Source organism: Cajanus cajan, chromosome 6, assembly GCF_000230855.2.
Source record: "Cajanus cajan strain Asha chromosome 6, NIPB_CcT2T_4, whole genome shotgun sequence".
NCBI classification, from domain to species: Eukaryota; Viridiplantae; Streptophyta; class Magnoliopsida; order Fabales; family Fabaceae; genus Cajanus; species Cajanus cajan.
In genome coordinates, this window is record NC_138522.1 from 53,759,653 (window position 1) to 53,829,625 (window position 69,973).

A 69,973-nucleotide genomic window follows, 5' to 3' on the forward strand; every position below is an offset into this window, starting at 1 on the left:
ATATCTTTCTAGCTAGCTAGCACAAAGTCATGAGACTAATTTCCCAAAAAAGAAGAATATGAGTTAAGTGACAACTTATTGATATAGTTAGGAATTGAATATATATATATATATTATAAAAAAAAAGGTGTAAGATATTAACCACTTGTGTGTGGCATTGTTTGTTAATTTATTGATGCATGCACTTGATAACAACGGTACATACTTTTGAATAGGGAAAGCCTCAGTTCTGACGTACGGGTAGAAATAATGAAAGACTGGCATAATCTCAAAGCTTCAAACGGGGAGAGATCGTAGAGTGCTATTAGTATTAATTAATTACTCCACCAACACCTGCAACAAAAGTCTTGTTTACCGTTTTTATTTCTATAATATGCATCTTATCATCCTCTTATTTACTTTTATCTTTCTTTTCTTTTCCTGACACGTACTTATTGCATCTGAAAAAAAATAATGCACATTAATCTTGCTTACCACCAAGTGAGAGAAAAGAGAAAAGTGAAAGTATAACGGGTTTAATGGTAATATATCAATTTAAAATTATTTTTTTTTGTTAATTGTATCATGTTAGTTTCGTATCAATCGAGAGGTCTTTTGTGAATGTCAAGAATTATGTATGGAGAATAATCAATTTCTTAAATTCTTTGTATTCGAGCATAGAAGGCCATGTACTATACTAGTTTTTCATATACTAATTATTTGTTCTAGTCTCTCGTATATTAACTATAATTATCAATCATTAATTGGCATGAAGTCTTCAAAAGATTGATCTATACTTTATTCTTCCATAAGTTGACTATCTCTTACTTATGTGGAGGATGATCGAATATTTGAATGATTAATAATATGATCTCGTGATCTTTAGAATGAACAAAATAATGATCATAAATTACAAAATTATGAAAATATTAATAACAATAATGATATGATGTAATTTGTGGGATGTAGGAAAAAATATATAAGATGTGTTTATAGTATCACATTGACAAATATAGATGATTAAGTCTAGAAAAAATAGTTTGAATACTTACTAATTTTTCGCAACCAGACAATAACTAGAACTTTCTAATGGTTCCCTCTATACCAAAACATTAGTCAATAAGATACTATTGTTAATATAATTTTTAAGATAAGTATTATACAAACTAACAAATTTACCATGGATGATAGTTTGTACTTTTGTAATTAGATAATAATGACAACTTTTTTCCCAAAATATAATACATGGTGTCATATAATTGGAATATTTTTCATTAAGGATTTCTAATGATGTTACGATGATTAAATATATTTGTTGGTGAGAAATTTGTATATGTTCAGCCATTAAATGACAAACTATCAATAAACGAAATATTCTCTTTAGGCATTTGACCAGAGGAAGTGACTTTGTTTCTTTGAAAGGGTTTCTAGTTCGCTCCCAAAAAAATAAAAAAAATCTTTATAACGGTTGTAGTTGTAATTTTGAGGCCGTTCAGCTACATTATTTCTTAATGATAAAAAAATAAAAATAAAAAAATTAATAAAAAGAACTACGTTATTCCCTAAAAAAAATTGCGATAAAGGAAGTGTTGTAAACGGTTTAAAAATTGCGATAAACAAAGTAATAAATAAAACAGTAGAATGCAAATTTTAAAAGCTGAAAATATAATATTTAGTGATTGGGTGTCTCTCAGTAAATTCAAATTTATAATCGTTGGGATATAGCCATTTGACCTAGGAAACCACCTAACACCTTATAATATGAGTTAATTAACGAATTATCTTCTGACTAACAAGTTTCTGAGTATTGGGAAACAGCCTTCCCATATTTTTTTTCCTAATAACGTAGTCCTAGTCCATGATTTAAGATTGTGTTAGTCATCGAAAATTGCTAACATTAGTTGTTAGTCCATTAGTAACAACTTGATTATTTTAGTGCCAACAATTTTATATTTAATAACACTTTATTTAAATGTTATTGTAATTTTAAAACATGGAATGATAGTTCAATTATTTTACAATGATTTAATTAATAATTTAAAGTATAAAAAACAACTAAATTAAAACCAAACTATTGAAATCAAATCATAATCAGTTAAAATATTGTATAAAACATATTATTACTATTATTTTTAAGTAATCGAGTTCAATAACACGTATTAACATAGAACTTAAAATAACTCATACAATGCATAAAATAAAATAACTTATTAATATTGATGTTATCTATAGATATAGTAAAAATGTTGCTTATTTTTTATCCGCAACATGGCTACAGCGTGAAATGCATCATTTGTGTATATAAATACACTACAAAAAATTCTCAACCACATATTTTATAGTAGCATAATATTTATTATTAAAAACTATTTTTACATATACTATAAATATAATATATATTGATATATTATTAAAAAGTATAGATATAAATTATAATGACACAATATATATTATTAAATCTCATTTAAAATTAACACTAAAATTATATGTAATTATACATTAAATAGACCTATACTTACACATACTATACCTATAGTGACATTTTTGTATGTTATTATATGTAATACTTTTTGTAGTGATATTTTGTTAATACATTATATATATATATATATATATATATATATATATATATAATAACATGTATAACATTAAATTGATACTATAAATAAAAAAACTTAAAATAATTATCTCTTAAAATTATAAAATTTCAATTATCACTTAATAATAGAAATATTATTATAATAAATATTTAAAATATCCTAATGATAATTAAAAGAATAATTAATTTTTTATATTAAAAGATATTTAAAATATGCACTACTAATTGTCATAGTAATATTACTATTATTACAATACAATTGTCAAAATATTATTATAACATGAAAATAACGATAATAAAAAATCAAACATAATAATAAAATAATGAAGAATAATATAGAAAAAATATTGTAATAAATTTTATACTTAAATATATTTTTAATCTATATAAATCGAGCATGTTTTAATTTTAGTCTCTATAAAAATAATTATTTTTATTTCTCTAAAATTTGGAGTCATTATTTTGGTATCTAAAAAATGAAAAAATTTTAATTTTAGTCCATATAAAATTATTATTTTTAGTTTTACAGTGTATAGGCTTTATAATATTTTTTAAAAAAAATTTAAAATTTATTTACAAAAAATAATTTATATCCATTTCAATTATTAAAAGTATTATATATTTTTATTATATAGTAAAAAAAACATTATACACTTGAGTTTTATATTAATCATGTATGATTTAAATATTCATTCAATTTCAAATCGCTTAATCATTTTAGTATTATGCAAATATTAAAACCGTTTAGCATATATCATATATCATTATTAATATATTTTATAACAAAAAAAATAGCTTTATATTAAATAAGAAGTTTTTAAATTAATTATAAAATAATTATTTTAGAATAGCCTTTTTTAATTATTTATATATATATAATAATAATAATAATAATAATAATAATAATAATAATAATCAATAATCAATAAGTATGTTAAAAAGAAAAAACAAATAATACTACATATAAGAAAGAATATAATTAAAAAGGAAAATGTATTGAATAATTAAAAAAAATGTGTACTTTTTTGTTTCACATCATTATTTCAAGATTTTGTCTTAATTAGATGAATCTGGTTTAAACAAGAAGTAAGTAATATCCGGTTAATAATTATTTTTGTCAAGGATCGAACTCAGATACTGTCCGAACATTTCAATGTTAAATTTAATATATTAATCACTTGTGTCCAATTCCTTGAATAAAAAAAAATTATATAACTAAATAAGAAAAGGGTAAAAAAAAAAAGGTATAAAATGAAATGCACTATGCAACGAACAGTAAACTTTCTAAGTTTAGTATGCCTTGACGGTATATAGGTGAAGGGAAAATTTACCCTAAGAAAAACTTTTTATTCGGAAGTTTTGCAATTTATACAAGAGAAGCGATTTTGCTGCGTATTATGTGTACGGGAAATAATGTCATGTACTCCGTGTGGCGTAAGAATAGCATATTTTTAGTATGCCATTTTCCGTATATAGGTTGCCTTCCCTGTATGAATTCAGAACGTATGCCTTAGACTAGCCTTCAAATGTCAACTTAGTCACAACTGATTTAACAAAAGCTGTGACATAGTTTGAAGGCCACTTCTCGCCCTACAATATTAACCCATTTTTGTTTAGAGAAACTGAATTTGTATACAATGTTTGTGTAAAAACTTGGTACAGATAAAGAGAGAAATAGCATGAATATATATGAGATATATAAGATGAATTTTTAAGGAGACAAGATATACTTCATGAACTAAATTGATTGTTTAATTTATTCACAATGAAAGTACATATACAATTTGGCTACGTTCAAAATCATTACAATGTTGTATTTCTATGAAGATGATTCGAAAGTTAAACTTTCCAGCCACACCATTGAAATTTGAAAAAGGTGGTTGTGGTTATTATTTAACTGTGACCTTGAGGACAATCAACAAGTACCATCCAAAATCAAAAGGCCATGAGTCCTCACCAAAGCTTTGCCAAAACCAAACTTTACTTCACCAAAAAACTGCTCACCCTTCAACAGAGATAAATGTTGGTAACGATATGGTAAGAACTTAACTCCAGCCCCACCTTGTTGAGCTTATAAAATATATGACAAAACCAATGGTGATTTATTTTCTTCCTATTTCCACGAGATAAATTAAAGATATTAAACATATCGTTTCTTATTATATAAAGAACAAAAGGATAAAATGGTTTTAATATAACAAACGATTTTTGTATTTTTAATGTAATTATTTTTAACCAAAAGAGATTTCTATGTACATTAGTTCCTTAGACAAATAATTTTATTTTTTTTTATAGTACCAAAGCAAGAAGGATCTAAATAATTAAAGTTGATCCTGAGTGAGGTAAAGAAACTGCAAAACCATAAAAGCCTAGGCATAGCTAGGAGATATAGGTAGAGAGTAGAGGAGAGGTTGTTTGAAATGTGAAAGTGGTCCAGTGTGTGTGTTTGCCTGAAGAAGATGGCCACAAACAACACAGATTTGAAGCTATAGCTAGCTAGTTACGTTGTGTAGAAGAGATTTGAAACATTGAATTAAAGTATTAAACTGCTGCCTTAAGATCGACATAATTTGGCTTTGACCTTGATATCTGTATGTGGTCCTGCAAGCATGGTTGGATATATAAATATAATATTTTAACGTGAACTTTATTCACTATTCAGTAGTAAAATGTTTCACTGAGGGATATTCCCAAAACAACTACGTCACTAACCCTAGCTACCGCATATAAGTGACATAAATTACTCACTTACCTAACTGGCCTAAGAAATAGTTCTGGAATAGAAATAGAAGCAAAAGGTAACAACTATGTGTGACTCTACGTAAACGGCGCCGAACATGGTCATGGACCACTGCATGCATCATGCATGGGTACTTGTTACATTGCCTCATCCATCCAAATACACCATAGTCATAGTCATAGAGATCTCCTACTACGTCTTTGCATTTCTAATATATATGCCTAGATTCATGATCCTAAACACTAACAGTGTAACTAACATATAAAAATATGTAGGAAGGTTTTACTTTTACACCACAGCAACCGACAATTGACATTACTCGATGAACGAAAATTAAATATTAAAGTAACGGTGACGTAAGAAAAGAACCTTAATTATGGTATATATAATTAACTTCCCTGCTGTCTCCCCCACCTTTCCCAAAATGTATCTGCTTTCTCTGCCTGACCCAAAACACAGGTTCAGTATCATCTTCAATTTATTTTCCTGTTTCCCCTTCTGTGTCATGCAATCAAACTACATGTCTTTTTGACTTCAAATCTTCAATACTCGTGCCCCTTTAGGTTGCTAGCTACTTCGAATCTCTTACTCTATTCCGTATTTAATTTTTCAGAAATATTGTTTTTCTTGTTCATATGCAATGATTATTATAATAAGGTATTTCAATTTCTCATGTTGAAATCTGTATTGTTTATTTAATTAAAAAGACTTTCTTTTAACCATGTAATAAATATTTTAGCCAACTTATTAATCAATTTAAGTTAGTGCCTTACTAACCGGTACCTTGAGGCATTTATTAAAGAATTAATATATAGAGATTTTTTTATTTAAAATTACAATAAAGTTACATAAAATATAAAATGTACGGATAAAAGAAAAATTTCTGATCACTAATCGACAGTGACGAATTCAAAAACTTTAGATAATAAAAATAATACTTATTCATATATTTATAATATTAAAATTTTTACATATAACTTTTAAAAATATAAATATATATATATATATATTACAAATTTTTATACATATAATTATAATTAAGGATGAAAATATACTAGGTCAGATTAAGTTATATTATAATTTAATAGATTTGAACTTAATTTTTTTTTAAAAATACATGTTTTAAATATGACTTATTTATCTATCTTAAATATTTTTTAAATATCTACTTTATAATATTTTAACACTAATAAATATATAAAAATAAATATGTTAAATTTTATAAAAATCAAGTTTAATTTATTTATGATATAAACATGTTTTTAATATTTGATATAAATTTTTAGATGATAATTCATTTTAAAACATATTTTATAATAAAAATTCTAAATAGAACATAAATCTTTCAATTTTTCCTATTTTGATTTTTTCTAATCAATGTATACAATCTTACAATCTTTACTATTTTAATTTTTTTAATCAACGTATATAATAAATAGAAAGCACAAAAAGGTAAACATATATGCTACAAATTTTATCTTATCAAAAATTAATTTTTTTTAAATATATTACATTATATATGAGCATTAATATTATATATATATATATATGTGTGTGTGTGTGTGTATACATATTATAATTAAACTTTTAAAAAAATTGATTCGTTATTAAGGAATATTTATTTTTATCACATATGAGAATTAATCTCTTTCGAAAGTTTAACAAATATCAAATAAATGAACACATCATCTGAATTTATATTTTATACATATGATAATTTAAATATATATATATATATATATATTATTAGAACATAAATTTTATTTTTAAAAATATATTATTTATTTGAATAAAAGTATATGTAGTGTAAAATGGTAGTGGGGCAAGTACCCCCACTGTGTTCCATGTAAATAATTAGTTAGTATTTTTTTTTTAAGTTGATATTTTTTATTAGAGGAATAATAGCAATTCTCTTCTACTAATTTAAATTTCGTAAAAATTACAAAATCATACATGAGTGAGAGCATTCAATAATAAGTAAGACTTGTGTAATTTTGTGATTTTTAACCAATTTTAATTAATAATAAAGTTTGTATTAGAAAACATATTATTAACATTTCTTTGTTGTTATCATTATAAAGTTAAATTTAATGTTTTGATATTATATATACTTGTTTTGACAAAGACTTAAATTTATTATCATGCCGTTGATCGAAATGAAATTGAATTTGAATTTTTTTAATGGAAGTTTTGAGTACAGTTTTTACAAATGAAAGAAAATATGATTAGACAGAAAATTCAACTAAAGATAATTAATTATATTTTAAAAAAATTTAATAAGTTGGTAAATAATTTATATCTATAAATGTGGAATATTTTGCTGCCTTTAAAACATATTATGGTAAACTTTTTTGAGTCAAAGAAAATTTTTGAAGATCAAATTAGGCCATAAAAAAGCCCATGTTAAGTAGTCTAGATTCATTCCTTAATTTTAGGAAAAACAGCAAGTTTATTTAAGGTGAAGCCTCTTATTTAAAAAGTTCATCGAAAACATAAAACTTATGCCTTTTGAAACATTCATTTATATAAAAATAAAATAAAAATAAATATTAAAAAACTAAAATAATTAAGAAACAGAAAAAACCTTAAAAAGGGGAAATGGGGTTAGATTAGCTTGGAGGGTTGATCTTTTATTGACCCAACAATCCACCTATTCAACTCTTAAATAATTAGGGTTTTAGTTAAGAATTGCCAATTAGTAGGTCAAACTAGTTTTTTTTTTTTTTAATTTCATAAAATTGTCTTAAATTATAATTTTAATTCTTAAAAGACTTTTAACCACATAAATGAGATTGATTAGATCCAATTCTAATTCCACACTCAATTTCAGACATTAAATTAAATGAGCACTAAATTATATTAATAAAGTGGAATAATATATACCTAGAAATATAAGCTAACGATGCATATACATGAACACAGTGACGCGATGTAAATTTTAAGTGGAAATGGCAAGTTTTAGTCTCGTGTGATGAAATTGGAAATTGGCTTGTCGATTAACTAGTTTGAACATGTGATCCCCTTAGATCACATCACTCCAAAGCCCCCCTTATGTGGCTTTATTAGGATATCATGCCCACATTACTATGTATATCGATGAAGATAAAAAAAAATATATATATTATATTACTACGATAACATTTTTTTCCAAACATCGATTTTAAGTGCTAATATTATACTCCAATGATCTACATTAATTGAAGAAAAAAATTATAATAGTATATATAAATGAGAAATAATTATCATCTTGTAAAATTGAATTAAATTTCAAATTATTTATTTAAAAATGAATTCATAAAAAAGTAGATTTATATAAATTAAGTTAAAAAAATATAATTTAAATAATATAATTTTTATTTTATTTTATTTTAAAAAAAAAGTTAAAGGATATATCACTATATCTAATTAGAATTTTAAAATATTTTTGAGGATTAATTAAAATTTTAAATTTAAATTAATTTATACACAAATTTTATGTAACGTAAAAATAGATTCTTAACTATTAATAGCATTTTTAATCTCTTATTAATTTATTATTTTCTCTTTATACTATAAAACATGCATATATTTTTGCAATCAATCATATTTTATTATATTATAAATAATATTGAGTCATAATATATTTTAAGAAAAATATATTACAAATCAATCATAAGAGATTTTAACTTACCTTTAATGGTTAAAAATCATACGATAATAAGATTTTGTTATTGCAATTATAAAAGACATAGGCACAGATTTATTTCTGTCTCTAATGTATTAAACTTTGTAAATATAAAAATTAATAATACTGAACAAACTTGTTGACGAATTATTTTTGTGGATAGTTATGTTATTTATAAAAATATTTATTAATTTTATTGATGATTAATCTTTATTAAGAATTTAATTAATTATTTTTAACAAAAAAATCTATCTTAATTATATTTTTTATCTATAAAATTTGAACTCTTTACTTAAAAAGATCGATCAAATTTTAATCGAAATAATAATTTTTTTTAACGTACATAAGATCCATTTCTATTTATATTATTTGTCTCTTATAATGATTAGACAATTCAGAGACATAGGGGTACTGAACCCTCTAAAAATTTTATTTGACCATTAAAATCTGTCTCCATTTCTCCGAAGGAGACCGAAATTATTTCATCTCTTTTCCTTCGTTAAATCATGTTTTCCTTGTAATTCACTGACTAATCAAGAAAATTAATAAATATTTCATATTAAAAAAAATCATATTTTCCTTTTACAACATATTTCAATTTAATATTCATTACTCATTATTCAATAATACAAATTTGAGATTTAAGTCAAAATAATATTTATTTTTATTAATTTGTAATAATGCTAAAAATATGGTTTCTAATGAAATAATTAAAATAAAATTATTTATGGGAGGACTAAAATGATTAGTGTTATTCACGTGATGTAGTCTATATAATGAACTTTCCTTTCATATAATATAATAGACTGGAATTTAAAAATGTTAACCGTAAATAATTTATTTAATTAATTTGCATTCAAATACTTAAATTAATTCGTTTCGAAATATTAATTGTTGCTTAAGATTTTTTTAAAAAATGGCATTTTAGTAACCATTTTTAATAATAAAAAAATCAATATATATTTTTTATTGAGATTACAGGCAATAGATATTGGGTCAAAATAAATTTATACATGGTTTTTGTTTTTAGCCCATTAATTTTTTTCTAGTTAATTGGGCTTGTCTATAAGATTTGTCACATTCCAACTCTTAGGCTCATAATACATACACCTCCTTTTTTTTTTATAAGTACACCTCCTTTTAAAAAAAATTATAAAATATTATATATATTTTTTTAAAAATTTTAATTTTATACTTTCAACTTTAAATTTGTTACTTTCTTCTTCTTATTCACACACTTTTTTTTTTTCTCTTTCAATTTTCACATATTACCAAAATAGATAGGGTGAAAGAAAAATAAAGGGATGCATGTAAAAATTGAAAAAAAGAAAAAAAATGTGTGAAAAAAAAGTACTAAATTAAATGTTGTGGATGTAAAATTAAAAAATTTAAAACAAAATTAAGAATATTTTAAAATTTTAATTATTTTTTTTAAAAGGAGGTGTACTTATAAAAAAAAGGAGGTGTATATATCATGAACCCAACTCTTATCAATATCTTCTATTTTTAGGATTTTGGTGAGAGATCGGCCCGATTAGAGTTGAAATCCCTGAATAGGCCTAGCTGCAGTTTTTCCAATAGTTCTACCAACGACTACAGTAAAAACTTTCTAACTCACATAATTTTAAATTTAAGGTTTATGCACAAGTCAGCTGAGTTTTGAATTACCATAAGGATGACAATATTCTAAACTTTATTATGTATTTATTGCACTTTTGTTTTTTTATATATATATTTTTGTCAAAAAGCCTATCATTGAAACTGACACCTACAAAAACACATGTTAAGTAAGAACATTATAACAGGGTAATATTAATAAAAATAACAAACTAAACACACTGAACTAAATGGCCATCATATTTTATTGAATTTATAGCTTTTAATACTTTTCAAATCATTTGAAATTCTAAATCTGTATTAAATGCTCAATTATTGGATTGTATGCAAAAGGAAAATATATTTTTTAACAGAATAAATAGCAAAACAATTACATTCAAAAATAAATAGCAGACGTATCCTCACTTGAAGGAGGATTTTGCTTTGCAGTTAAGAAATGAGGAGGTTAACTTTTGATTCGATCCTTAGTTTATTAAATCTATTCTTGCATGTGAAGGTTTTTTTTTTTTTTGGTGCAAATTCATGATGTCCATGTTAAGGTGCGGAATGTTTGGAAGGCTGACACTTGGGGTGATAGTGAACTTATTACTCCCATAAGCTTCATCAATTGGATGTCTAACTGTTCTCGGAGGCATGTGATGTCATAGTGTGGAGTGGAAGCCTTTCTGGAATCTACTCAATTGCTTCTTCATGCTAGTGGCTAACTTCAGATGTGGGTGGCACACAATCAAGATCTTGGAAGTGGATTTGGCAATTTCCATTTGGGGAGAATATTCAATTCTTCTTATGGCAACTATGTGAACATGCCTTGCCCACCCGAGTCTTCCTGTATTAGCAACATGTGGGTGGGGGATCTTTGTGCCTGAGGCGTGACCATGAGAATGAGAATGTTTTGCACCTCTTTTCGATGTGGTTGTACATCGTTGGTGTAGAGGATATTGGGCTTAAGTAATATGGAACTCCCTTAGCCGCATGTTAGTTGGAACAGTTGATTACATGACTACTTCCAAAAAAGAGGAGTCTCACCTTTCATTGCTTGTTCGTTATTATAAAAGATTCGAAACCTGCTTATTTTTTAAAATCAAAATACGGTACCTTAACAGACTTTCTCGTTGCTAAAAGCTAATTTACGAGTCTATTGAAGTGACGGTTCTTCACGTCAACGTATAAAAGAGGTTGGATGCATTGTGAATTTACAATCGACGAACAGGTCTCTCTACATGTAAATGACAGTTGTTTGAGACAATCTGACCCTACTGGCTTCGATGGATTGATTAAGAATCCAATTGGTGTTTGGATTAAGAGATTTTATGATGGTATAGGTATTGCAAATAATACAAGGATGCATTTAGTTGGAATATAATTTGGCTAGCGCCTTACTTGACATCTTGATTATAGACATATTGAGTCTCTCAAATCATGTTTATGCTTTATTACTAGTGCAACTCCTCTATAATCATAGGCACCATTTAGTGCTCTTGTTTATCATGTCCAAGAACTACTTCAAGGAAATTGACAAATTCAATTATATCAGGGAAGACAATCAATGTATTGACTTTAGTTAGATTGGAGTTGAACTCTACTTCTACGTATTTAAATTGAACTCAACACTAGATTTAGAACCACTCCTTTTAACTTATGCTAGGGGAGTGTAGTTTCTGTGGTTGTAATTTTTTCTTTTCGTTTATTTATCTTATTTCACCAACAAAAAAAACAAAGAAAGAAACATGCCTGAGTTAGGAATTTTCTTTTACTATTCTACCAATTTTTAAATATTTGTAACCATGCAAGAAATCATTACTATGCAACAAGAGTTAAAAAAATAAAAACGCAAAGTAAGCGCCGAGAAGAAAGAGTATAATATTTGCTTGTAAATTGTTATGAAGGTTAAGTGGGCATTTAAATAGTCAACCACCAGCTTTGTTTAATATTGCACCTATAAAGAAGGTATACCTAAATATTCCAAGCATACTCTCCAAAATTTGTGTCAATACCTGATAGAAGGCACAATAATATCAGGTAAGAAAAATCTACAACAGCATCACAATTAAGTTTCCAGAAGGAATAGACGACCAGCCAAAGCAAGTGTTAGGGAAGTTTGCTTTCCTGTTTCTGTATCCAATCTAATCTGACAAAGGTATAAACCATGGAAATGACACACAAACGGTGATTACATAAAAACTAAAGAGAACGTGTACAAACTACCAAAAAATTGAAAAATAAAAAATTCCTATACTCTCTGGTTATTTCATAATGCCAACACTTCCCGTGCGCTCCCTCAAATTACTAGGTATAATAAATACAGAATCTACACAGAGCCCACCTTTAGAGTGTGTACAATCAATCTGTTTCATGGAGAATCTTACTTTAGTCGTAGGTTCTGATCCACTGACAATAAACTCACCCACCTTGTAATCTACCCAATGTCCGCGCTTATGATTGCCATGTGCATCATCAGGTTCATTTTCATCCAGGCAGCACTCAAATGATGCTTGCTGACCATCCATGGTTGACAGCTGAAATCTCACTGGTTTTATATCCCAACCATGGGTGTGCTCATAATTGCACACACGTCGACCAAGCCTCTTGGAAAATCGCCCAAGGTGAAGCCTAAAGGAGAGAGTATAAATATCAGCAGGTAATGGGAAGTTGACCTCCCCATCCACTTCAAACCACCATATTTGCTGCAAATATGCTACAGTGTTGAACCTGAAATGAACAAAAAACACCATTGCAACGCAATCCTCAGAAAAAAGAGCTCAATATTAAACAAAACAGTTTTGGCACAATTAGCAGAAATAGCATATAAACAGAAAGTTGGCATAATTTAACTATATACGCATGGAAAGACATTGAGAATTAGAGCTGTCAAACTATTCAAAAATTAATACTAGATTATGCAAACCAACAAAAACAACCTGTTTATGTTTTATTCATAGAATAGGACAGTTTGGCTGAATCAGGCTGAGTAGTTCATAGATCAGCAGGGCTAAAAGATACAGATGAGATAATCTAAACTGAACCAAATTGCATATATAATTGAAAGTCAAAACATCATTCCAAGGCACAAATAATTAAGGGTGAATCACACTCCTCTCCTCTAAGAAACTAATGTGTTATATTTAGTCTATTTTAATATAAACAAGCCTTTAAAGAGAAGTTTTTTCCGCCTCTATATAACTCAACATAATTAACAAGTAGTTTTGAATTCTTTACCATCAAATTTGACACCTAAGAAAATGGTATTTTTGGGTTAAGTTTCAAAACAATAGTAAGAGTATTTACAACTTCATTTCATTCTCTAGCATGTAAAATTGATAATGGTGTTGAAAATTGACTCTGGTGACACTAAAATTTGAAGAGAAGAGATAAAGGAGGTTTGTTCATAGTTGTTCACCATCACTAAAAGGTTTGTTCACATTAAAATAGACTGAAGTGTAATAAATTTCCTCTTTTAAGGGATTGGATGTAATTTTTAAATTAGAGGTGAAAATAGTGTAATTTAAGCATCTCCTGAGAAGCATAATTTACCCAATAATTAAAATAGCAAATTCATATCCTTCATTCACATTAATGCATGTACATGTAAGTAGAGAAGTTTAATGTCCAAATATCAAAATGGTTTCGAATAAAGCCCTGCCTTATATATATATATATATATATATATATATTGGACCAAGATAATTTGCTTTTCTGGGTGGAAGAATGTTAGAATTTAGCTTAGGATGCATTTGCAGTCTGCCTGTACAGGACAATATAATAAAAGGGCAGCCAAATAGTCCATACTTAATACCATAGTGAGCTATACATAACATTTGGGCCAAATAAAAGAACAAACCAAGTAACTCATTTGAATTCATTGGGTCATTTGGCTTGGATGGGGCCAGCTTTTCCCCTGGGATTGAGTATTTGATCCAATTAGAAGTTTCATGAAATTCTTGGAATTGTGTACATATTTAAATTAAATTTAAATTTGAAAAAAGCAGCACCCAACAATTAAACATCCCCATTACAAATAAAGCTTGCAACTTTTAAAAGTGGTATTGGACAGCAAAGGCCACAGGGCATCAAGAAAGTTAAGCCAATCAATACAAAATAAACAAGCTCATAAATGAAAACAAAATCATCATTCAAAAACTAGAAGAATGGTCAGGCAGGACACAGACAATGAAAGCAAAATGTTTACAGTTCCACTTTCTCAAAAAGACAAGCATAAAGCAATCAAAGCATACTAGACAAGCCAATCAGATAACTGTTTCGTAAATCATGTGCACAAATTAAACACTTGATGTTAGATTAACAGAATTTGGATATAGTTGAATCTTAGATTGATAATTCTGGCATATTTAACAAATAGGCAGTTTGGAAGTCAAAATTTAAATCGCATTGAGTACTGAATCTAGACAAAAGCTTTTCAAGATTTCATCCATGCAAGCTCCAGCAGAACAAGATGTATAACAACATCACTCCAACATATAAGAGGCTTGTGAAATTCATTTAAGACAAGGTTTTGTCAATATATATGTGTGTGAGAGAGAGAGTACAAGCAATTGATATTCAAGCTCTAGTGTCTAGACCATATAAAAGAAGTAACTTTCATATGTGAACTAAAATGAAAATTTAGTAAGCCAACACAAGCAACATGGACATTTTCAGACAGCAACTTAGTCAATATACTATAAATTGATTGTTTTATTTTACATGAATTGCAATAACCTTGGTATGTTAGCCTCCTTGATGATCATCTACAGTTCCTAGTCAATATACTAATAAGATAAGAAAAGAAGATTTTCACTTGATTGGAAGAAAAGCCATATCTGGGAATACTTAGAAAGTTTGATAGATTTATCCTTCCACAATCATTTTAAAAGGACACTGAAAAGCGCATATCCTTTAAATTAATCAAAGGGGGTGTTTCCCAGAGCATGGTTTAGGAAGTAAAGTCCCAGCAATTGCAAGAAACTTTACTTTTAAAGCCAATTAATATGACTTGAAAAGGAAAACATCAGGATCTATGAATATGTAAGCTGCTGAAGACTTCCATAAAAACTGAATACAAAACACCGACTTTCCTTCTTTTCCTCAAAGGAAGGAAAGTTTCTGTTCCTTATTATTTCCCTTTCTCCACATGTTGCAAAAGCATACATAGTTGATCTAAGGATCACTTAAAATGGTAAACCTGTTGAACACCTTCTAGCACCCAATTACCACATCGGCACATCCATTAAGTAATCTTGGAAAACCAAAATAATGATCTTATCATTGTTTTTCGTGATACCAAAACACATCTTAACTTTCAAGTAACGTTCGGCACTCTCTACAAGGCCACCTGCATTATACACTTGATAAAGTGGCATGTAAAAACATTACAGCAACCAAACAAACACACAATTGGAAGCAAAAAAAAAAATGAATCTAAGAGCATTCTGTGAACATGTGCAGCACTTAGCACCTTTCTTCCCACTCGCCAAAACTCCCCGCATTACATTATGGTCAATCCTTTCCTTTCTGTGATAACCTAGACCAGCAACGAAGCACAAACTAAAACATTCGCCATCCTTAAGAATACGGAAGCATGTAGCATAGATTGGGTTTCTAAAACAGGAACCTCTAAAATTAGCAAACCCTAAGTTCTGAACGAAAAGAAAGATGCAGTGACAACACAAGATAGAAAGTAAAATAGAGGTTGTGAAAGGCTAACCTAGATTCTTCAGTAGGAAGCCAAGTCCAGTATCGGCGGTCATCAATTCCCGTAATAGACATGGCCTTGGCCGAAATGGAGATGCAAACCCTACCGGTAACCCTATCGAGCCACACTTCCTGCAAAAGGTACATCGATATGGATTCATGAACTGAGAGAGAGAGAGAGAGAGAGAGAGAGGGCGTAGCGTAGCGTACCTTGTAGCCGTGATCAAACGGCACAGGGCGAGAGAGGAGAGCGAAGATGTTCTTCTTGGAGAGATGTTGGTGCCTCTCGGGAGGCATGAGAAGGAGGAGATCGTGGTAGTTGGGAGGCAGCTTGGCTTCCCAGACGGAGTCGGCGGAGGCGGCGCCGCGGAAGGAGCGGTTGAGGCGCGCGAGGTTACATATCTCCGGCGGAGTGAGGTGGAGGAAGACGCGAGCGACGCAACCCTCCGGGATATCGCCGAGGCCCGGAGCGACGGCGGAACCGTTGCTTCCAAGGTTGGACAGCGAGGCCCCCATCCCTCCCGATGGATTCACCCCTTTTCCTTCCCTTTCATTCACACCCTCTTTCTTTTCCTTTTCCTTTTCCTTTTCCTCGTGACGCCAATTTTCTCTCTTCTCACTTCTCACTGTACTGATACGCTGCGGTACGACTCACCGCGATCCATGCTCCTCCTCCTCATTCTCTTTACTCTTTATATACATACTCTTTCTATATATTCCCTACTCACCTGCCCTCATTCTTCTTTTATTTACCCTACCACTACCAACCCCAACTAATTAACTAATTAACCATTTTACAATATTCATATAACCCAATTACCACTCTTTTTAAATACATCTATCACTCACTCTCACTCACCTTCAATTTTTTCTTTTCTTTTTTTCATGTTTCCTTCTCCATCATCACACACTTCTACACTGCTCAACTGCCCATTAAAATTAATTCGATTTTATGTAATATTTAATTAATTACCTTATTTAGTCATAACATTATACTTATCCCATCTATTTTGTCAGATATTTAGTAATTTTCTTTCTGTTTTAATTTAATTGTCATTTTACAATATTAACATGATATTAAAAATTTATAATATTTTTAATCATCATTAATATATTATTTAATTATTTGTGAAAATTTAAAATGTTTAAAAATATATTAGGAAGTTGCATGATTTATTTTAAAATCATACATATATATTAATTATATTTTAGAAGTCTCATATCAAAACATTAAACATCAAACAAAATGAAATGAAGGGAATATATATTGGTAAGTGTATCATGCGAACTTTTAGTTGATCATATTTATTTTATTGATCTGACTTCTAAATGATTGGGATTTAACGATCAAATCTCTTATCAAGTCATTATTAGAATAGAATTCGAGCAGTGATTAACTATTTAACAATAATAAACAAGACATAACATTTGAAATCATACATAATAAAAGTTATAATAACATTATTTGTGAAATAAAAATCATAATAGTCTAATTTGTGAAATTATTAAAAATAACAAGTAATGTTCTATAGTTTATGAAATCACATTAAGAAATTTGTTTCTAAAATATAATTTTAGTATAAATAGATATTTCTAACTCAAAAAGCAAAAAGAGTACACTTCAGAATGTTATGACTTTAGATAAACAATTTTAATATATTTTAGTAATGATATGTAATTTACATGATCACATTAAGAAATAAGAGATTTATTTATAGAATATAACTTTAGTATAAATAAATATTTCTAACTCAAAAAGAAAAAAGAGTACATTTTTAAATGTGATTTTAGATAAGCAGCTAAGTTATCTCAATTACAGTTATTCCAGACTGCAACAGTAATTAATAGAAAAACTAAATCAGTAATTAATAGAAAAATGTTAGCAATAGAATTATAAGTGATGCCTTCAAAAGCCATGACTACAAAAGGGGTGGGGGACATACACCAAAGCATGACATTTCATTAATAATTCAAAAAGTATCATATGACATGGATGCAGGCTGAGAATATTAAGTGTCTATTTAAGGCTATGTCGCATCATCTAAATTCTGCATCTAAAATTTACATTAAAGAAGAAGCTACATGTATTTACATATATGCAATTTTGGTTATAACTATGTTTTTGATTGTATGCAATTTACATTAGATCAATTTATGTGATTTGGTTGTTGTTATGCAATTTTGATTATAACTAAGTTTTTGATATTATTAATGAGAATAATAAAAGTTGTTTTTATATTTTTGTGCAGGTTCCGAATGATAAAAAAAAGCTCAGGTTAATTTAGAAGCCATCTAATTTATGTTATATTGCATAATGGATGAACTTTAGTCCATACTCTCCCTTGTGCTTTCTTGATTTAGCATATGGAATGTGGTGTTTTGCACCCATTTGAATTTTGGAGTAAGGATCAAATCCAAGTATATAGGGTGCAATTCGAGTTATCTTGTCTCTTTTAAAACAACTTTTAATTATTATTTTGCTGCCTTGTAGACTCACAGACCCTATTATGTTTCATCAAGTATCATTGGAAGATCATATGCTTCTAATGATGCTCAAGGTTACACTTTGGGAGGTGATTTTGTCTATTTTTTTTTTAAGAAATACCTTACGGTTTATCACCTTCCCTACCTTACCTTATTTGTAAATTAAATGATTGACAAAATTGTTTTCACTTGGCAACTGACATATGGAATGGAATGAAGGAGTAAGTATGAAAAAACAAATTTTCTTCGAATTTACGTTTTCTCTTGCTTCTGTGGAGAAATTCTTAACAATAAAAGTATTTGTTATTTTGTATTTCCTTTTTAGGAGGCAAGAGGGAAAAAGAAAAAAAGAAAGAAGAAGAATCAACTGTTGGAGGGATATAAAAGTCCTGGAAACAAAATGTAAAACCTATTGACCTAGATCCCCATGACAAAAGTTGGACTTTTTATTTTTTTTATTAAAAAAAATTAAGTACAATAATAGCATAAGCTATATAATATATACTAAATTAACACATTTTATTATGCTTTTAAAAATACTCATTCCCCAACCCGTTCCCTTGACACATTTTGTTTTTTTACAATGTATGTTAATGAGAAATTGAGACTGGTCAAAAGATGTAGCTGAGTATAAGCTGTCAAAAACTTGCTCTTTCAAAAGTTTAAGATGTTATGTGAAGCCATATTAAAGGCTCATGGTACAGCCTCACTCTTATCTCTAACATGATACCCAATGTTTAGATTGTTAGAATAAGATTTGGTGCTTACGTGAATTTGATTAATTTTTCTTTATGTTTTTTTCAGAAAAAATAAATATATCTCTTTCACTTAAATTGTACTTTATTCATTTGTAGTTTTATACTCTTTTTTTTTTTAAATTGAGAAATAAAAAAGAAACTGAGGAAACAATTGATTTAACATTTTTTTTTCTTTTCTAAATCATCAATAAAACTCTTCACTTACTTTTTGATTAAATAAAATTACAGTTACATTATGAATACTGGATTTATTTGAATGAATAATTTAATTGAGTACTTACTTAATATTTTTCATTATATAAAATTTATGGTAACCTTGAATATGTCTTTAAAAATGCGAAGTCTAATAATAAACTCTAACTCATCTAATCATATTTACAAAATCGGATTGACATGTTAAAGTCGTCCTCACTTGTATTATTATTGTGATTTTATCTTTAATTTATGTGAAAGTTAATTTTGATTATTTTCTCGTAAAAATGTTAAAATAATCTCAAAAGTTAAATAAATGAGTCTAAACCCATTTCAAAACTCTCTCAGTTCCCGGTTTTCACTCTCTCAGATTTTCTCTTATTTTCTTAAAGTATATCTTTTAAGTAATAATATTATTAGTACTAATTATATAAATGAAACTTTCTTATTAATTAATCTGTAAGAAAATCTGATTGATCATTTAATATGATTTTATTTTTAACTATATTTCTCATTTAAAAAACTTATTATATATGTTCTATGTGGGGATAATAAGTCCAGTTCAGTGGGTAATTTTTTTTAAAACAGTACATGACTGTATGCAGTTGAAAGATGTGAATATTTATAATGATATGTAAATAAAAAATGATGGATGGAATAAAGTAAGAACAGGTTACAAAACCAGCGGCTCGTGTCGTGGTGCGTAACGGCAGCGTTATCAGACCACCAATCTTCAAGAAAAGTAGAAAAACAGTTGAAAAGGGAGATACAATAAATGATAAAAATATCTTTTTAATTATTATATTTCCCTTACTTTATCTCTTAGGTTTTATAATTTAAAATATTTTTTTTACTTTTTTATAATTATTTTTATTAATTATTCTTAGTTCATATAGTTTAAGATATATCTTTTAAAATAAATTTAATAAAATAAATTTGATATAAAAAATACAAAAATAAATAATATTAAATTTTTGTGACAAGCAAATCAAGTTTATTATAACATAAAATTAAAATAAGAGTTGTTGATCTATAAGAACTTTAAAGATATTTTTTTATTTCTAATATTCTAATTAAAATTTATAAAAGAAAGATTTATAAACAAATATGAACATGCCGTTTTGCATTTCAATATTAAAGTAATAAGCAACAAATAATATTCAAAGACAAATATATAAATTTGAAAATATAACAACGAGATAAATTATTGGGACTAAATTTCATCTATTTTAAAAAAGACAACATTATAAATAAATTAATAACAAATGAAAATAATTTAAAAAAAAATTATAAGTACAAGAAAAATCTATCTTAAATTATAAAATTAAAAAAAATAAACATAGGATCTCAAAATTTTTATTTTAATTAATAAGAATAAAAGATAAAATAAATGAAATTATAAAAATTAAAAAATATATATATATTAACCTAGAATAGATAACTATTAAGTTCATCGATAAAGTTTTTTTTTTTTTTTTTTACATGAATGACTAAATTATTACGACGTTTAAATAAAAGGCTTGTTCTAAATCCACCTCAATATTAAATATAAATGATTGAAATGAATATATATGCAAGTGTTTTTAAGAAATTCTTCTTTAATTTATAACTATAACAAAGGTTATAACTTATAACATTTTTTTATACAATTTTTTTTAATTTTATCCTTTTAATACTCCTTAAATTACTCTTCAGATTACTAACTCTTTTCAATATAATTTTTATAATTTTTTTTAAATAGAAAGGCATAAAATGTCTCTTTTCCTTATCAATAAGAAAAAAAAATTAATCTACGATATTTTCAGTCTTTTTTCCAACTAGAAAAGTTAAAAAAAATAAATAAAATTAACTTCTTACTTATAAATCTAGTAAGTAGTGGTTTCAAAACACCTCGATGTTTACAAAATACTACAATCATATTATATATTTTTTCTTCAACTCATATTCATTGCTTACAATTTCATTTTTTTTCACTTTTGCTCTCTGTAGGTGTGAATTAAACTAATTTAAAATACATTTTCTCTTTCTAGGAATAATATGTGATGCAGTTTGAATCCTATAACGTGAGATTATTCTAGTTTAATAAGTGATGTTCTTATATATAAAATTGAATTAATTTATATTTTAATTAAGAAGATTTGTTTCCATAATTTAATTTATTAATTTTAATTAAAATTTATTTTTATTTTATATTATTTTCATTAAAACTTAATATTATTATAAATAGAATCTTAATCAAACGAAAGATATTTTAGAGATTTTTTTTATATAAAAAGATATTTGTTTTTTGAGATAGAATCATTAAATAAAATAAAATTAGATATGATTTAATTATATCTAGATTTACGATTCGAGATTTTTTTACTTTCTTATATTTAAATCCAAAAGGAATATATAATATTCTCTTTGTTCTCTATATATTATAAGAGAAGAAAAAAAGCTATTTTCTTACATATTAAAAAACTAATTATTTACATTAAATTTTACTATTTTCATAATATCTTTTCTAAATTATCTTTATTATAAATGCTTGAAGAAGGAATACAACTGTATCAAAGAAGAAATATTTTAGAAAAAATATTATTAAATGAGGAAAAAAAATAGTTAAATTTATTTATATTTAAAAAAGTGTTTGTTTTTCCATGTTATAATAGAGTAGATGGATGGTAGTAGATTACTAGATTATAGCTTGAACAAGATTTGTATTCCATAGAAAATGCGTTGTCGCTTAAAAAAAAAGAATCTAGTGTCCTAGTTGAAACACAGTTTAAGTGGACGTGGACCAACACAAAACCTGTGGATTATTTTTCCAAAGCACAAACAAAACCATGGGCAGTTTCTGTCAGCGCTAACATAACCAGCTGCTAGCTTCACCCTTTTCTATTAGGATGCTATATACTATATATTCTTTTCTTGCTTTCTTCGCATTTGCCACCAATCTAACGTGCTTCTGCATCACCAACCTTCGCACAATACCATCTCTGCCCTTTTGCTTTTTCCCCTCCATCATTGACTTCACTTCTGCCACTCAACTCTTTCAAAAACATGCACGAGGTGAATGGTTGTCATCATGTTACACCTCCATCTCACTCTTTCTTAACCTTTTAACTAGTCAATTGCTTTTCAGTTTTCACCCCTTTTGAATTTTGAATCTCATTCTAAATTTCCACCAACATTAATTTCTCAGTGGTGGAATTGGAAATTTTGTTATATAGAAAGTCTTTAGGAATTGATGGAGCACAATGCTCTAGGTGGTGGAATATTTCCCAACATAAGTAGTGGTTTGCTAGGAGTAGAAAACCCTATACAGCAACAACAACCAAACCTTCAAAACCAGCAAAACTCTCACCCTTTGCACCATCCCCAAATGGTTTCCTATGCCACTGACCCACATCAACAACAACCACAGCAATCAATCAAACATGGCTACAACTATTCAGCAACAAAGAGCAACAAGCCACAAATCACACTCAGTGATGAAGATGAACCCGGGTTCACTGCAGAAGATAACAGCTCTGGGGACCCCAAGAGGAAGGTGTCACCATGGCATAGAATGAAGTGGACTGACACCATGGTAAGGCTCTTAATAATGGCTGTTTATTACATCGGAGACGAGGCTGGTTCAGAAGGCACTGACCCCACCAAGAAGAAAGCCACAGGGTTGCTTCAAAAGAAAGGTAAGTGGAAATCAGTGTCAAGGGGCATGATGGAAAAGGGTTACTACGTGTCTCCTCAGCAATGTGAAGACAAGTTCAACGATCTGAACAAGAGGTACAAGAGGGTCAACGACATTCTTGGCAAGGGCACAGCTTGTAGGGTGGTGGAGAATCAAAGTTTGTTAGACACTATGGATCTGTCACCAAAGATGAAGGAAGAAGTAAGAAAGTTGCTGAACTCCAAGCACTTGTTCTTCAGGGAAATGTGTGCTTACCACAACAGTTGTGGCCACAACAACTGTGGCACTTCGAACGTGCAACAACAGTCAACTGAGGCTCAACCACATGGTACTCCGCAACAGCAACATCAGCATCAGCATCAGCAATGCTTGCATTCATCAGAAAATGGAGTAGGGAGTCTGAGAATGTTGAAAGAGGACGAGGATGAGGACGAGGAGGAGGATTCGGAGGAGGATTCCGATGAGGAGGAAGAGGAATCAGGAGATGAGAATGATGTGATGAGGAAGAGGGCAAAGAAGGTAGGGTTCGGTGCGTCATCATCATCATCATCATCGTTATCTCAGGTGATGCAGCAGTTGAGTGGTGAAGTGAGTGGTGTGTTGCAAGATGGAGGGAAGAGTGGTTGGGAGAAGAAGCAGTGGATGAAGAAGAGGGTGGTGCAGTTGGAGGAACAGCAAGTGAGTTATCAAATGCAGGCGTTTGAGTTGGAAAAGCAGCGGTTGAAGTGGGCAAGGTTTAGCAGCAAGAAGGAGAGGGAGATGGAGAGAGATAAGCTTCAAAATGAACGAAGGAGGTTGGAGATCGAGAGAATGGTTTTGCTAATTCGCCAGAAGGAGCTTGAATTGCTTAATATTCAGCCGCAGCAGCAGCATCAACAGCAACATTCTTCTACCTAGGCCAGAAGAAATTAATAACTGTGTAAATTTTATGTATGGTAGTCGAAATAGAGAAATGATTGTTCATTTTCTGGGGTGATCGTTCAAAGTAATTTGAAACATGCATGTAGTATGCTTGTATGTACTTAGATTGTAGACAGTGTTTTTCTGTCTTGTTTTAAATAAATATTTAGCAAGTTTTATCATTAAATATTGTTGTTTGATAAAATGTCAGTGTATGATATAAGGATTGGCGATTTTACCAATTTGGTAGAATACAAATCATCAACCGATTGTCATGGACAGCGTAAAAATTAAGTATTTGACGTTGTTGCTGGAACTGGAACTACAGGCATATTTAGTTTGATATTTTTGAGAAAAGGTCAAAGCGATGAGCACCATTAGAGAGGAAAAATGTTGAGTGTGCATCCCATTTTAGGATGTAATTAAGGAGGTGGTATAATGCGACAAATAATCAAAACCAAAACCCTGACAGAAATTCGTAGCAAATAGCCTTATATTTGGCGTTACCTATATAGTGCTACTGCGAACCAAAATACAAAACCACGCCCGGTGGGACTCGAACCCACAATCGCCTGATTAGAAGTCAGGCGCCTTATCCATTAGGCCACAGGCGCTTGTTGTTGCCTACATGAAAATATTTTTATTTATCTCAATTTATTAAAACTGTTGGACAGGGCAACTATTTAACCATTTTAGAGAACATGTTTAAAATAAACACAAATTATTTTGATAAATTTAGGTAATTATATTCAATCTAGAAAACATTAAATTAGCTTTATTTATTCCAAAATAAAAAAAATAGCCTTATTTTAGCCTTGCATGACAGATCATGTTCTAAAGTCTTAAACTAATGCTCCTAATGCTATATGTTCTCCACAATTCACAATCAGATTAACCACCTCCCTGATGCTAAAGACCAGTTATTTTTAAACGGAACTCATCACTAAATCTTAAAAATACTAATTCATAATTTAGAAGCGTTTGCTTCAAAATCTTATATTGCATTTCTGGAAATTACATTCTCAGGGATATTTTAATACAAAAAAAAAAAAAAAAAATACACATTTTATAAGATTAAAAATGATCCAACAGAAAGAGGCTACATGATAATCATAGTCATATCCAGCAAATATAATGTGGAGCAAAGAAATGGTAACTATTATGCTACTGCTTCAAAGTCCTGCAATAGGCAATGAATGAAAAACCCAATTCTACAACACATAAAAGCTGAGAAAAATAAAAGAATGATAACGAATAATGGCAGGATCTTAAATCCTGGCAACTTGATATTCAACCCTCATTCAGTCAGGACAGATTTGTTGTTTATTTTTTTATTATTTCTTTCTTTTTAAAAGAAAAGTTCAAAGGGGTTCGTTGTCAGATTTTAGCAAAAATAGTCCGGATCAACTAGTTTATAGTTTTTCACCGTCTTTAGCACGACCAATTTTATGTTCTGCGCTGCATGAATAAAAACACCAAGCTTTTCATTTATTTATGCTTCTGGATCACAAGCATTGTTTCTCGTTGGAAGTCAACGCAGATTGCAGAAGTAGGATAAATCCGACTTGTATCCATCGTTTTCGTGCTTTTGATAAACCGAGATAATAAACGACCTTTGCAAGTCTGTCTTTGTCTTTTGATAAAAACAAGTCAACTTGGGTAACTAAGAACAACGGGTAACATATGGTCAATCACGAATTGTTTGGTCCGTGTGCGATCGAAAGAAACCACAGCATACTATACAACACTATTGTTCATAATCATAATTAGAAATATACCGATTATACAGAATAACACCGTACAATTGGCTATCAAGGGCACAAGCAATTAGTCTCATTAGCTTGACTACATATAACGAATAAAATTCCTTTCAAATTGTCCGTGTAAAGTTTTAACCAAAATATTCCCTCTGATTTTTGAGTGACAACCGGTAATAATAATTGGCCTAAAATTCATTCTCAGTCACAAAATATAACTAGACACCAAACCCGGTTGTGATAACCTCAACAAGAAAGCAGAATGATCTGCTACTGCCAAAAACTAGTAGATCAAAAAAGAAAAGCCTAAATTGTAGTTAGACCAATGCATTTAATCTTCAAGCTCGATAATCTTAACCACAGATGCATCACCAAGTTTCTGGCAAACAACTACTCGATCCCGTGACTTTATAACTCCTGATGCTTTTCCATGATCAAGGGCAACCTTTAGAATAGACTCAGTTGTGGCACTTGTTGACTCGGCCTGCAGGCAGAGAATGAGATCAATGTCTAGCAAGTCTCCAATCACTAAGTCATGGGGTCATTGTAAAGCAGCGTGTATACAAATCATGCAGAATAAAGCTTATGGTTTAACACCGTAGCCATGAAGATGACTATTATTACAGAAATATATCAAACTTGTCATGTGTCTAGATCTACCTAGAGGAACTACAAGAGCTCATGAGCCGATGCATTGAAGCTGAACAGATAAACAGTATCCAAATCCTATATTCAGCTACTTTATATAGATTGATCTAAATTCAACTCTCAGCACCTTCTCCCAAAAGAACAATTCCATAATAATAATGCAGATGAACTCATGAAACAATAACTTACTGGATGTCGGGGATCAGCGAGCATGGGAAAGAGGCCTCTTACGATAAGTGATTGCCTAGCCTGTCAAAAAATTGAATTCTAAGTTGGTAAACCAATGATCCACCAAATACAGTAAAATTTATGGTAAATACAAGTTTTTAATCATTATCGGAACAAGTGAGTCCAAATCCAGGCCAGTACAGCATCATCTTCCAAAGCTCAATACGATTCATGGATGTATTTCCTTTACACAGGATACAATTAATTACAGCTGAGAAAACTAAACAGGATAATTAGACAGTAATATAATTGTTATGTAAAATAATGTCTAGTAGATAAAAAAGTTATAGCAGAGAATAGTTGGCAGTAAAATAAGATAGTAAAATAGAACCGATACAAATATATATAGTAGAGAGTAGTATATTAATTACATTAACTGTAAATAGGCTTTCCCACAAATGAGTTGGCAGTTGGTCCTGGAAACGGACAAGAATAAAATGTTCTCAGCAATGCAAAGCCCAAAACTCGATTTAGTTAGAAACTACAATTTATTTAGAAACTACAAGAATATGTATCTAGGAGGTGGGGTCAACTAATGCTGATACATCTTTTGAGAACCTAACATCACTCAATAGTTTCTTAAAGAAAACGATTTGTACCAATGTGTTAATTATAGAATAATTGATTTTATGCAGCCCTTGCACGTATAAATTCAGAAGTTTAAAATGATTTTATACTACCTCAACATAAGAATTGGTTAGAAATTCATTTAACAGAAAGTTATTCATTAACCATACTACAAAGTGTTATTCACTAATTATTGGTGTAATAGTGATTTTTTTACTTACAATGATATGTCCTAACTCGATTGTCATAAGTCCTTCAAAATTTAAATTAAGCAATTAAATAGGAGAATCTAATGACCATCAGAAATTCCATTATCAAATCATATCCTTAAAATCAGGCAATTTAGTTTTTAACAAAGTTATATCTAAAATCATACCAATAATAGAACCCAAACTGTCAACAGGACAAGGGGGTGTCAGTCACATCCAAGGACACCAAATAGAAAATAAGATGCAAATAAGACAAGAAGTTAATATCTAACCACAAAAGCTCCACTAAAGCTCCATTTCAGCTGATTTGTCATGAGATGGGGGATCACAACAGAGATAACCGGCATCGTTGGCCTATACTTTGCTATCAATCTGAAAAGTGCATGAGACGCTTTAAAAAAGTCTTACAGACACAAGCGGAAATGCGGGGAAGAAAAATTGATTCGGACATTAATTAATCCATAACAATAATTGTTTAGGATTAAATCCAAATTTATCCAAGATGCTAAAGATGAACATATTCATATACAATTATTGGTTGAGACAGTACCTTGCAGCCCTTCCAGATGAAGTGAAGCAAATAATAACAGAAGCTTTCACCTTAATAGCTGCTCGCACCTAAACAAGCAGGATTTGCATATAAGCAGCAGCCTTTCAAAGATGAAATAAAACCAACCACCAAGACAAGTAAAATCAATTAACAAAAAGTACTTTTCTAAGATAGATAGGCAAGCACTAAAAACTGCCCTACAGCACAAGGCTACCTCTAATGTGGGATCTGGGAGGGTCAGATGCATTCAGCCTTACTCCATGAGCAGTTGCTGATATTGCAACCAAAACCCATGACCAACATGTTACAAGACAGTAACCTTATTGTTGCACCATGTTTCACCATTTCATGCACTAGAAACCACAATAAAATAAACAAGGGAAAAGGTTGAATGTAATTACCGCTGAGGATGCAATAGATTCCAAGTGGGTCATGGGTTCTCCAACATATTTAACAGTTCTCTTAAAATAAAGGTCTTGATTGAAAACTTTCTCTGCCTGAAATAGAAGGTGGAGATCACAGCCAGCATTTCCAGTATTTCAAAAAGGAGATCATTTCATGAGTCAAAGGAACTCTCCCAACAAAGAATTCACGTAACTAATGCCACACTATTATCCAGTGGTATTCTTTGAAACCAACATAAGATAGAATGAGCAAAAATGCTAGGAAGAAATAGATATTCAAAAAAAGAACAGAAGTGAGAACAACATAGTTTCCAGAATTTCTTAGAAAATTTTATCTAAATGAACATGGTATCTTCATGAAACTCCAGAACTAAATAGAACACAAATCAGAAAGAAATGCTAGAAAGAAAGAGCAAAGATGCCAGAAAGAAATTGATATTCGGATAAAGAGAAGAGGTGAGCATAACATAGGTTCATACTCTCATAGAAGATTTTATCCAAATACATCATACAATTCATCCAAGTGCGTCAAACAATTCACCCAAATGAACAGATTTTAACACTACATGCAACCAATGCACTTATCAAGAACATTCACAGATTTTAAAGTCTCACCTTGCGTGTTTTTCGTGACAAATGGATGCATTAGGAAAAATAAACAAATGAATCATCTGGCTAATGAACTTAGGTCATTTAGACTATAGTATCTTCATCTGGTTGTCAGAAAGTAAAATTTTATATAATAGTATCTTCAGTAAAACATGCATGCAATACATTGTCAAATATGTAATAAAAACAATAAATCCCAGTTCCAGTAAGCGAGAGGATTAGCTTACTACAGAGACTAGAGTAATTATCGCACAACCAGAAAGACCAAAAGCATTATAGAAAAAAAATGCACAGACCACATCGTCTTTACAACACAGGATCCTTTGGCTAAGGTTCATCAATGTATTAAATTTTTAAACCAATATAATAGTCCCTCCTGACAATTTAAATACTGATATCAAGTTAGGTTTGATGTGTGTTAGTGTTCCCAATATAGTCTGGGATTAATAATCATATTAGTGGCATGTACACAAACATAAAATATTAAACTACCTTTCATGATCCATCTCTTGTGGTTTTTCCAATAAAGAGCATATCTTAGTAAAACAGTACAGAGATATTTGGTAATACCAATGATAAGTCAAAATACAGCAGATCAGTAAATCTGTTTGAATGTCTTAAACAAAAACTATATGGAGCAAACGGATTTCCCCAATCAAACAATTGCAAAATTAGAAGTGTTTACATGATTGAAGTTGTCAAACCACAACACTACAAAATACCGATTACAAATTATTCAGGCACAGAGCTCATAATAATTCACAGAAAATTTGATCCAAAATGTTCCATAAAATCAAAAATCAACATATTGGAACAAATTTTAAATATCAAATGAATTTAAAGAGCAATGAAGTGCACTTACTTCTGCACAAATTTTGCCAACTGTAGAAATAGTCTCCACAGGGTATAACCCACGTAAAGTCTCAGCACCTAGAAGTATTGCATCACTTCCTGTATATTTATTAATAACAGTTCAACAAATATACATTAAATGATTCTAACAAAACCATGTGGAACAAACACTAAAAGAAAAACAAAATTATTATGAAGTGTCAAAATGAGGGGGAAAAAACAGAGCAATATTAATTGATTATCTTTATCAATAACCTAATGAAGATTGCTGGGTAACATGCAAACAATTATCAAGAGCACAGCAACAAGCACAGTAAATATAGGGGCACCAATGGAAGAAAAACTAAATGATTGAAACAGGCCTAATTCTGAAAAAGAAGATAGCAATATTTCCTGTCTTTTATAGGTTACCTACAGAAGGTTACAAGTTAGCATGCAAACAAATGTTGATGGCTCAATAGACAACTTCATGGCCCAAGCACATAGATAGGCACTAATGTTAAGATAAATGACATAAGTGAAATGTAGAGAGAGGGGGAAAAAAAAACTCCTGTTTTACTCATTTATAAATCACTTCACCTCTATACATTAAATACAATAGCATTTTTAGGGGGTTAAAGGGATTTTTCTTCAATGACATGATTTTTAGAGATTTTTATAACTTCTTATCTATTTCAATTTTTATTTATCCTATTTACTCATAAATTAAATTTCAATATTTTTAAAATAAATTACCAATAATTAAAAATAATCATCTATCGCGATATAAATTATTTATCATAAAAATAAAATATAACTTATATGGTTTAATAATATCCATTCATACAAATTTTAAATATAATTTATAAATTCAAATATAGTATTTATTTTAATATATAATTTATTATAATTTTTAGTTATATATAGTAAATATTTAACATGGGTAACTGCAATGCACGGACTAAAATACTAGTTCTGCATACAGTCTACAATGGTGAGGCTCACAATACATTTTTGTCACATTCAATTTTACTTTCTTACTTTCACTACTTTCTATTTTCTAACATCCTCTCTCACTTTCACATACACACTCTCCTATCCCAGCTTGCCCCATCACACTTTTCTTTGTGCTGCACATCATAAACACGACACTTTCAATTTCTCAACTCACTTACATTCCCTTCTCACACAAGCACAATATTGTACTGGAGCAATGCTCAAATTTCTAAGTCTTATAATTTGTGGAATTCCACTATTTTACAACATCTAGAATATTACAATGGCAGCTAAGTTACCAGCTTCATAAATGTATAATATTCTAGACCGTCGAACCCCCAATATCTACTAAAAATTGTAAGTTACAAGGATTAAAGAGAATTGGTGATGGCTTGATTCTAATATGAAAATTTTAAGGTACCTAAATCTAAATTTTAAAAGAAAAATATTTCTTGGACAGCCTAGTGGTTACCAACCTAACTATTGGCATCATATGACCAGTGACTTACCATCTAAAACAGCATTGGCAACATCAGTGGCTTCTGCACGAGTTGGTCTTAAGTTGTTAGTCATTGTATCCACAACGCGTGTAAGCACAGCAGGTTTCCCAGCCATATTACACTTGTAGAGGGCAGATTTTTGAAAGAAAAATACCTACAAAAAGTGGATGGCAGTTTATTAACATCTCTGCAACAGTCAGTCTTGGAACCATTAGGTATTCACTTCATGGAGACAGATGTGATCATATAATTGACATAGGGCAGTGAAATTAAGTATCAGTTCATTACACTAACTCAGATCAAACAACCAAACACCATATTCTACTCCAAAAGTTATGTAGCGTCACTCTCCAAAAGCCCCATTTCTTTCTTTGCTCTAGTTTTTTATTTTAACAGCAAACCCCCACTGACTCAATGACTATTAGTGCATTAACCACTTATAAACAAATGAAGACTCACAGTATCTGTCATATATATGATTATGGTTCAAACACAGACATTTGGAACATTTATAAAAACTATGTAAATTGTTGTTTCAAAACTATCCTAGGTAAGTTATTAGTAAAAAGGTACTCGGTAAAAATTATACATTTGATACTCAAATATCATATAAAAGACTCCAAGCATTTAGGAATTAGGATATCCATCAACTAGCTAAAACTTTGTTTGACTGACCAACCCAAAAGTGATGAACAAATGATCTTGGCAAGAAAAAATGAGTCAAGCATTTATATCAAAATCATTTCAAAAAAGATCAAGAACAAGGAATGGAGTTGGGGTTATTTTGTCCAATATTGACTCTTCCTTTAAGCATGTTGAGGCATATTCACTTATTTCAATTCTTTATGAATACAAATCTTTATATTTAAAAATATTAAATACATTATCAAAATGTCAAAAGTAGAGCATTTTAATCTATAATAAGATTAATTGCAACAAAGAATCTAACCTTCTCTGGGGGAAGATCAATGCCCAAATTCCCACGGGAAAGGATAATACCATCTGCTTCTTGTAGAATTTCATCAAAATGGGTCAATCCCTAGAAAACAACACATATGTACATATGTAATTGAATCAGAATAGCTAATAGGGATCTAATTTACAGAGAAACTAGGTTGTCTGATAAATTATGAAAAAATGAAGGTCACCTCAACATTTTCAATCTTTGCAAATATTTGAGTTTCCCTTAGATCACCCAACTTAGAAAGGAATTCACGGGCCTGCATTTCAAATACAGAAAAGACCTTTAATAGAAAATCTGAAACAGCTATAGAAAAATAAATTAAATGACCAATTATGAACTCTAAAAGACTAAACCAAAGTATTGAATGCGGAACACATTACCTGGCGGACATCTTCAGCATGCCTAGTATATGACAATGATAGAAAATCAATCTTGTTTTTTACTCCCCAGGTGCTTATAACCTGCAAGGAAAAATAACAGCCAAAAACTTTAAAGAAACCAATATTTAGCCACATGCGAACTATACTTGTTTGATGATAGGTAACTCACTAAAACATGCAAGTAAAAAAAAAGTAGAAATCACCTCCTTGTCTTTATCAGTGAGAGTAGGCAAGTCAATATGAACTTGAGAGGCATGCAAAGTGAACAATGACCCAGCCAATGTTGCCGAATTCTTTATGGTACAAATGACATCATCCCCTGTAACTTCAGACACCTACACGGTTTCATTTAAAGTATAATTCATCATGCATGTAGAACTTCAACTATTCCTATTTACCTCAGTCTATGCCATTAGTATATATTTTGAAAATATCAACAAAATTTTAACACCAATTACATGAAATCAGAATATAGACCCAATCAAATGGTTAATACAGATTAAAAAAAAAAACTGAAGGTCAAGACGACAACAAAATGAAAAGAGGCTTATTCGAATAAATTCTGCCTTCAATGCCCAACTTATATTACCTCTAGCCATACAGAAGTAGTTTCACTTCCTGTGAACAAGTATTGACCAATAAAAATGGTGTCTCCCTCCTTCATTGACTGCAAACAATCCAAACAAGATTAAGGTTCAAACCAACTCAAAACATTACATAGGAGAAAACAAAATGAATCTACATAGTACATGAATTGTATTAATTAATATAGTGAGCAACAAATTACAATGCAAGCAAACGGCCTCTAAGGAATCATGCAAATGCAATTTACTACTTGTAACACCATAAGCAAGAGCAAAATCAAATAGATAGCTGAAATTTACAGCTAGTTTGTGCTAAGCAACGGCTAGAAGGTGCAATTAACTCCAATCCAAGCAACAAAGAGTAAATTAACTAAAAGAAACCACTCAGGTTAATATTCCTAAAAAAACTGTACATGAAAATTTAGTCAAACACATGATATCATGAGAAGGCTGAAAGCTTCAATGCACCTTTGCCAATCCATCAAAATTGACAGGCAGTATCTCTGAAGAAGCTTCTTGTCCCCGGTCAGGAGTCAGAACAACCTGACCATCAGCCTCAAGCGAGATCGATGTCTCACTTTTGTTAACAACCTGCATCTCTGCACCCACCGTATCCATCATAACCTGGCAAAGGCAACAATAGAGTAACCAACACTAAACTAGTCAGCTCCTTTCCCATTACATAAACAAATTCCACAAGCAACCTTAACAACAATGCATGCATGCATAAATTGGCGGGACCTGCGCAGCCAGCAAAACCTTAATCCTAACGAAATGGACAGCAAACAAGTAAAACACAAGGGTTTCATTTCTAACTTCTAACCTAAGCAATCGATTTTTAGAGAATGTCTGTACCGAGAGACACTAAATCAAAATAAATAAATAAATAACTCACAGCACAGAGCTTCTTAGTAGTCTTGACAGCATCCTTCAAATTGTTCAAAGTCTCTTGGTGATATTCAGGGTTACACCAAGAGAAGTCGAAACGAGCCACTACAATAGAACATGTAAACAATCTCACATCAAATAAGCGTGTATTAAACGGTGAAGAATTTGAAAAATGAGAGAGAAATAACAACGATGCGAAAGGAAGAGACGTATACCAGACATTCCAGCTTTGAGGCAAGCAGAAATAACCTCGACCGATCGAGATTTAGGACCCAGGGTACCGACGATCTTCGTCATTGCGGGAAAAAAACTCTGAAAATGCAAAATATAAATATATCTAAAAATAAAGAGAAAAAAAAATGAAGAATAAGAAGAAGAATATGAAGAAGAGACTCACGGCCTTGGATGGCTCGAGGATGGAAATCATACGAATAGGTTCCTCGATAAGCAAATGATTGGAATGCATTTTTGCTTCGAAACGAAACCTGCTTCTCTTACACGCAACACAGAGGAACACAAAGCGAAGAAGAAGAAGAAGAAGAAGAAGAAGTTGAATGTGCAGTGGCGTGACCCAACGCTCTTTTCAACAAGGTTACAAGAATATGCTTGTGTTGTGCCTCTTATATTGCTTCCCTTCACCCTGCTTTATTAAATTAATATTAACCACGTTTTCTTTTCCATATAATTTTTCTTCTTTTTTTTCCCTATACTTCGTACTGCTTCATTAAAAGAAGTGACTTGTAAAATAAGTAATTTGACAATTGTGTAAAAAAAAATAAAAAGGAATATGAATATTATGAGTATATGACTCGGTATTTATTCACCTACTAAGCTACTGGGTAACGTAATACCGATAGTTATAACTTTTGGAAAGTTTTGCTAATTTTATATTTCATGAGAAAGAGGAGTAGTGCAGAACAGATAAACTTTTTTTTTAGTTCGTGGATCGATCGCGGATAGTAATGATTAATCTTCTTGCTACGTCAGAAGTACTTTAAAAGATAAAATAACTGACCCTAAAATTTAACGCGATTGTATATATAAGATAGAATTCGAACCTTTAACCTTAGTATTAGTTGATATTCTATGATATTAGTTGATAAAAATGACATGAGTGATTTGTTTTTAGTTCTTTGTGTGCATTTGTCTGTATCTTAGGAAGAAAAGGTTGAGAGGTGATGACCTTTTGTAAAATTAATTTCCGTCTTAATTACCCCCACTGTTGCATGAAGGGCCTTTCTTTTGGCATGCAAGGACTTTTTGTTCCATTTTATGATAACTAATTAACTATTTTAAAATAGGTTAAAATTTACGATTATTTAAATTTACCTACACCTTTGTAATAAATATGAGTCTCCACAATTGAGTAGTAATATTATTTAGAAATTATTCTTAAATAAAAATATTTTTATGAAATAAAGGTGCTTTAAGGAATTATATACATTGAGGAATTAATTTATTTATTAAAGTATATTTAATTTTATATAATAATTGGCTTAAAGTTTATTATTTTAAATTTTTATCTTTTTTTAATTAATTATATTAATGGTTTATCACTTTCGATATAATTTTATTTTAAATTTTTATTTTTATTTTTTAACAAATTATGAATAATTAAACATAATATTTGTAGCATGGTTTTTTTGTAAAGAAAAAAAATATTATGCTATAATGTTATGTTTTATTTTTTATAATTTATTAAAATTTTGAAATTTGTAATGATCCATCAAATTATTACATGATTCAATTACTAGCAACGAAGAAAATAAACACAAAATTACATATGATTCATATACTTACAATACCTAGATATGCATGTCATAATATAATATAATATATATATATATATATAATATATATATATATATATTGATAGAGTGAGAGAGAAAGAGAAATAAAAGTTTATCAACTTTTGAACCATATAACAAACATATATATCTATACAATAATCACGAAATGCAATATAAAAGAAAAACATTAGTTGTCAATTAAGCAACATTTATAAACCAGTCACACGAGAGTATCACAAAAGAATATTTACACTATCATTCACAAGTATGGCCTCTAGAGTATTCCTCCTCGTACCTATTATTGTTATACTTTCATATCAAATATGATCATCGCAACTCAATCACGTGAAAACATACAATGATGAATTAAAATTTAAAAGAATCAACAAATAATCAACTTCATGGTATATAACTTGTGTTATACACATTTTGGTCTCACATTTCAACATCTTTAACTTTAAACACAACAAGACAATTCATCAACGAGTCATGTAGCACTTGAACAACATAATATATGAATACATCACACGCACCACATACAATTCAACTTGAATAACATAACCACATTGTACTCATCAAAACAACAATATAACATATGTAGAACATCATTAAACAACTAAATTGTATATGTATAACAAATCAACTATATGCATTGTCAGGTTTTTCAAATAGAAATTTCCCTACAATATAGGCAAACAATTTAAGTGGTTTGATCTTACCAAACTAATAACTTGATTTTCTCATTCTAGTTATATCAACAATCAATCTGAATAAAAATTTACAATTTAATTTCTCAGATGTCGCCACTCAAACTATGAAGTCTAGTATTTTTGCTAGGGTTGGACAGTTTGGTCATGTCACAACATTCGATAACATAACTAAGTCACTTATGAGACTGACTCAATGACTACTTTCAAACTACTACATCATTTTAATATTTAGTTAAAAAATTTAATATCAACCTTGTACCTTACTCTAATTTAATTTTATACACGTATATTTCAACATTATTTATATGTTGTATAAATAAAAAATTTAGAAGAGATTTAACAATTTACTTCAAAGATAAACTTAAAAAAAAAATTCAACAAACTAATTTCTCAAAATATCATAATCCAATATTCTCACAATAAAATTTACGAATTTAAAACAATCTCTCTTTTAATCCCATTTTTGTGATTATTGTCTCATGTTTATTTGTTAAAAAATTATATTGTGATGAATAAAGCGTAGAAACAAACAGATGTTGTATTAAGAAATGTTTATCCTATTTATTCTTGACTTTCATTCCTCGTCCCCTGTGTCCCTTTCTTTCCCTGCATGTTTTGTTTGTACTTTCGTTGATAGCTCTTGCCAATTCCGTTTCCTAACAATAACTCGCAAATCTACTATTCTAGTTATTATCACCTACATGCTTAACTCCTCCTTTTTAATAATTTAAAAATATTATATTTAAATTTAAATTTAAATATATTTGTTAGTCTTTCAATTTTTAAATTACTTTTTTTTATTTTTTATAATTAAAAAATAAAAAAATATATATATCAAATACTATCATATAAAATTTATCTATTGATAATTCAATCAGTAAAAATATCATATCAAAATCAAATAATGATATATAATTTTTTAATAATATATTATTTTTAAAAATATTATTAGTGATTTGAAGAACTAAGATAATAATTATTAAAATTATAGGGATTAAAAAGAATAATTTTAAATTTGAGAAATAAAAATAAATTTATCCTAAATTTAATAAATTAAAAATATATTTAAGTCTTAAATTTAGAATAAATTAATATTTATAATTAATAATTTAATTTGTAGAATGTATATGATAAACGTTCATATTATGTAGTTATAATTCGTTATAAATAAATATTTTTAATGTATAATTTATAATAATATTTTAGTTTATGTATTGTACAAGATATATTTTTATTTTATATATAATTAAAATATATAATAAAAATATTTTTAATATGTAAATTATGTTATAGTAAAAATTCATAATGAATAAATGAGTATTTTTATCATATAAATTATATTTTCTATTCATGAATTAATTGAAAGAGTTTCTAGAGTTATATACATAAAGACATTACTATTAAATAAGGCATGAGTATTTTTATTAATTTTAAAAAAATTACAATTTATTCTTTGGATTTGAATAAACTTTTGAACTTCCCTATATAAGAATTGCGAAGCATCGGAAGAAACGAAAAGGGAAGCTGAGCAGCACATGGTATTTTTCAGATACGTGTGCGGTAAATCACTCAATCATTCAAGCGGTAATTCATTATTCATTATTAAATTAAAAAATGTTCTATTATTTTATTTTATTTTTACCAACGCTTATATTAAATTAATTACATAAAAAAGATCTACAATCAATAAAATTAAATTCACATTAATAAATTTTATCTAATAAGATATTTAAATAACCAAAAACAAATATTTGAATTATAAAATTTGCAAATTCGAAATATAATTCTATTCAGTAAGTACAAAACTTTATTTAAGTGGTTTTGATCCTTGAACTACTAAATTTCAATTTTCAACGTTTTCTGTTGGCACCATATTGCATTGCCCATGTAATTTGTTGTCGAAGGTCAAATTCTGTGGGTCGAGCTTTCCGGTCTCCATTGTAACTTTCTTTCACGACAAATAATCATGGAGTCAAAACCTAAAAGAGAACAAATTCTCAAGCTTTTAAATTTACACATGTGATCACGTTATTCTTTTCGAAAAATATTCATTAAATTATTTTTCTAAAATCATCCACTATTTTAATTATTTTTTTTATTGAATTTATATCTCAAAATTATCATTTATAATTAAATTAATATCGTAAATTTTCCATTTACTACTAATTTAATCCTTCCTAAGGATGTATATGATGTAAATCGAGGACATTTTGAAAAATTATATTAGCAACTTATTTTTTTGAACGCATTACTTTAAACATATTATATTATCACTCTCATTTCATGTTTAAAAATCCACATTCGTGATCTTATAATTCTTAACAAAATTTAATTAATAATAGAGAAAATGTTAGATAATGTACAGTTAATACTCTTCAATTCACTTTATTATTAATTTAGTCTTTTAACCATTTTTATTTACCACCAATTTAGTTTTTTTTAAAAGATACATACAATTAATATGTGTTTTGAGCATTTCAATTTATATTATTAAACAAAAAAAAATTGATTATATTTAATATCAATCGAAGAAAATTCTAGGTATGCAGTTGAATTAAATATTTGAAATGAGAACTTGTCACTTATAGTGATTTTATCCAACTCAAACAAAATCCTTTTTGATAAAGATATTTGTGGTCTAGAAAAAAATGTTAATAAAAAATAAGTAAAATTAATATTGATTAAATATGTTATCAAGAAAGAAAAAAATTGATATAATAAAAGTCTGAAAGAAATATTGACACATTGTTATGTAATAAAAAAGCTGTATAAACTCATTTTGTTCTAAAAATATAATTCTCAATTTTTTTATACAGAGATAAACTTGTTTCACTCAAATATTATGTTATTTTTTACATTATTTCAATCATATGTTATTATATTAAATTTGACGTTAACATTTTTAATTGATAAAACAATTATATTTAACGGCAATAATATAAGATAAAAGATAATAATTAGAATAATCCTTTGCTGTTGAATTTATAAAATATATAATAAGAAAACTAAAAACCTTTTGCACTAAAATATAAAACAATTTATATTTATTTCTTTAGTCTCCATGAAGTCATCTTTAAGTGACTAGTATAAGTTGTTGGCAGATGATAAACACACCTCCACTCTCGTATAAACACACCCCCTTTTAAAAAAAATATATATAATGTCTAAATTATCCTTAAAAAAAATAAAATTTTTAAATTTACACCTCTTTTTCCCGTACCTCCGTCCCTGCACCCCCCTTCCCCACACCCCACACCCTCCTTCCACGCTTGGATGATGAAGCTCGCGTGATGCTGTCTAACTAGCAATTATACTTAGGCTGCCCGGCCATGTGCCGAAATCCATACTTGTCTTTCTTATAACCCTTTTCTTTGGCCGGGGACGAATGGCATCTTTTTTTTGCCTGCTAGTAGTCCCAATAGCCAAGATGTTCTCCCCCTCCGACTGCGACGTCTGCCTCGCGCAGTGCAAGACGTAGCTCCTCTCCTGCCTCCCCTTCCAGAAAGGGACACGTGGCGGCTCCCTCTTCTTCGACGGCTGCTTCCTCAGGTACGACGACTACGACTTCTTCAACCAGACCCTCAGCGACCAGGACTCCGCGGTCTGCGGAACTAACGGTACTTTCGTTGGTGGCGTTTAAGGCCAACGCTTCGGAGTTGGTTCGGAACCTGAGCGAGGTGGCGCCCCGAAACGATGGCTTTGTGGTGGGGTCGCTGGAGAGAAGGAACGTGACTGTTTATGGGTTGGCTCAGTGCTGGGAGTCTGTGAACGGGAGTGCGTGCCGGAGATGTTTGTCTCATGTTGTTTCTAGGATTGCTTCCTGTGAAACGCAAGAAGCCAGGGCGTTGAATGCTGGTTGTTACTTGAGGTATTCTGCGCGCAAGTTCTTCAACAATTCAACCGATGTTACCACACCTGCACATCATGGTGAGTTATCATCTCTCTTTTCACACCTGCTTCATGTGTTGCTTTTTAATTAGCTTGATTATGAGACTCTGGTATATAAGCAGAGACGATCCTTATCCTAGAAATCGATTTTGTTAGGTTGAGTTTGATTCAAATTCTATCCTAAGATGATATCAAACTCTTGAAAGCAAGGAGCAATCCAATCGGTGCGAGCGGGAAGGGGGGTGTGGGATGCGGGGAACGGGGGTGTAGGATGCGGGGAACGGGATACGGGAAAGGGAGGTGTAAGTTTAGAAATTTTTTTTAAGGGTAATTTAGACATTCTATATATTTTTTTTTAAAAAGGAGGTGTGTTTATACAAGAGTGAAGGTGTGTTAATCAAGTTGTTTAATGAGTACTGCTCAAGCCTTTGGCCCAACCAATTATCTGACGAATGGGCTTGGTTCTTTGGTATGGGCTTCCCGATTGATTTTGGGTTTTTTCTCAAGGTATGTGGCTCTCTATGAGTTGGCTTGGGATTCCCTTTAAAATTACGAAGGGGTGAGAAAAGAACCCGAAGCCTTCATGTCTATATTTACTTTGTTTAGACCAACTCAATCTAAAGGATTTTTTTTTTTTCAGTTTTTTTAGTCATGATTTTTTTTTATTAAAAAAAGGCAATTATTTTACTTATAAATAAGTTAAATTAAACGAATACTTAATATTAGACTTAAAATATCCATCTAAACTTTGGATTTCCTTGTTCAATAATTTTTGGGGACTCACGAATTCCAAGTTCTTCCCTGGATGCATTATCCAACAAGAATGTGTGTTATATAAAATGTGACTTTTATAGATCCAATCAATAAATTATAATTATATATTATCTTAACTATTTGTGACAAGTTTTATTTTAAAAAAATGAATAATAATAAGAAAATAATTAAATGATTCACATTCTTGTATATATATCTTAAAAATATATATTGTGTTAAATATATGACAATCTGCTAAAGTATCAAATAATTTTTAATAAATATAAATATTACAAATATAATTCATACGAAAGAAAGATACTTTCAATCTAATCATAGATTTTAAAAAAATGTCTAATTAAAAATTATTAAATAATGTAATAATTAATGATAATTATATCATTATAGTTTGATCTCTAGGAACTAGTATATCACACTTAAGATAAATGTAATTTTTCCTTTCGAACCGGTGGTCGTAGGAACATGTTGTGACCTGAAGGCGGAAGTGCAAGATTAGAACAACATTTCAGAAAAGAAAACAAAAAGTAGGCTTTTTGACCAAAGTAGGGCTGCATGGAAAGTTATTTACGTAAATAGGGCTGTTTAGAAATTATTTACGCTTTTAGGGCTGTTTACAACGGTGTCGCTATGGGTCATAGCGACACCACTGCCACGTAGCATTTTTTAAACTCTAGAGAAGCCATGAGAGCCATATTGAGGAAGTTCGTCCAGCCTATAGCGACATCAGTAGCTACAATGAAGTCGCTGTAGCCCACAGCGACTCATATTCGAAATTTTATAAAAAAACTAAAATCCAAAAAATATAATTTATTTAAAAAGAAAATTTATAAAATAGTTATTAAAATTTATATGATAATGTAAAAATAAAAAAATTACAAAAAAAATATACTACATAATTTAAAATATTAAAATGTAAAATACAGTTGGTGTCGCTATGGGCTATAGCGCCACTGTGTCGCTATAGCCCATAGCGACACTATTATATATATATATATAAATAAATATATTTATATTAAATAAAGAAAATAATAGAAAAATAAGTTTATAAAATAGTATAATTTATATGATAATATATAAATATAGAAATGTTTTAAAAAAAATAAGATAATAATTTATAATATAAAAAAAAAAAAAACACTGGTGTCGCTATGGGCTATAGCGCCACTGTGTCGCTATAGCCCACAGCGACACTATTATATACAGAAAAAAATAAATATATTTATATTAAAAAAAGAAAATAATGGAAAAATAAGTTTATAAAATAGTATAATTTATATGATAATATATAAATATAGAAATGTTTTAAAAAAAATAAGATAATAATTTTTTTAAAAAAAAAAAAAAGAAACAGTGGTGCCGCTATGGGCTATAGCGCCACTGTGTCGCTATAGCCCACAGCGACACTGGTGGTGGTGGTTGAGGCCATTTATTACAGTGGCCACGTGTCAATTTACCGTCTGAGGAACCAATGGGTAATTGACACGTGGCCTGACACAGTAAAAAAAAAAATTCCTATATATATATGGATTTACCCTGCTGGTCCCCCCCCTCCGCGTGAATGTTCATCAGGTGCAAGGTAAATTTCAAAAAAAAAAAATTTCTTTTTTTGTTGAATTTCGTTTAATTTTTTTTTAAAATATTGTTTAACTTATATATATTATAATTAATATTTCAGGTTAAATTGTATTATTTGGATTTCTGCAGAGTTCCAGAAATATCAAGTATTTGAGGTATTTTTTATTTTATCAGTTTTGTAATTTAATTAAATATATTGATTTTTATAATTATTATAGTTTATTTAGTTATATTTGTCTGTAATTTATGTTTAATTTAAAAATAATGATATTTGTATTTATTTTATTTAGTTAAATTTCTGTGTAATTTAATTTAAATTTTTTATGAAATTATTCTGTGTAATTTGAGGTAGTTATATTTGTCTGTAATTGTTTTTATTTTAAAAATAATATTTGAAATTTAAATTGAATTATTTTAATTCTGTTAAATTTATATTTATTTAGGAAAGAATTTAATTTAAATTTTTTGTTAAATTTGATTGTGAGTAATTTAATTAGTTATAATTCTGTGTAATTGTTTGTTATTTAAAAAATAATGATATTTAAAATATAAATTGATTTATTTTAATTCTGAATAATTTATATTTATTTAGAAAATAATTTAATTTAAATAATTTATTAAATTTAATTCTGTGTAATTTTATTTGTTATTTTTCTGTGTAGTTTATTTTAAAATTAAAAGATAATGATTTTTAAAATATAAATTGATTTATTTTAAATCTGTTTAAATAATATTTATTCAGAAAATAATTTAATTTAATTTGTTATTAAATTTAATTATGTGTAATTTGATTAGTTATAATTTTCTGTAATTTATTTATATTTTAAAAATCATTATATTTAAAATTTGAATTATTTATTTTAATTCTGTTGAATTGATATTTATTTAGAAAATATTTTAATTATATTTTTTTATTAAATATAATTCTGTGTAAATTTAATTAGTTATATTTCTGTGTAATTTATTTTAATTTTAAAAATAATGATATTTAAAATATAAATTGATTTATTTTAAATCTGTTTAAATAATATTTATTTAGAAAATAATTTAATTTAATTTGTTATTAAATTTAATTATGTGTAATTTGGTTTATTTGTATTTTATATAATGTATGAAATAATTAGTTGTTAAATTTTGTTATAGATGGCATCATCTTCTACATCTATGCGTGTGAGTTGTGGACCCGTTGAGGATGATTTATTGTCATTGCAATCCATACATGTTTCACAACATGTTTGAAATAGAGAAGAAGATAGGAGATTATTAGCAAGACGTGCTGCTCCAACACGCAATGGAATTGACGGAATTCCACATCAAATAGTTCCGTTATTAGACCAGGCTGGATTTGGATGGATTGCTCAGTTGAGTTATATCAAAGTGAGCCCTGGTTTATTAACTGCTTTGGTAGAACGATGGAGACCAGAAACACACACATTTCACATGCCATTTGGAGAATGCACAATTACTCTCCAAGATGTTGGTATGATTGTTGGTCTTCCAGTTGACGGTCAAGCACTGTTAAGTCGAGGCAGTGCTAATATATTTGAATTAGGTACTAAAATAACTATACTTTAAGTTTTTTTTTGTTATAGTAATTGTGTTTTATAATATTAAAAATCGGTAAATAATTTATTTTGTTTTATGCAGCTCATGATTTTTTAGGTGTTATTCCACCTGAGTCAGAAATGAAAGGTCATGGGGTCAAGCTATCTTGGTTGGCAACATATTTTAATGAGATTGCAGATGATCTACAGGAGCTACATCAGTTGCTTCCTTATACTCGAGCTTGGATACTACGGTTTATAGGAGACGTTTTGTTTCCTGATAGATCTTCTAGCTATGTCTCATTAAGGTGGTTGGCGTTCTTAGGTGACTTTCAGACCATTAAGACGTATGCATGGGGTGCAGCTGTGCTTGGATGTTTGTATCGCAATTTATGCACCTCTACTGATTACAAAACGCCAAGTTGTGGTGGGTTTACACTTTTATTGCAGTTATGGGCATGGGAACGATTCCCAACCATTCTGTCTTCTCCATTCCCACCTATTCCTCCCGCCAGTCCTATTGGTTTAAGGTATGATCAAATTCAAATATTGACATTTTTAAAATTATTCAATAAATTTTGTAGAAATTAATTGTTTACATTTTTATTTCAGGTGGTCGAACACAGCCACTAAAATAAGCATGAGCGATGATATTAAATTTTATCGCAAATTCTTTGATCGTTTGTCCAGAAAATCAGTAAGTAACTAAAATTTAAGGGTTTTCGGTTTTTATTGTGTAAGTTATTAGTATTTTAATATAAACTAATTTAATTTTTTTATTTACATATTATTTGGCAACCATATCCGCCTTTGGATCAGATGCCCGATGACTGTACACAGGGGATACGTATTTGGGGTTCTGTAATCCCCTTACTTTCTCTGTGTATTTGTGAGTGGCATCAGCCAGATAGGGTGATGCGGCAATTTGGACTCCAGCAACCAATTCCAAATGCTCCGATCACTCCTGCTCATGTGCATGCGTTGACCCTACGGGGAAAGACGGATGATGATTGGACTACAATATTAAGTCCAGCACTTGAGCACTGGGCCAATCGATATGCATACCACTTTCCAGCTACTTCTCCACAGGTTGGACTATTAGGTCCAAATTCTGAATACATGAGGTGGTATCGCAGAAAGGGGAAGTTGTACATTGATGCTGATGAAGTTAAAGACTCGATTGTGGTATGTGAATATTAGAACTGATATTCCGTATATATTATTTTGTTAAATTATTAAGTTGTAAATTTTTTGTTTTTTGTTTTCTATATGTAGGGAGACGTAACTGAATGCTTGGCCTACTTGACATCTCCTCATGGCAGGGAAGAGTTTTCTTTGGAGCAGTCACAGAGCAGACTAATCGATTATTATCGATATCTGATGACTATAGTGCTAGATTCGTTGAGCCAGCTGAGGAGGCACCTGTTCCCCCTGATTCATATGACGCGGGGATTTTCAATGTTCCTCCACAGTCAAGGGAGGCTGCTGGGTTACCTAGACGAAGAACAACAGTTGAGGCGAGGGATCAGATGTACCCTACAATGCCAGACAGAGCAGCATGGTTATATTATATTCCTTCTCAAGAGCCCACTTATCCATCACAAACCCAACATACATATTGGTACACTCCACCTCGCCCACCAGGATTTGAGACATCAGTTCCGATGACTACTACATATATCTGTGAGTCACTTGGTTTAGACTCATCACCGGAACCAACTATGTCATCACACATGATGGATCATATTTTTGGACATTCCCCTTTAATGACTCCACAGCCAAGTATGCCACCGGATGCCACACAATCGAGTCAGGAAGCACCTTTTCATATTCCGTATGATCATGATTATATCAGTCGTGCTTATACATCAGGTATACTCATATTTTTTTATTTTGTTATTAATTTCTTGTTATAATAATTATGATTATTAATAATTTGTGTAAAATATGACGTTGCAGGTGTTGATTTGCGTCCGCAATTTTCTGCGGAGGCTAGTCATCAACCATCACCGCCAGGAGAAAGACGTGTTCGAAGAAATCCTCAAAGGGCTGCAAGGAAAAGACCACGACGGTGTATTCTAACTCCTGCTACTGATACAGGGCATCATCATTTTTAACTGGTATTATAAAAATAATTTTAAAATAAAAGAAAATAATAACTAAAAAAAAAAACAAATTAGTAGTGTCGCTATAGCCTATAGCGACACGGTGTCGCTATAGGCCATATCGCCACTTGTAAAATAATTATATATATTTTTTATGATTACGTTTTTAAATAAATATTTTTTATTTTTATAAATATATAAGTTCACTTCATTATTTTTAAATTTAGAAATTATTTTACTTTTTTTTTGTTTTTTTTCTTAAATGGTGTCGCTATGGGCTACACAATTTTTAATGGCGCACAAACTGTGTCGCCTCAGCCCATAGCGACACTGTTTTGGCTCATTCGAGCCCACCCCACACCAAAAAAAAAAAAAAACCACGTGGCATTGGCCCATAGCGACACCGTTGTAAACAGTCCTAAAGGCGTAAATAGTTTTCAAACAGCACCATTTACGTAAATAACTTCTCATACAACCCTACTTTGGTCAAAAAGTAACATGCAGAGAATGAAACTAAGCGACGCCGTCATCGGTGGTGGCGAGGGAAGGCGAGAGCGAGTTGCGGGAGCGGGACTCATCATAATCCTCTCCGACCCTCAAATCCTCAATCATCTTCACAACCTCCAACATGGTCGGCCTCTTCTCGGCCTGCGCCACCACGCACGCCAGCCCCACCTGCACCATCGCCACCAACTCCTCCTCGATATTCTTGTACCTCAGCAGCTCCTCATCGAACAGCTCCTCCTTCACCACCGACCGCACCCACGTCGGGAGATCCATGCCACCCTGCTCCGACGGCGCCCTCCCCGTCACCACCTCCAACACCAACACCCCGAAGGCGTACACGTCAGCCTCCTGCGAGAGCCTCTTCACCTCCACCTGCTCCGGCGCCCTGTACCCCCCCAACCTGGCTATCGCGTGAACGGGATTCAACAACAGCGATAGCCCAAAGTCTGAAACGCAAGCAACCCCGTTCTTGTCCAGAAGCACGTTCGAAGCCTTGACGTTCCCGTGAGGTATCTTGGATGCGTTGTACTCCGCGTGAATTCGAGCCAACCCCTTCGCCGCTCCTAACACCAAGCTTATTCTCGTCGTCCAATCCAACGGGATCCTCCCTGGTCCCCTGTTCCCTGTACGTTAAGACAAAACTCATTTATATATTCATTGCTCATCCCTGCAACGTGGGACTTCAATTAAAGACTAACCATGGAGAAGGTTATGCAAGCTTCCATTGGGGAGATAATCGTACACCAGAAGTTTTTCTTCCTTGGCGTAATAATAAGCTCTCAGCCTCACAATGTTGGGGTGCTTCAGCTTCCCTACAACGTCCATGTACTGTTCAAACTCGTTCCTCTCGCAGGGGTTAGCGTCTTTCAGTCTCTTCACAGCCACGGTGCAACCGTCGTCCAACACCGCTCTGTAAACCGTTCCCAAGCTTCCCTTCCCCAGCATCTCCGCCGAAGCCCGAAGAAGATCCTCCAACTCAAACTGGTTCCTCCTATCGAAAAACACAAGCTTGCTTCGTTCTGCATCCGTGTTCGTCCCATCGCTATCTCTATCCACATTTGCGCCATTCCCATATACTTTCTTCTCGCTCCCGGAGCTGCTCCCGCTCTTCCTCTTCCCACTCTCGCTCCCCACCACCGACCCGGAGCCACCTCCCCTGGCGCAGCAGTGCGCCACCGCGAACGACGCCGCCACCAGCACCGCCACGCAGACCGCCACCACGATCGCCACGATGACACCCGCGCTCATCCCTTTCTTTCTCGGAGTATCACTTGCAGTTACAGAAACTCCCGTTGTTTGCGGGAGCGAAGGAACGGTTACACGAGGAGTCGGTGACTCTGTTTCGTTGGTGGGGCATTTGGGTAAGGGCGTGGAGCCGCAGAGGGCGTGGTTTCCGGCGAAGGTTGCGTTGCCGAATTGGGTGAGCATGGAATCGGGGACGTGGCCGCGGAGTTCGTTGTTGGTGACGTTGAGTTCGGTGAGGTTGTGGAGGGAAGTGGAGAGGTCGGGGACGTGGCCGGAGAGAGCGTTGTTCTGCAACCGGAGCGTGAGGAGGTGGGTTAGTTTAGCGAGTTCGTCGGGTATGGGGCCTCGTATGTTGTTGTCGGATATGTCAAGGCGGAGGAGCAGCCTGAGGGAGGATATCTCCGGTGGGATCTCCCCGGAGAAGTCGTTGCCGGCGAGGTACAGGAGTTCGAGGCTGGTGCAGTTCAAGAGAGGCGACACGGTGCCGTTTAAGCGGTTTTCGTGGAGGTCGAGGAAGCGGAGGTACGTGAGTGAGGAAAGAGAATCAATTGGGCCGCGGAGGTTAAGTGAAGGGAGGGAGAGGCCCACCACTCTGCCGTTTGGGGAGCATTCGACGCCGCGCCATGCCGCGGAGCAGGCGTCGGCGGTGGTCCAGTTGGGGAGGAGGTTGCCGTGGGTGTCGGTTTGGAGGCGGAATTGGGTGAGGGCGTGTGTATCATTCTGGTATGCTCCCTCTGCGACGCAGAGGATGGACAGGGACAGGGCCAAGGCCAAGGTTAAGGCCAGTGCGGGGTTTATGGGAGAGAGAGAAAGCCTTTTCATGTTAATGTTATGGTGTGTGGGAAGGGAGGAACGATGGCGATGGTGGTTGTTTTTAATTTAAAATGGGAGGAGAACGTGGCATGATTGGAGAGAGTGTGTGACTGTGAGTGAGGAAAAGCGTTGCAGTTGCAGGGTTATTATAGGCATAGCTCTTGGAGAGGTAATTAGTAGTAATTAGGAGTGGGGGAATGTTATGACTTATGCGATGATTAAAGGTTATGGAATTGGTAGCGTTTATGATTGCTGTTGTCCGTTTCCTCATAACAAATGGAATCTGTCACAAGAGCTTGCTTTTTCTTTTGCTTCCCTTCTTATGCTAAAGGGAAAATACAAAACCAAATGTTATGCTTTGTTTTGTTCCCTCCAGTATTTTGTTTATGGAAAATGAGGTGCGATGAGAGAGGCTATCTAATCAATTTCAAACTCATACTTTTTGGTTCCCAGTCTGACACTCTCCCACGGTCCCGCTTTTATTTCCTCACAACAATTTTGTTATCATATTAAGTCTCATGAACATGATTATTTTCTTTAGAGTTCTTCCCATATCTTGAACGAGCATTGTGTGCTAAACCAAGTCCATAGTTGTTCACATATTACTGAGTACACATAATTCTTATCAAATTAATTACTTCACATGTGCTTGCAATGATGCAATGGATAAGGTTTTAAAACCAACTCTGGCCCATAAAGTTCAAATTTTTTGGTTATTATGGAAGAGTAAAAGGGGTTCACGTACTGTTTGAGTGTTGACAATCATCTAATGTAGAATGATGCCCCATCCTAAATAACTGTAGGTGAATTGTTTTCCGCAGTAAATTTTATTTGTTGCTTACAAGAATTTGGATCCCACATTTGTGAAACGCTGAGCTTGTGGACCACCAGGCACTGAGTGTGGATGCAATTAACCTGTGCAACTTTTCACTGCTCATGATATACGTAATTTAACCAGATGAACATGATTCATTTTCCCGGTCCCGGACAAACTTTAGAAGCTTTCACCAAACGAAAGTGCTTCATTATTTGGTTTGCGCTTTAAGTCATGAACAAGCAAAGTTTTTCTCACATCAGACCCTGAAGTGGAGCATCCAATTCAATGATAAACATGCAAATGCATGGGACATGACAATATGACATGACCGCAATTCAAGCTTCAGTTTCACGACAAAATTTTACCTAGTTAGTCAAACCACACCAAATATATAGTACAGCAGTTGTTCTGTTCCAATAAAATTGACATTTGAATTGTCGGTCCCCAAATTAGTATAAGCCCAGCGCAACAAGGTAGTCCTTTTTCTTCGTATTTCAGAGGGAAATTGGCACAAATGAGTTGATCGACCCCGTCCATCGTCCATGCACATATTTATAAGGATTTGACTCTTTGAAAATAACAGCTACTATATTTATAAGATAAAATGTAAAATTATAATTGCTAGTTTAGATTAGGAAAATAAATTTTAATAATTTTATGATTTATTATATATATTAAAATAAATTGATGGCGTGGTGGGTAATGGCACATGGGTGGGGGCAATGTGAGGTACACTGGTACATGCTCCCATATTCATTCGTAGAGTTTCCAATTCCCAGCAGTATGGTAATGCATGTTGTCCCAGAAAGTGGGGGAATTGTTTCAGCTTTTTAATTTCTCTTTCATTGTGAATAATGGTACGAATTAATAAAGCAAAAGGGTTAAAGCAGAGGGTCCGGAGGCGAGATTGGCGTTCCAAATTGAAAAGGGGGTAGGAGTTAATATTGTTTTCTTTATATGAAGTGATTACTGTAACTACAAATCTACAGTCACCGTCCGATGCCAATCAATTAATTACTTCACTTGGCCATTGTTCGCTACTGAAAAATTAATGGATTCATGATTCAATTATAATAAACTTATCTGTTATTTAATTGTATTTTTGCTAACTCAAAATCTTTCCTAATTTGATTTTGTCTCTTGTCTCACGATATTTTTTCAATTTGTTACATTTCAACTTAAAATCTTATTTAATGAGATTCAATCTAATTTTATTTAGACTAACAATTTTATTTTGTTTGTAAGAATTTCAATAATAATATCATAATTAAACCTTAACATTCTATACATATTATTCTAAATTTCATCATCTAATAGTTCAATTAACAATTTGTTTGTGTTTTGTCCTGTAAATATTTTAAGAAGTTTCGACTAATTGGCAAAAAATGAAAAAGTTAGAGAAAATTGTAAAATATTCTGACAGGTCTACCCATTATAAAATACTAAGGTGACAATCTATATCCGATGGTTGTCAAATATTTAGTAAATAAAAAAAATTTAATATTAGGATCAATACCATAGTTTTAAAAACCAGACCGGTCATCAAATCGGTTAAGGTACTGGGTCAGTGGGTTAAATGTTGAATCGGTGGGTCACTAGTTGAACCGCATGACTCGATTTTTATTTATTTATATTAAAAAATATTCATATTAAATATATTTTATATTTATAAATTTTAATAAATTCATATTTTATTTTAAATTTCAATTTTTCTATCTTATTTAAAATTATTTTTATTTTTATTTTGTAAAAAAATATATAAAAAATTATATGTTAAACTATATATTAATATAAATTAAAAATATAAATAATATGTATATATATAATATGTTTGCAATTGATATCACAAAATAATATATGTAATATCTATATAGATATTATATTATTAAATATATAATTTAAAATTAATAATATACTATAAAAGTTATTTAAGTTATATATATTATAAACAAATACATTAGAATTAGTCATTGTTATATTTAATAAGAATCTTTGTTCTTCCATTAAGAGATTCAATTTTTATTATTATTTTTGTGGTTTATGGTCTCTTAAAATTTTTAAAAAATATATAAAAAAAAGTGGTTGAACCGGTTTAACCCACCAGTTCACCGGTTGAACCAAAAAATTGACGGTTCAATCCGGCTTGCAACGGATCGACTGCATAACCGATCCAACTTACGATTCAGACCGTCTGGACCACCGATTCCCGGTCTAACCGGTCCAACCGGCCGGTTCGATCCGGGTTTTTAAACATTGATCAATACTATTAATGTACGGATTGAATGTCATAATATAACGTCAAATATTATTTTAACAAAAATAAAAATCAAACATGAAATCATTAGGTTGATCCTTCATGAGTTTAGACAGACTTTATAATCATTAAGTTAAGAGAATTAAGTTAAGAGAATTAGTTAAACAAGTACACGACTATATTCAAGACTAAAGCATCCTATAATACATATTTTGAATACTTCAAACTTTAACAATAACTAAATTTTTTCTAATGCATTTTTATTCCATAACAGTTTGTAAGAGACTAAATATAATTGATGGTTAATAGTACATGATAATATATTGATTAAAGATAAGAAAAATACACATAAACTCCAAAGGAATTTGCTATAAAATATTCGGACAGAGCGATTATATGCTCCAAGCTTCCAGTCCATGACTTCCTTGATTTTTTAGATCCAAAATTCTTAATTGCATTCAAAACTAAAAATAATATATCATAATTATGGAATGTGAAATTCAAACTAGAACGTAGCTTATTCCTGGCACGAGATTCTGACTAGAAATGTTGGATAAACTAAGCCAATAAATAATTTATACGTTGTTTTTTTTATATATATAAATAAATTGTTCAGCTTTGGTATTTTTGATTATGAAATGATAAATATGTGATTATTCATAACAATTTCTATTATCTAAATTGACAAAGAAATTTCATGTCACTTGATGACAAAGCAAGACTCGAGAAAGCACAGGAGTAGCTGAAACCGGCAACGTCAAGTTTATCATTGGAAAATGGAGCAAAAAACAGAATCTATGTTTAAGAACTTTTTGCCTAGATAATTGCCAAAGCTGAAATTGTAGTCTACAAGCCTTCTATTTTGGCCACATTGTGGGGTACACATTTATTTAACATGGATATATACATGTGACAAAACCGAGGGTTATAGACGGGCTTCATGTCCTTACAAATAAATACAAGTAGAGGCCCAAAAACTGTGTCAGATTGCGAAGATAGATAGTGTTGATTTTGACTTACATTTGCTGATGCAACTAGCATAGATTGGGGGAAAAAAACAACTGATGGAAGATGGAAAACATGGCGACAAAACAAAAGTATGGTAATTTGTGACGGCCAGCAAGCGATAGAGACAAAGGGCTGTGGCAGTTTTACTGTCTTAGATTCTCTGTTTATTGGGAAGATAATAGTAATGTCGTTCAGTGTAACAGTTAGAACATTGATTTGATGTGTATGCATTATTTACTACAGTGTCAAAACTGTGTTCTTTATTTGGAGGATATTTAAAATTTGTTGGTGAATTCAAAGAGATGTAAGTTGCATTCGTCCACAATAGCGTCACGAATTCACGACCCACAGGGATGATAATCTTTTGAAAGAACTAAAGAAGGTTAAGAATTCTATGCATGGTTTTTTTGAAGGGTCATTTTTCAAATTTCCTACAACTCTTTTGTGTGTTTGAATAATCTGTCCAAAGCTGAATTTGATTGAACCCTTCTAAAGAAGACAGAATGCATAACTGCATTCTCTTCTTCTTTTTGATGGGATAATTAAAAGTTAAATCGGGTTGTTGAGTGTGTCCGAATTTTTTATTATCTAACCTTGTTTGTCGATTATGTTTGCTTGATGCGCGCCTAAAAATTATGTGATCATGACCAAGAACAGGGGTGACAATGTGACATTTGCTGGAATTTCCTCTTTTGGTATGGTTGTTGGAAAACTATAGTCTTATATCAGATAACTATGTAAAATCTTGGATTTAATTTATAAAATTGTAAATTAACGTCGAATAATGACATTGATCAAATTGTTTTCATACACCGGAGGTTAAGAAACAATGCAATCTGAATTTTACACTAGAACATAAATTACTGGAAAAGTACGTATGTAAGTGTATATATTATGGTGTTTTTGTTTTCTTGTTAAAGTTTCGTGTTTGATATAAAAAAAAATCACAAAAAATAACGTAAAAGTAACTATTAGTTACTTTTTGGATATATTTCAACGTGTAATTAAACTTACAAGGAAACATGTAAGTCTATAATGTTAACGAAAATTGAATCAATGATTCAAAATTAAAAGGGAGAGACATTATTTTGTTAGTTTGTGAAAGTATGTATGAAAAAAAATTGTAAAAGGTTTAAATTGTTCAATTTGCCTTCTTCTCGAGCATTCATACTACTATTGAAACAAGTAATGGTGTTCCTATGCAACAAAATGGAAACTAAGAGAAAGCATAATCTCTAGGTTGTATATAAAATTAATTTTTAGGTTTGATTTTTGTCTATCTTTATAGAATTGGATGTAATTAAGTGTCCCAACATATCTCCTTTAGCATATAAACATTACTTGACATGGTTTGTACACTCACGTAGATCAATTTGCTAATTTGCATAATAACATTTTTCTTAATGTTCTCTTTTAATGCACAAGAAAAGAAAAAAATTTATTTGAATATAAAAATTATGTTGATTTTTTTTCATGCAAATTAGATATATTTATAATTTTTCTTCTGTCATTTTGTGAAAAAAAAAATAATCTTTTTAAAAGACATATGTCATGATCTTTAATGAAATGTCACATATATTAACTTTTGATAAATAGTTTAATTTCATAATTATTAAAGAAGAATCATAAGTCATAACTCGAAGAATTATATTTCATGACTTTTTATAAATAGACACGTAACTTTAACAAATGATACAATATTTAGTTAATTTTACAAATCTCTCATAATTACACATATTCATCTTTATGTACATACAATCTGAGTAATGAATAGTCAAGTTTTCACCTTTAATTTTCTAATATGATATCAATTTCTTACTCTGTGATTTCTAAAGGCTTGCTACCTTATAAAGCTTTTTAAGCTCAACCAAGTTTCATCACATTAGATGGAGATATGATTCTTACATCATTTTCTGTTTACAATATTTTTTTTTTTACATACAAATATAGTACAAGATTGAGACCAATTTTTACGTGTTTAAATGATATGTAAAAAATTGTTGTAAATTTTGATATGTTATTGTTATATAAGGTTTCTATGGCATCCCAAATTGTTTAATAGCCCTGTATACGAGTACTTAATTATTAATAAAAACAATTGGGTAATGCTATAAAGCTTCAGGTTATATCGCACAACTACATCATGACAGTGAAAAATAAAGGCATTGCAGGAGATGATAAAAAGGATTCCAAGATCACGCATGTCCAAAATATGATGACATTTTTTTTTTCTTCATTAATATGGTACCCAATGTCCAATATCTCTGTATCCAAATGCATTTAAAAGTACCAATTGGGCAAAGTTCTAAACCTTTTGGGTATATTGCAATACTAAAAATGAAATTAGAGCATTGTAAGAGGTGATTGAAGACACTACAAGGCCCTGCTTATCTAAAACATGATAACATTTTATTTTCTGTCATTAATAATTGAGGCTCGTTTCAGTTTCAATTTGGGCTCTGTTTTTCACTTTTCAAGTAGAATTTTCTAAAAGAAGACGCGCCATCTTCATTTTGGAGTGGCTATTGATAGATATAAAAAAATATTTGCAAGACTTCATTCGACAGATTAAGCTTTTGGGACAATTTATGAATGACAATCATCCCCTGAATACTCTAGTTAAAGTTTCCCCACAACCGAATTTTCTTAATCTCAAAAAACTGGAGATGCCAGCACATTCATAACCAAATTGACCATTATGAATTTTTAGGTCCATGATTATGATTCATATGAGGCAGAACTAAATTGTGTCTTAAATGGGCTTTTAATAGACGAGCCATTATTATTATTGGGCTCAAACTTGTGAACTCACTAGTTATTATTATAATCTAGGGCACTTGTGTATAGTGTAACCCAATATTGTTAAGTTAGGTAGGCTCAATAGAGCCCGTGATGAAACTATGTACAGCATAGTTGCAAACTCAGGCAGAGGCACAAAAGGGGGAACTAGTTTTCTTCTCCCCTTTGAATGGAAGAAGCCATCCAAACCTGCTCTTTCAGAAGCTTTACTTTGATCGCAATTTTCCCCCCTCCATTGATAACAAAATTGGTAGAGATTGATTTTTCACTTCAAATAGTCCCAAAACAATATAATCAATAATTCAAGGAAACTTTTGTGTTATGAATTAGAATAAAAGCAAATATGCAAATATGTTTGAGCAAAGATATTTGACTAGTTTGTTTAATTCCCCCACCCCCAAAGAAGCAATTTTTATTTGTTTTTTTTTTTAATTTGAAAAAACTGACCATTAATTATTATTTGGTTTTCCAATTTTGCAGAAAAAAGAAAGGGTTGGTCATTATCAGCTGATACGCAAGCATCATTTACTATTTTAAGTGGAGTCGGTTACTAGGTTGTCTAGTTCCAATGAAGTTACATCAATCAAATTCAAACTTTTTAATTCTCTCACAGGTGGTGGCCTCTAGATTTAGTGCATGAACTATTGAGGAAGAATGAGTTAACATCATATTTGGATCCATTATATGATTCACGTTAACCCGAGTTCAGTTTCCAATAGCACAATTGACATCTGGCTTCCAGGTATGTAGCTGTGACAAATGACAATTGCTAAATTTGAAACTTTCAGTTTCAGCAGATTAAAACTGTGACAAATGACCATTAATTTTTTTTTTCTATATGAGCTCAGTATTAATCTTTTGGCTGAGTTTTATATTATTGGATCTTATTGGGCTTAATTAATCATCATTATTTATTATTATTATTGTTTTTTTGCTGGAGACCTTGTTGTATTTCATAGAGAATATTTGGAGTTCCCTTAAAAAAGAAGAAGATAATATTTGGAGCAACATAAATCCTTTTTTAGTGATCCTGGTATGTTTGAAAAGCTACGGCAAAGATTTTCTTTTTCATGTCTCAAGCATCGACCAATTCCGCTGGATTCAACTTTCAGGGCGAAATTGAGCCTCCTAGTTTTAGGCGTTGTTGTTTGCAGAATTCAGAACACTTCCTCACTAAAATAATTATTTAAAGTTTGCACAAAACAAAAATAGTGGATTAGATGACAGGTTGAATTTTGTCCTTATTTGAATTTATTATGCAAATTTCAAGGGATTTAAATAGTTGCATGTCATTTTATATTCAGTTCTGTATTTTTAAAATATTAAGGGTTTAGCTTCTGGTATAAAAAAGTTCATTAGAGCATATTCGTATAGATGCTCATCTACTTTCTAAACTTATTTTATTATTCAAACAATTCGCAAAGGAAATGAAATGTCTTAAGATTGATGAAACAATCACAAACTTATTTTTTAATGATTTAATCATTATTGTAATAAAAAAATAACTTAAATCTTCATGCATTTATTTTAATTTTGAACTATTAGATAAATTTTCATGATTTAAATTTATTTTAAATTCTCTAAAATTACACTATTAAAGGATTACTAAAATTCTTGAATTTAACATAACATTATTTTTTAAATAAAATAACATATTTGAAGCTTATTATATTAAGCGTATTGCTTAAATCTCACCATTATAATAAAATAGCCTCTTAATAGTATTTAATATGATTTTTGGTGAGAATAAAATGAGAGTTGCCCTATTTAACTTTTTTTATTTTTTTATTTGTATTTTTTCTTATTTTTTAATTATTTTATTTTATCTCGAAAGAGATGTAAGACTTGTAAGGTGAGAATTATTTTTTTTATATACTCTTTAATTATTTTATCAATAGTCGAAGTGAGACTTGAATTTTTTTTATATTTTTTTTAATTGTCTTATCTTTTAAGAGATGTGAGATTTATAAGGTAAAAGTTATTTTCTACTTACACATTTTTTAATTATTTTAATTATAGTTGATTTGAGACTTAATTTTTTTTTTCAATAAATAATTATCACTTAATAATAAATTTTAGTGTGATGTAAATATATTTTTAGTAACTACTATATATTAGTTAATAATATTTTTATAAGATAATAAAATAGAAATATTTAATTTATTATCGTTAAATAATTATCGATAATAATAAATTTTATTATAATACACCGACTCTTAGTATAACGCATGAAATCGCAGATTCTATCTTCATCATTGTAATTAATTTAAAAAATGAAATTAAAAAAAAAGTCGAAAATAGTTAGAAGGTACATAATGCACTTATCAGTGTCTAGTGTTTGGCCTTTTGGCCATAATAAATATAAATAAATAAATATTAAAATAAATTAAATAAAAAATATTTATTAAAATAAATCACATAGGATAGTGAAGATGAAAAAAAGTTACCCTATATAACATTTTATACTTGAAGAGAGAGAAATCAAAAATTGTTATTTCATTTAACGTTTTCTTCATGACATTATACATCATAAAAATTTAATGTCATTTGATGTTTTTTTCTCAAATTTTTTTCAACATGTATGCACAAAATGTCAGGTATCTTGATGATTTCTTCACTTTGCAAGTGTTGTAGCTTTAACCATGGCAGGAGAAAAATTTGAGAAGAAAATGTCAAATGATATGACGTTTTTATGATGTATAATGTCATGTAATAAACGTTAAATAGAATGACGTTTTTCATTTTTTCCCTCTTCATGTATAAAATGTTATATAGGATGACATTTTTTTCATCTTTACTATCTTACGTGACCAAAATAATTTACTTTTGTAAATAGTTTTTTATTTAATTTATTTTAATAATTTTTTTATTTTTTTTAATTATTTATTATGGCCAAAAGGCCCTAGTGATTACAGTATGCAAGGAGGCGTAGTTGTTTAATAGAAAGAAAAATAAAAGGTGAAAAATATAGTAAAAAAAAAAGAGAATTAGATAAAAATATAAAATTAAAATTTGATTATTTAATTGAAGAAAAATAAGATATATAATATAAAATAAATAAATAAATAAAAAAAAAGTAGGATTCATCACTTTTTAATTTTTCATCTATAATATTTTTACCAAATAATCCTTCTTAATTCTACTCTCTTATTTTCGCTCTTTTCACCCAATTTTTTTTATTTTATAGTTAATCACTTATGTATTATTAAGATAAAGTTTTTTTTACGCGAATAATTAATTATATCTTTTAATCGTGTCATGTTATTATAAACATATTTATTTTTAACAGTGACATGACACAATTAAAAAATATAATTAATTGTCGGTATAAAAAAATTTTACGGTGGCGATAAATTAATTTTTTATCCATCTCTTCTATTATGTACCAACCAAGGCAGTAGTGATGTTTGTGTGTGTATATCTGGTCCACATTTCCATATTTGTCTTACATTACATCACGGATAGTGTGAATTATTTATCCCTTTGCATGTCGACAGCAAAGAGTGGTGACGGAATCTTTATTCAGCGTCTATATAGTATGCACCGAGCAAGTGATGACAAATAGAGCAATGTTTCAAACAACTAATTGGATCTCACAGACCATGGCGTTGACTTCACAATATCATCCACTCTTTCTGCTACTGCTACTGCTCTCTCTATCCATGCTTCTCTTCCTCCGCCGTCGCAAAACCCGTCTTCCGCCGGGGCCAAGGGGGTGGCCCATCTTCGGCAACATGTTCCAGCTGGGGGAGATGCCCCACCGCACCATGGCTGCCCTGAGGGAGAACCACGGCCCGGTGGTCTGGCTCCAAATGGGCGCCATAAAGACCATGGCCATTCTCTCGGCGGAGGCCGCCGCCGTGTTCTTCAAGCGCCACGACCACGCCTTCGCCGACCGCACCATAACCGAAATCATGCGCGTCCACAACTACCACAACTCCTCCCTCGCCCTCGCCCCCTACGGCCCGTACTGGCGCCTCATGCGCCGCCTCGTCAACGCCGACATGCTCGTCGCCAAGCGCATCAACGACACCGCCGGCGTGCGTCGCAAGTGCGTCGGCGACATGATCACGTGGGTGGCGGCGGAAGCGCGGAAGTCGGAACCCGGTCGCGGGGTCCACGTGGCGCGATTCGTGTTCCTGATGACGTTCAACCTCTTCGGGAACCTGATGCTGTCGCGTGACCTTTTCGACCCCGAGTCGGAGGAGGGTTCGGAGTTTTTCACGGCCATGATGGGGTTGATGGAGTGGACGGGGCACGCTAACGTCACCGACCTGTTCCCGTGGCTTGGGTGGCTGGACCCCCAGGGGTTGAGGGGGAAGATGGACAGGGACATGGGAAAGGCCATTGCAATCGCTTCGAGGTTCGTGAAACAGCGTTTGGAACAGCACCGTGGTGGCAACGAGTCAAGGGACTTCTTGGATGTCCTTCTTGACTTTCAAACCAACAACACTGAGCAAGCACTCAACGTCTCAGATAAAGATCTCAACATTTTCATATTGGTATACCAACTATATATACCAACACATAATTCCCTCCCAAGTCCCACCAAATAAAGTTTATATTTTTGCTTAAACTTGTTCTTCTATGACAGGAAATATTCCTGGCTGGATCCGAAACCACGAGCAGCAGCATTGAGTGGGCTTTGACGGAGCTTCTATGCAACCGGGAGTGTCTAAGAAAGGTGAAAAGCGAGCTTAATAGGGTGGTTGGGCGCGAGCGAGAAGTTGAGGAAAGCGACATAGAGAAGCTTCCGTACCTACAAGGCGTGGTTAAGGAAACACTTCGGTTACATCCTCCGATTCCGTTGCTTGTTCCTCGGAAAGCCACGGAGGACACAGAGTTCATGGGATACTACATACCCAAAGACACGCAGGTTTTGGTGAACGCGTGGGCCATTGGGAGAGACCCCAGCGCCTGGGATGAGCCACTTGCCTTCAACCCCCAACGCTTTTCTGATTGCAAGAACAACGTTGACTACAAGGGCCATCACTTTGAGTTCATTCCCTTCGGAGCTGGACGCAGGATGTGTGCGGGTGTACCCTTGGCGCATAGAGTGCTCCACCTCGTCTTGGGTTCCTTGCTTCACCGTTTCGATTGGGAACTTGACTGCAACGTCACGCCCTCCACCATGGACATGACAGACAAGCTCGGCATAACCATGCGAAAGTCTCAACCCTTGCTTGCGGTCCCAAAATTCATTCCCACTAAATAATCCATTTGTTTTCGCTTATTTTAACTTGCCTCCAAGACAAACGGCCGGGGCAATATGCATCTATATTTTATTATGAAAGATGATTCATGTCATTCAAAAAATTATACCTACTGTTATCATCTTCTATAAACTTATCCGACCCTTAATTATAATTATGTTGTTTTTATCATAATCTACTTTACACTTAATTTAAAATGTTGCAACATATTTTAATAATGTTAGTGTGTGTTTATACAATATTTTTTTTTTATAAGGTGGAGTATATATTAATTATTAATTAGTTGGTAGATCGAGTTAGTGTACGTGGCAAGGAATTAGAGGTAGTATATATTATAATTTTTTTTTGTCTCTGGAGTATCTACTGTCAATAACAGTGACTAATTTTCTCGCTACGTTGAAAATATATTAGTAGATTTCAAATATATTAGTAGGTTTGAAATTTGTTACTATTGTTGTACTTCTTGCAGATAAAAAATAAAATAGAAAAGACAAAGAACTCTTGTGTTTCATCAAATGGTTCAAATTCAACTTCCAACTTTGGAGAATATATAAAACTTAAATTAAAAAGAAATGTGGTTTTATTCCGTGCCTATTAAACTCCTAATAAGGATTTGTGATACTTTTCATTAATGAAAAAAAGTACATTAATTAGTTTATTATTCTCATGTTCTATGTTTAAAGTCGCTTAAAATTAATTTTATGAAGAAAATTACAATTATTTTCTTAAATTTTGAATTAAACTAACGTGCACAATAGAAATATTATAATTGTTAATCAAAGAATCTATCTAGTCTTGTTTACATTATTAAGACTTAAATATATTTTTATTTTTAAAATTTAAAATAATTTTATTTTTATTCCTCAAATTTTAAAATTAATTTTTTTGTCCTATAACTTAAAAAAAAAACTTTCTTCAATAGACCACTAATAACGTAATTAATAGAGATAAATTAAAATAAATATGCAATATCAAATATTAATTAAATTTAATGATATATTTTATTTATAAAAAAATATTAATAGATAAATTTTATACAATAAAAATTGAAAAATTTAATAATCACATCTGAAAATAAAAATAAAAATGAGTTTTTTTTTTTAAATTAATTTTAAACTTGGGAGATTAAAAACAAGTATATATATATTTGGGGTAAGTAAATATATATTTAAATATACTATTTATATTAATATAAAATGATCCAAATTAGTTTGAATAAAGACAACGAACGTCCTTTCAGAAAAAAGAGGAAAAAAAACAACTAAAGTCTCTTCCAAAAAGAAAATCAAATGAAATGAAAAAGACAACCAATGTCGGGTTGAAATGGAATCTCCTCGAAAACCTCGGACCCAGTGATTTAGATCTCTTTCAGATGATGCGAGATTTAATGATATACATAGTAAAATTGATGATGATATTATATATACACCGGAAACATGAAAGACAATTTATTACGAGAAATAAGAGGATTAAAATATAATTTTTAAATTAATTTTTTTTCACTTAATTAAATTTTAAATTTTTTTTCATTTAAATTATATTTTAACCTTCTTATCTCTTATAATAAATTTTTTTTATAAATTTTAAAAAACTAAATTTTTATAGAAAATAGTTCGATAAACTTGAATTATAATTTTTTATAACAATGTCTTAACACAATTGTTATGTTGAATCCTGTATGTAGTGATTTTTATTATAATGAATAGTTCAATACATTCAAGTTGAATATTTTACGAGTAATATTAGTAATATACTTTTTATGATTTTTTTAAAACTCATTTTATCTTATTCATCGAAAAGAAGTATAAAATTTGATCGATCACACATTCTATTTAATAATTTATTATTGATTTTGTAAATCTCAATAAATTATAGCCGATAAAATATTAGATTATATTATTAGTTTAATTAATAAATAATGAAAGTTAAATCACACGTATGTAGAGAACATATATATTATATGTATATTAATATATCTACTAGTGTTATTTAAATTAATGACTAATATTTAAGTTTTATTACGACTAATATATCATTTCTTTAATCACTTTTTTAAGATATAAAGTCTTAGAGTAAGAAAATTTGTTCATGTGAAATTGTAAAACTGTTTTTTTTTATAATAAATTTTGGTTCAAAGGAATTATTTGATTTAGTTTAAAACAAATTCAATTTATTTTAAAATATAAGAAAAAGTTTTATTTTCAGTAAATTAAAAAGCAATTCAATTTAGTGTGTCGAATAGTGCGATTTAAACTTTTAAAATGTAGTTAATTGAACTAAAAAATAATTCTACTTGGTTTGCATGAATAATTTATTAGTATAATTTAGTTAATATAAATTATTTTTATAATTAAGTTTAGTACTCATATTGTTCAATTTAGTTTAACTTTTTGAACAATCTTATTTTTTAGTTATAACAAGTCTCGGAACTTAAATTTTAGATATGCAATTATGTTAAATATAATTGGAGGGGAAATTTTATCACTCATGATGATCATATTCGAGTTAAATAAGATCGACTTAATGAAGAAGGATACATGTGGTTGTATTGTGGCCAAATTATTTTAATTCATTTGATTTAATTGTACATTTTATTCCTCAAATATTATAATTGTGTAATTGGTCTCAAATGTTCTAATTGAACAATTTTAGTTTCTTTAGTATGATAATTGTACAATTTTGACTAAAATTTTAATTAAACAATTTTAATATTTTAAGTAGTGTAATTATGTAATTTTTAGTGATTCAAGCATCATAATTATACAATTTTTGATCATTTTGTTTTCTTATGTCCAAGTTATGTGGGCCTGATCTATTCGGCCTTAGAAGTAGTATTTTAGGCCCAATAATTTTGATAGCAGTGGAAAGAGGGTTTTGGCTTCCCAAGTTAGCTGAGGAAGCGTGGATTCTGATATCCCCGAGGAGCAAGGTTCGTAATCACTAATCATCTCGAGGTTGGTGTTGGTGATATCCTTCTTCGCCAGTGACCTCGATCAGGTGACCTCGATCAGGCTATCGCTGGAAGACAAGATACCCGTGGTTAACCGTGATTTGAGCTACCATGCCAAGGTATAAAATTCATACAACTATGAATACTCAATTTTATCCGGACTGGCAAACACAAAAAAAAAAAAAAAGTGTTGTAACCTAGAACGGGTCGTTCCAAATTCGGAACGGGCCGTTCCATGTTAGGAAAAAAACACAACAACCCTAATTTAGAACGGCCGTTCCAATATGGGAACGGGCCGTTCTAAGTGACAAAAAGGACCAAAAATTCTTGTCTGGAACGGGCCGTTCCAAATTTCAGAACGGGACGTTGCGCATTTAGAACGGGCCGTTCTGTTGTTAGAATGGGCCGTTCTAGAGTCACATTTTGCTTGTAACGGTATGATCCAGAATGGGACGTTCCGATTTCGGAACGGGCCGTTCTGGTCAGGTCTGACATCTATAAATTGACGCGTTGGGCACAGTTTTCAGCCCCGGGAAAAATTTCGTCCAGTACTCTTCAGAGCTCGAAATTTTTTTCTCTTTCTTCCCCCTCTCTTTTGTATTTCTTAAAATTTGTGAGACACCTATGTAGTGTGAAAGGTAGCCAAAAAGCACCTTCTTGATCATCATATTCAAAGATTCAACTCATTTGGTATCGTTTCTTCTCTTTATTTATTTATTTATTATTTATTATTATTTTATTTTTGTTTGTTTGTTTATTTATTTTTGCTCATTGTTTTTTCATAGTGAATACGATTTGTTGCTTTTAAGATTATTATTTAAAAAAATATTTAATATACGACCAATAATAATGTTAATTGAATAACATTTTTATCTTTAACATTATTAGGTCCTGGAATTTAATGACTAGTCATTTGCTAGCTTAAACTCTCATGTATGAAATTTCTTTCTAAAGAGTAAAGATCTGTTGCAACCAATAACGTTAATTAAATAGCATTTCTATTTTTATCGTTATTGGAGGGATTTATTGATTAGCCATTTGCTAACTTGGATCCTTGTGCAAAATCTATTTCTTTAAATAAAAATATAAACATAATTTTTCTTATATACATTTATTTTTATGGTTAATGATATTAATTGAGTAGCACTTCTACCCTTTAATATCATATAAATCATAAAAGTTAATATAATACTTATTCATTGTCCTACACTTTAAGCATATTTTAGTATCAACAAATAAAAGTCAATAACATGGATTGAATAGCAATCTATCTTTCATGTTATTGGAAGGGTTTATTGATTAGCCATTTGCTAACCCAAATCCCTATAATTTTCTAATAAAAAAATAATAAAAAAGGGGGCATCTTAGATTAAAGAAAATATATCTCACATACGTTTTTTAGGGATAAATTAAATATTTATAAATTCATATAATTTTGCGCAATTAATTAAAGGTACTGTTTTTACGGGCGTTGTAGGGTGCTAATACCTTCCCTACACGTAATCGACTCCCGAACCCAACTTTAATTTTAAGGATTATCTTTTAAAGGGTTTTCCAATGTTTTTCCCTTGAAATAAAATATTGGTGGTGGCTCCATTGAATATAAAAATGTTAGCGTCATCCCGTCGTGATCCCGGTTACGACAGATGGCGACTCCACTGGGGATGTTTGAGAGTCAGGCCTTATTAAATTAATTGCGCAAAATTATGACTTTATAAATATATTATTTTTTCTTTCCCTTTCCTTTTATATTTATTTTTTTTTTTTTTTTTTTTTTTTGTTATTTATTTATTTTTTATTATTATTATTTTGTTTTTGCTATGCATGTTTTGTTTAGATTTAAGTTTAAATTAGAGTTTCATTTATTTTATTTGCATGACTGTTTATTACCCCACACACTCACTAACACTTGTACCTCACACACTTTGGGCTCTATACCCGAGCCTGTGCGAACCTAAGAAGAGAAGGTGGTTTGATGACTGTTATTGAGGGGCTTGATGCTCACTTGACCGTTGTTGAGTCACTGCTCAGGTTGTTACTAGTAGCATAGTTTAATCATATTGAGAGGGTATGTTCCCTACTTGTGATTGATTCATGCGCTAGGTCCTTATTTATATGGTAAGGGCAACCTGGGGACCAATAAATCTTGAGGAGTTTTTAGATCCACCCACAAAACCATGCACTAATAGGTGGACTTAATGACCTTCTCCAAAGTAGGGTGTTAACCTTAAGTAGGTCACATTATACTACTCTCTATCCCTCTTCTTATATATATTCATACCAAAACAAAATGTTGATACATTCATGCATCATACATTTATATCCAATATCATTTTTAGGTTACTTTTCTTGCCTAAAATATTTTTTTTAACAAATAAAAGATAAATGATAAAAAGTCATGCATACATGCATATTAGGGGCATAGTAAGTCACATTTTAATTAAGTCTTTGTCTCATTTTTTTCTTCTTTTCCTTTAATTCTAGTCTTCATCTCATTTTTTTTCCTTTTAAACCTTAAAATAATTGATAATATTCAATATGGAGGAGATTCAAAACCATACTAGCAATGTATCAGGGTTAAGCAAGAGTATCAAGATAAATGTGCTAAAAAATGATCTCTAAAGGGTAGGTAAGATCTGCCAAAATAATAGCACATTTGACTTATAACTTGTGGTAGACATCATTTATTGAGGAGAGAATTCTCCCTTGAGTGATTGTTAATCACATTTTGATCTTGAGATGATTGATCCTTGTTTGAAAATGTGGTTCGTACTGCTACATTGCTAGTAAGATGACCTTATCCATTGAGGAGTGAATGCTCCCTTGAAATAGGTGTCAACCATTGTATGACCTAAGGGGTTTTTTTGCCTCTAGCGTTGAGATGTAGGGAGTCGCTCTTCAGTTTGAATACAAAATCAATTTTTCCAAAATTTATTTCTTCTTCCTTCTCTTTTATACTCATAAATTTCACTTTGTATTTAGAAAGTAATAAAGAAAAAAAACAAAGTGTTTCCTCGGCATCGTTATAGAACACGTTCTCAGGCCAAGATCATGGATGAGATGGAGGAACGCAACGAAGAAATGAGAAATGATATCAATCAACTGAAGGAACAAATGGCCCAAATTATAGAGATGTTGCAATCTATACAAGTGAAAAACATGGAAGGGACCCCTCCAGTAGCTAGAGGAGAATCATCAACCTCTCCTGCGTATCCACCTGGCTTTACCCCAGCCCCAGCACAACCATTAACTCTACATCTTAACAATCCCGACCAACATGTTGACCCTCCAGAGGTCCAATGGCCACAATATGGCCTTCCGCCCAACTACACACCTCCAACAATCATGGATCCTCCGGATAAGCACCAACCTTGGTGAACCAGCCGCCTAAACAAATGCCACCAACCCAACATGAGGTTCCACCCATGAATGCCACCTCTTACAAACATCAAGTTCCCTACCAAGCCCAAAATTCTAATTTCACCGACTAAGGGAATCCTCACCAAACTTCTGGGGGATATCAACCAACCTCAGGAATTGAGCATGTTCAGTCTAGCGAAAAGTTACAAATGCTAGAAGAGAGACTAAAAGTTGTAGAAGGAGGTAGCTATGATATCGGTGAAACTGTCGATCTTTGTTTGGTTCCAGACATAGAGTTCCCCCCAAAGTTCAAAGTTCCTGAATTTGATAAATATAAAGGAACAAGTTGTCCAAAGAATCATATGACCATGTACTGCAGAAAGATGGCAGCGTATGCTCGCAATGATAAGTTGCTTATTCATTGTTTTCAGGATTCTTTAACTGGGGCAGCTTTAAATTGGTGTATGCATCTTGAACGGGCCTATATCCGCTCCTGGAAGGATTTAGCTGATGCTTTCCTTAAACAATATAAGTATAATCTTGACATGGTCCCAGATAGGTTTGAACTACGTAACATGTCTAAAAAAGATGGTGAAACGTTTAAGGAATATGCTCAGAGATGGAGAGAAGTGGCAGCACAAGTGGAACCTCCTTTGTCTGATAGAGAAGCAGTAGCCCTGTTCATTGATACTTTACAAGCACCGTTCTATGATAAAATGATTGGGAATATTTTATCAAATTTCTCTGATATAGTCATCATCGGGGAAAGGATTGAGAATGGCATGAGGAGTGAGAAGATTGCGGTAAACTCTATTGAAATAGCTGGTTCAAGAAAATTTTCAAATGGTGCAGGAAAGAAAAAAGAAGGAGATACAAATGCAGTGACATTCAACTCCCCTAGGTCACCTAACAACCAACCTCCTTATTTCTATACCCCTCACATGGTCTACCCAAATATCACTACTGTCTCACCACATCCTCAACAACGTATCCATCAAGCTCTGCAAGCTTCACCCACAATACCTACCGCACGACCACCTCAATCTACCTAGCCATGGAACCAAAATTCTAACCATGTGAGGTCACAAAATACCCAAGATCGGAAACCAATTGAGTTTGACCCTATCCCTATCTCCTATACTGACTTGTTCCCTCTCCTACTACAAAATTCACTAGTAGTACGTTGCCCGATGAAGCCCATAGAACCACCATATCCTAGGGGATACGACGTTAATGCCAAATGTGATTATCATACGGGAGCTATTGGTCACTCCATTGAAAATTGCAGGGCACTAAAAACCAAGGTACAAAGTTTGACTAAGGCTGGGTGGTTAAACTTTAAAGAGGACAATCCTAACATTGGGAATAACCCTCTACCAGGTCATGGAGGGCCGACAGTTAATTCTATTGAGGAGAGTAGATGGGGTCCCTCTCAGTGATCTGTGAGAAAGCTTTTGGTGTGATGGGTTTGAGTTTCCAAACTCAATAGCTATTGTTGAGCAAGACTCTTGCGAGAATGAACATGCTAGTCTGGTTCACGCTTGTCCACTGAACGTGGAACTTAACAATTGGGAGATTGTTAAGCTGCCTGTTGGTTTTTAATTCAAATTTTAAGTAATTTTCTTGTAATGTCAGTTTTATTGCTCTGCCCAAGGCTTTAAGATTTATTTCTTTAAATAAGGGCTCATGTATTTCCTTTTAAATATTAAATAAAATGCATTCATTCTTCCTTCATCTCTTACCTTTTCCTTTCTCCCTAATCTCTTTACCAATCTTTTTCTAACTTTAAAGAATGCGAAAAAATGTGCTCGAAAGTGATAATGCTAGTGTTGCATTAGATAATTTTGATTGTGCAGTTAATCAGACTTGTGAGGAAATGGAAAATGATTGCTCTAAATACTAGATGTATGCTGATAACATCAAAGCTTTACCAAATTTTCTTAATGTTTTCTCACCACCTTGGACATTTTCAATGTGGGGAATGGATTTTATTGGCCCTATTGAGTTGAAAGTGTCAAATGGACATCGCTTCATTCTGGTTGCTATTGACTATTTCACCAAATGGGTTGAAGCCGCTTCATATGCCCATGTGACTTGAAATGTGGTTGTAAAGTTCATCAAAAGGGAATTAATTTTTCGTTACGGTGTGCCAAGCAGAATTATCACTATTAATATAACCAACTTGAACAACAAGATGATGACAGAACTA

General features: G+C 31.1%; 6 protein-coding genes and 1 non-coding gene across 9 annotated transcripts; 3 read left to right on the top strand and 4 right to left on the bottom strand.

Moving 5' to 3' along the window:
- Positions 1-12,497: 12,497 nt before the first annotated feature.
- On the bottom strand, positions 12,498-16,986 carry PP2-A15 (phloem protein 2-A15). The gene is made up of 3 exons (XM_020357419.3): positions 16,498-16,986; positions 16,301-16,419; positions 12,498-13,308 (listed from the first exon to the last, which is right to left on the bottom strand). Exons 1-3 carry the CDS (start codon positions 16,801-16,803, stop codon positions 12,843-12,845), a joined length of 891 nt encoding a protein of 296 aa, XP_020213008.1. The 5' UTR covers positions 16,804-16,986; the 3' UTR covers positions 12,498-12,842.
- A 5,651-nt stretch (positions 16,987-22,637) lies between these two features.
- Positions 22,638-24,484, top strand: LOC109797226 (sequence-specific DNA binding transcription factor). The gene has a single exon (XM_020357191.3). It carries the CDS (start codon positions 22,954-22,956, stop codon positions 24,292-24,294), a length of 1,341 nt encoding a protein of 446 aa, XP_020212780.2. The 5' UTR covers positions 22,638-22,953; the 3' UTR covers positions 24,295-24,484.
- A 354-nt stretch (positions 24,485-24,838) lies between these two features.
- On the bottom strand, positions 24,839-24,911 carry TRNAR-UCU (transfer RNA arginine (anticodon UCU)). The gene has a single exon. It is a non-coding gene; the product is annotated as a tRNA-Arg (tRNA).
- Positions 24,912-26,032: 1,121 nt separating this feature from the next.
- On the bottom strand, positions 26,033-35,024 carry LOC109796871 (pyruvate kinase 1, cytosolic). 3 transcript variants are annotated; one of them, XM_020356703.3, is made up of 17 exons: positions 34,810-35,023; positions 34,628-34,724; positions 34,420-34,517; positions 33,993-34,148; positions 33,530-33,607; positions 33,144-33,275; positions 32,941-33,021; positions 32,745-32,816; positions 32,546-32,635; positions 31,606-31,750; positions 30,132-30,220; positions 28,658-28,753; positions 28,257-28,324; positions 27,979-28,078; positions 27,302-27,346; positions 26,892-26,951; positions 26,033-26,538 (listed from the first exon to the last, which is right to left on the bottom strand). In XM_020356703.3, exons 1-17 carry the CDS (start codon positions 34,876-34,878, stop codon positions 26,386-26,388), a joined length of 1,629 nt encoding a protein of 542 aa, XP_020212292.1. In that variant the 5' UTR covers positions 34,879-35,023; the 3' UTR covers positions 26,033-26,385. The 3 variants fall into 3 exon arrangements, 2 of the variants coding, with proteins under 2 accessions (XP_020212292.1, XP_020212293.1); XR_014434886.1 differs by having other exon boundaries at positions 26,449-26,538; positions 26,892-27,114; positions 34,810-35,024; XM_020356704.3 differs by lacking the exon at positions 27,302-27,346 and having other exon boundaries at positions 34,810-35,022.
- Positions 35,025-47,217: 12,193 nt separating this feature from the next.
- On the bottom strand, positions 47,218-49,623 carry LOC109796875 (leucine-rich repeat receptor-like protein kinase PXC1). The gene is made up of 2 exons (XM_020356712.3): positions 48,004-49,623; positions 47,218-47,928 (listed from the first exon to the last, which is right to left on the bottom strand). Exons 1-2 carry the CDS (start codon positions 49,370-49,372, stop codon positions 47,312-47,314), a joined length of 1,986 nt encoding a protein of 661 aa, XP_020212301.2. The 5' UTR covers positions 49,373-49,623; the 3' UTR covers positions 47,218-47,311.
- A 10,044-nt stretch (positions 49,624-59,667) lies between these two features.
- LOC109797867 (cytochrome P450 76A2) lies at positions 59,668-61,651 on the top strand. The gene is made up of 2 exons (XM_020358018.3): positions 59,668-60,743; positions 60,836-61,651. The coding sequence occupies exons 1-2, from the start codon at positions 59,796-59,798 to the stop codon at positions 61,454-61,456; spliced, it is 1,569 nt and encodes a 522-aa protein (XP_020213607.2). The 5' UTR covers positions 59,668-59,795; the 3' UTR covers positions 61,457-61,651.
- A 6,322-nt stretch (positions 61,652-67,973) lies between these two features.
- On the top strand, positions 67,974-68,816 carry LOC145958765 (uncharacterized). The gene has a single exon (XM_083076301.1). The coding sequence runs from the start codon at positions 67,974-67,976 to the stop codon at positions 68,814-68,816; it is 843 nt and encodes a 280-aa protein (XP_082932427.1).
- The last annotated feature ends 1,157 nt before the right edge of the window (positions 68,817-69,973 follow it).

Excerpts from the sequence above, each read along its gene's own strand:
- PP2-A15 (XM_020357419.3), bottom strand. The coding sequence starts at position 16,803 with ATGGGGGCCTCGCTGTCCAACCTTGGAAGCAACGGTTCCGCCGTCGCT. Across the intron at positions 16,420-16,497 it reads CGTTTGATCACGGCTACAAG|GAAGTGTGGCTCGATAGGGT; the intron begins GTACGCTACGCT and ends TACCTTTTGCAG. Across the intron at positions 13,309-16,300 it reads CTTCCTACTGAAGAATCTAG|GTTCAACACTGTAGCATATT; the intron begins GTTAGCCTTTCA and ends TGTTCATTTCAG.
- LOC109797226 (XM_020357191.3), top strand. The coding sequence starts at position 22,954 with ATGGAGCACAATGCTCTAGGTGGTGGAATATTTCCCAACATAAGTAGT.
- LOC109796871 (XM_020356703.3), bottom strand. The coding sequence starts at position 34,878 with ATGCATTCCAATCATTTGCTTATCGAGGAACCTATTCGTATGATTTCC. Across the intron at positions 32,636-32,744 it reads CAAAGATTGAAAATGTTGAG|GGATTGACCCATTTTGATGA; the intron begins GTGACCTTCATT and ends GTTGTTTTCTAG. Across the intron at positions 26,952-27,301 it reads AAAGCCTATTTACAGTTAAT|GCTAGGCAATCACTTATCGT; the intron begins GTAATTAATATA and ends ATTTTTTGACAG.
- LOC109796875 (XM_020356712.3), bottom strand. The coding sequence starts at position 49,372 with ATGAAAAGGCTTTCTCTCTCTCCCATAAACCCCGCACTGGCCTTAACC. Across the intron at positions 47,929-48,003 it reads CTTGCATAACCTTCTCCATG|GGAACAGGGGACCAGGGAGG; the intron begins GTTAGTCTTTAA and ends CTTAACGTACAG.
- LOC109797867 (XM_020358018.3), top strand. The coding sequence starts at position 59,796 with ATGACAAATAGAGCAATGTTTCAAACAACTAATTGGATCTCACAGACC. Across the intron at positions 60,744-60,835 it reads ATCTCAACATTTTCATATTG|GAAATATTCCTGGCTGGATC; the intron begins GTATACCAACTA and ends CTTCTATGACAG.
- LOC145958765 (XM_083076301.1), top strand. The coding sequence starts at position 67,974 with ATGCTAGAAGAGAGACTAAAAGTTGTAGAAGGAGGTAGCTATGATATC.